General features: G+C 39.3%; 10 protein-coding genes and 1 pseudogene across 15 annotated transcripts; 8 read left to right on the top strand and 3 right to left on the bottom strand.

Moving 5' to 3' along the window:
- Positions 1-4,220: 4,220 nt before the first annotated feature.
- On the top strand, positions 4,221-4,309 carry BDCG_17156 (annotated as a pseudogene). Its single transcript has one exon. The product of its transcript is annotated as a tRNA-OTHER (tRNA).
- Positions 4,310-12,237: 7,928 nt separating this feature from the next.
- On the top strand, positions 12,238-12,757 carry BDCG_17155 (uncharacterized protein; the record flags this gene model as incomplete). Its single annotated transcript, XM_045426305.1, has 2 exons — positions 12,238-12,569; positions 12,721-12,757. Coding segments are annotated over 2 exons (368 nt in total), but the record flags the coding sequence as incomplete, so codon positions are not given.
- A 13,085-nt stretch (positions 12,758-25,842) lies between these two features.
- On the top strand, positions 25,843-26,186 carry BDCG_05632 (uncharacterized protein; the record flags this gene model as incomplete). Its single annotated transcript, XM_045421323.1, has 2 exons — positions 25,843-25,892; positions 25,973-26,186. 2 exons carry the CDS (start codon positions 25,843-25,845, stop codon positions 26,184-26,186), a joined length of 264 nt encoding a protein of 87 aa, XP_045277232.1.
- A 741-nt stretch (positions 26,187-26,927) lies between these two features.
- Positions 26,928-28,394, top strand: BDCG_05631 (uncharacterized protein; the record flags this gene model as incomplete). Its single annotated transcript, XM_045421322.1, has 4 exons — positions 26,928-27,068; positions 27,176-27,283; positions 27,354-27,751; positions 27,809-28,394. 4 exons carry the CDS (start codon positions 26,928-26,930, stop codon positions 28,392-28,394), a joined length of 1,233 nt encoding a protein of 410 aa, XP_045277231.1.
- A 2,640-nt stretch (positions 28,395-31,034) lies between these two features.
- On the bottom strand, positions 31,035-38,704 carry BDCG_05629. Of its 2 annotated transcripts, none has more exons than XM_045421320.1 (10): positions 38,614-38,704; positions 37,151-38,501; positions 36,780-36,806; positions 36,094-36,527; positions 35,627-35,906; positions 34,555-35,548; positions 34,312-34,478; positions 34,140-34,253; positions 33,890-34,076; positions 31,035-33,824 (listed from the first exon to the last, which is right to left on the bottom strand). In XM_045421320.1, exons 2-10 carry the CDS (start codon positions 37,418-37,420, stop codon positions 33,133-33,135), a joined length of 3,165 nt encoding a protein of 1,054 aa, XP_045281329.1. In that variant the 5' UTR covers positions 37,421-38,501; positions 38,614-38,704; the 3' UTR covers positions 31,035-33,132. The 2 variants fall into 2 exon arrangements, with proteins under 2 accessions (XP_045281329.1, XP_045281330.1); XM_045421321.1 differs by lacking the exon at positions 38,614-38,704 and having other exon boundaries at positions 31,162-33,824; positions 35,627-35,903; positions 37,151-37,552; positions 37,628-38,328.
- Positions 38,705-42,055: 3,351 nt separating this feature from the next.
- Positions 42,056-47,324, top strand: BDCG_05626. 2 transcript variants are annotated; one of them, XM_045421319.1, is made up of 3 exons: positions 42,085-43,195; positions 43,292-44,511; positions 44,607-47,324. In XM_045421319.1, the coding sequence occupies exons 2-3, from the start codon at positions 44,508-44,510 to the stop codon at positions 46,160-46,162; spliced, it is 1,560 nt and encodes a 519-aa protein (XP_045281328.1). In that variant the 5' UTR covers positions 42,085-43,195; positions 43,292-44,507; the 3' UTR covers positions 46,163-47,324. The 2 variants fall into 2 exon arrangements, with proteins under 2 accessions (XP_045281327.1, XP_045281328.1); XM_045421318.1 differs by having other exon boundaries at positions 42,056-44,511.
- Positions 47,325-47,604: 280 nt separating this feature from the next.
- On the top strand, positions 47,605-53,065 carry BDCG_05625 (DNA-directed RNA polymerase III subunit RPC2). The gene is made up of 6 exons (XM_045421317.1): positions 47,605-48,102; positions 48,218-48,546; positions 48,651-48,842; positions 48,932-49,155; positions 49,247-49,651; positions 49,737-53,065. The coding sequence occupies exons 2-6, from the start codon at positions 48,502-48,504 to the stop codon at positions 52,555-52,557; spliced, it is 3,687 nt and encodes a 1,228-aa protein (XP_045277230.1). The 5' UTR covers positions 47,605-48,102; positions 48,218-48,501; the 3' UTR covers positions 52,558-53,065.
- On the bottom strand, positions 50,947-55,675 carry BDCG_05624. 2 transcript variants are annotated; one of them, XM_045421315.1, is made up of 10 exons: positions 55,389-55,675; positions 55,078-55,181; positions 54,746-55,013; positions 54,654-54,684; positions 54,495-54,582; positions 54,407-54,444; positions 54,249-54,346; positions 53,818-54,167; positions 53,578-53,749; positions 50,947-53,495 (listed from the first exon to the last, which is right to left on the bottom strand). In XM_045421315.1, exons 1-10 carry the CDS (start codon positions 55,426-55,428, stop codon positions 53,179-53,181), a joined length of 1,506 nt encoding a protein of 501 aa, XP_045281326.1. In that variant the 5' UTR covers positions 55,429-55,675; the 3' UTR covers positions 50,947-53,178. The 2 variants fall into 2 exon arrangements, with proteins under 2 accessions (XP_045281326.1, XP_045281325.1); XM_045421316.1 differs by lacking the exon at positions 54,407-54,444 and having other exon boundaries at positions 53,126-53,495; positions 54,649-54,684; positions 55,389-55,473.
- Positions 55,676-56,301: 626 nt separating this feature from the next.
- Positions 56,302-57,542, top strand: BDCG_17154 (uncharacterized protein; the record flags this gene model as incomplete). The annotated part of the gene is made up of 3 exons (XM_045426304.1): positions 56,302-56,354; positions 56,987-57,025; positions 57,293-57,542. The coding sequence occupies 3 exons, from the start codon at positions 56,302-56,304 to the stop codon at positions 57,540-57,542; spliced, it is 342 nt and encodes a 113-aa protein (XP_045277229.1).
- A 2,062-nt stretch (positions 57,543-59,604) lies between these two features.
- On the top strand, positions 59,605-60,054 carry BDCG_05622 (uncharacterized protein; the record flags this gene model as incomplete). The annotated part of the gene is made up of 1 exon (XM_045421314.1): positions 59,605-60,054. The coding sequence occupies one exon, from the start codon at positions 59,605-59,607 to the stop codon at positions 60,052-60,054; it is 450 nt and encodes a 149-aa protein (XP_045277228.1).
- A 504-nt stretch (positions 60,055-60,558) lies between these two features.
- BDCG_05621 lies at positions 60,559-64,969 on the bottom strand. Of its 2 annotated transcripts, XM_045421312.1 has the most exons (7): positions 64,470-64,969; positions 63,736-64,356; positions 63,265-63,662; positions 62,892-63,167; positions 62,344-62,808; positions 62,146-62,255; positions 60,559-62,075 (listed from the first exon to the last, which is right to left on the bottom strand). In XM_045421312.1, the coding sequence occupies exons 2-7, from the start codon at positions 63,967-63,969 to the stop codon at positions 61,300-61,302; spliced, it is 2,259 nt and encodes a 752-aa protein (XP_045277227.1). In that variant the 5' UTR covers positions 63,970-64,356; positions 64,470-64,969; the 3' UTR covers positions 60,559-61,299. The 2 variants fall into 2 exon arrangements, with proteins under 2 accessions (XP_045277227.1, XP_045281324.1); XM_045421313.1 differs by having other exon boundaries at positions 60,924-62,075; positions 63,736-64,516.
- Positions 64,970-69,810: the final 4,841 nt, after the last annotated feature.

Genomic DNA, 69,810 nt, shown 5'->3' with positions numbered 1-69,810 from the left:
TTGATACTGAACTATTTGCAATAGTGAAAGCTTTCAAACTCATTGAAATAAAATCTTATAAAAGAGGAAATTGTTTGAAAGAGGCATGAATATTCTCTGATAGTCAAGCTGCTTTAAAAAGACTTAGAAATAGTCAGATTCATAATGATTAAATGAATCTTGAACTGATCTTAAACTCTGTTTTGAAAATTCAAAAGAGAAGAACATCAAAGCTGATAATTCATCTGCACTGAGTTCCTGCTCATATGAATATTCATGGCAATGAATTGGCTGATTTAGCTGTAAAAAAGAGTGCAGAATTAAGCAGATCTATTCAAAAATTATGTTCTGATCTTTTATAAAGAGAAAAATAAAAGAATCTTGTTTAGACAAGTGAAATGAAAGCTGACAGAAACAAAAGAAGAGTATACATTATTCAAGATTTGAAACAAAACCCAAGTGAAAATCTTGTTTAATTAAATGTAAAAAGAAAATATTCTCATCTATAATACAGCTGAAACTAGAACATGGCTATTTCAAATCTTATATACAAAGATTTGATGATAGATTTGACTCAATAGAATGCTCATTCTGCAATACAAATGAGAATTCTGAGCATATTGTAATGCACTGTGCATTATACAATAGTCTCAGAGTTAGATTGAAAGAGAAGTATGATTTAAATCAATTAAATATAAGATTCTTATTCTCAACTGAGACAGGAATTAAATACTTAATAGACTTTCTATCAGAAACTCAAGCAGCTACAAGAAAATGGCTAAATTCAGAATTGTCTGAATATGAAGAGGAGGAAATCAATCAGATATAGTCTGTTAAAACAGCTATACACTCTCTTTTAATAATTTGTTTTGTTATAGTCTCTCTTTACTTTATCTTTTTCTTTATCTTTTTCTTTCAATTTCTTTCTATCTATCTATTTAATGTGTCTATCTTTGAGACTGTGTTCTTTTTCTCTTTTCCTTTGTCATGATATTGTCAAATGGTTTCAAAGTATCAAAAGATGTTAAAACACTGCAATTTATAAACAGTTTTTGTATTCTGAGCTGGAATTTTCTGATTTTGCATATCTGAAATTGATGAATGTATAATAGTTAACTTTACAGACATAGAAAAAACCCTGAGAACTAAAAGTTCTCAGATAGATGTCATAGTCTCTGACTGTATACATCTATAATTGAAGAATAATAATAATAATAATAAAGAGATTCAAGCTTTTCTCTTCAGAGAGATAACTTCTCATGATCAACTTTTTCAACATTTAAAGAAGAAAATTGATTTTTAATCAGAGAGCATAGTCTGTACAGTTGAGAAGACATTTTCTTTGAAGAATTATTTTCATTTCAATCAAGAAATCTATTTCAATTCAGTTCATTTTCAGAGTTAATTAATGAAAATCAAGAAGAGACTCTTTCTCTGATTATATGATTTAAGCTCATCTTTATAACTCTCAGAGCATAGTTTATACAGGCCTTTTCAAATCTAATAGTAGAAGAAGAAATTGAAGCTTCAATTTTCATTGCTTTAATAGAAGATGATTTGAATACTCTCAGAATTCTTCTCAAGACTCTGTTTTACAGACTTTGAAAGAGTTCAGTGAAATTCTTTTAATTATTTCATCAAACTTGAACTTCATAATCAGCTACTGATGTAATACAGGCTATATATAACTGTTTCATAGTCTGAAAGAATAGACCTCTCTCTGTATTTAATAGTCTGATTATATTATTCAATAGTCTTTCTACCTTGACAGTTCTTTGTTAAATGTGATATTTAAAATTCAACTTGAAGTTTAATCATACTTCTAATCATTTGACATTTACACTGAGTTTAATCTCTCTATTTAAATGAGTTAGAGATAGTTCTTTCTCATTGAATCTAGAAAAGAAATGAATTAACTCAGTTTTATTCATATTAAATTGAATTTAATTGATATCTACTCTAACAAAGATTTTCTTTGCAGCTTCTTCAATCACTTTCAAATTTTCTTTAATAGTTTTTGAACTATAGACTAGATCAATATCATTCATATAACTCAGAAATCACACTATTCTCATATTTCTATTTTTGAATAGATATGCAGTGTATATTGTAAATAAAATGAGTGAGATTAAAGATTCTTACAGTACTTTTATTTTTATCTCAGTCTTATCTTGTTTTATTTTATTAAAGAAAAGTTATTTAATTCTTTTAGATATAAAACAGTTAACTCATTTTATTAGAGAAAGTGACAGTTTTAACATCTTCAAAGTCTGAATTAACTTTAACTTTGAAACATGATCAAATGCTTCTTTTATATTAATAAAAACTGCAGTTGAGACCAGATCTTCATGCTTTATTATTTGAATATTATAAATAACTGAGAGAACAGTGTTAATTGCAGAACACTGTTTTCTATCTCTCATTTATTCACTGAATAAAAGAGAATTACAGATAGAGCTTATAAAAGATAGTTAAGTAGCTATTATCTTTTCTAAAATCTTTTCTAGACAGTTCAATAGAGATATTACTCTATATAACTTAAAAATTAAAGTTTTTCTATTAGATTTTATAAGAATCACTTCAGTGACTTCTCTCTAGCATTCAGAATAATATTCATTTTTTAAGAGATTGAAAAAGAGCTTAAAATATTCATTCTTCAAGTAGAAGTATATATTTTGAATAATCAAGTGATTAATTGAATCAGGCTCTGCAGCAGTTTTAACTGAACTTGAGAAGATAGCTGACTCTAATTCATCTTAAGTAAGATCAGATCATTCTCAGTCATTTTCATTAATATAGTTATGAAGTGATATATTCTCTTTCTCTGAATCTGAATCTGATGAGTTTTGAAAGAGAGTTCTTATAAAAGCTTAACATTTTTTCTCAAAAGAGTTTGCTGTATATAATTCATTCTGAAACTCATATTCTAAGATTGAAAGTTTTGCTACATTTCTTGTTTTAGTATAGTTAAAAGCTTTAAAAACTTTCTTTTCTTATGCTTCTTTAAGAAATTTATTTCAGCAGTCTATTTTAGTTCTTTTAATATCTGAAAAATATTCATTTCTGACAGCTTTGAACTCTTTGTCAGAAATTATATCATTCTTTCAATCTCTTCTAACAGTAGTTAATTGTTTCCTTTTAGATATGATATTCTCATTTCATCAAGATTTTGAATACTCAGAAGACTTTCTCTTTGAAATATTATCTTTAATACTTGCTAGAATAATAGATGTAATGAGCTTCACTCTATTCTCAAGCATTTCATTTGAGATATCTTGATCAGGATTTCAATATAGCTCACTCTATCTTTCAGATTTTAACAGTTTTATACTTTCTTCAACTGTCTTTCAGTCAGCTTTTTCAAAGTTAAACTGATTAGAGAGAAGAGGATTTTCACTCATTTATTTCTCACTCAGTTTAATATTAAATTGAATAATCTCATGATCTGATTCTGATGTCTCATTTAAATCAATAAATCAGTTTACAAGTCTTTTTTTCATTAGATTTTATAACATAAAGATTAGATCTATAATAGATTTCTGTTTCATGTCTTTTCTAATGAATGTTTATTAATCAGACTTGTTAACTAAATCTATTAAATGCTCAAAGATTCATTCAATCAGATTATTCACTCTTACTACTCTTTTACATTCTGAATTTCATCAGAGATGATGTGTATTGAAATCTCCTGCAATTATGAAGTTTCTTGATAGAGTTCTGTTCAGAAATTCTCTATTAATTATTCAGATGTTATTATTTTTCTTCAATAACTTTTCATTATAGATATTTATGAGCTGTATAGTATCAAACTCATTCTCTTTATCTATAATATCACTCATCAGAATATCAGAGTCAGACATGATATCAAATCTTAGATTAAATTAATATCTTGATCTCTTTCTTTCATAGATCACTACTCTTGACTTTATCTCAGACTTTTGAGGTATAAAGCAGTAGTAGCTTGAATAAGAAATGACATATTTTTACTCAGCATCAAAATTCAGCTTCTGAAGTAGTATAAAATCAACTTTTTATTCACATACAATTTGAAGATAAGAATAAATACAATTTGAGTTTCTATTCACATTATTTTGAATAAATGTGATTTTTGAAGAGTTTTTAAACTTTTTTTATTGTTTTTGTTGTATATTCATATTAAAAGAGAGTAGAGTAGAATCTAATCACTATTATCAGATAGTAGATTATAACTATTCTGAAAAGTAGAAATCTCAACTGCTTGTGCCCCGGTGGCCGAATGGTTAATGCGGCCACCCGGTAGCGCCTTGGCGTGGGAAACCAAGGCGTGTGGGTTCGAAACCCGCAGGGGATACATTAAATCCGGAACTCAAGCACCTCAGGTTTCTAATAAATACAGAGGTGTACAAATCACTCCAATAAATCGCTCTATGTTCCTGGGCTGGGAAGTTATTATCGCATGTATCTAATTGTCACTTCTTTGTATTTCCTATGTTCTTGTTATCTTGGCGTGGTCTCAACACCTGTATTTCCTCCTGTATAACCAACACTTGGCCTGTATTTAACATCACGCAAGGACTCATCATAAGCTCCGCTTGCATATGAGTATAATGGAAGAATAATAATAATAATAATAATCAACTGCTTGTATTATACCTAGTTTATCATCAGAGTCATTTCTCAATTCTCTAATCTTAACAGAAGTTTGAGAATTCAAATTCTGTTTATATTTAGCTGGAGAATTGAAGTTTGAAGATTTAGATAGTTGAGAGTTTCTTCTTTTTAAGCTTACAGTTGTGAGTTTACTGGCTTGACTATTCTCTTCAGTTCTAGATTTGCTTTGAGCTTCATCTTTTCTTCAGTTCTTTTAAGTTCTTGAAGTAAATATACATTCTTTTGAGCTAGACGCATGTTTTTCTTTGCAATTAGAGCATTTAAGCAGAGTATGTTGACATATTTCACCTCTTTTTGAGCATGTTTCACATTTATGCTCACTAGTTTTGTGATCTCTGAAACACATCTATGTTTAGTTTCACTATATAACAGATACAAACATCTTTTAGATCATCAAATTCTGCAAGAAGTCAGAGTTTTAATAAGAGAATACACTGAAGATTATAATATCTTACAACTGAAGATTTTATCATTGCATAGTAGTATAGATCACTGTCTATCATGACTTTCATATTATACATGTTATCAATCACAGTAGATATAAGAATCATTTTCATTATCATCTTCTCTTTAAATTGTTGTTATCTGATCTCTTCAAGCTTCTATTTACAAATTTGAATAGAAGCTAATCTTTTCTCTGTTTCATCAGAGTATTCTCATAGTTATCTTCTGAATCTTTCTTCACTGTAATATGCTTTATGCGGACAGATGCTGATCTTTCTCTCAATTGTGAAGATATATAGATTGATTAGCAGTTGAAAGCAATGTGTTCTGATTAGTTACAGTTGATATACACTTCACATTGATGTTGATCAGTGACTTCTTCAGAAGTGATCTCAGAAACTTGAAAGTCTATTCAAGCAGTAAAAACTCTTACTTATGTGTAGATATTTATGTCTACTCAATTCATGACATCTGCATCATTGTTATTCTTCAGCACAGATATATAAGTGACTGAGTTATTTCTCAGCACAGATGTGTAAGTATAATGTCTTCTGTCACTGTTCTGTATACTCTTAAGCTTGATAAGACAGTTATTCAATGTCTGAAGCTATGTGCAGAAATCTTTATAAGTCTGATCTTCATCTATACTTACAAGAGCCTGTAAGAGTTCAAAGATCAATGTCTTCTTAAGCATGCTAATCTTCATTTAATTCTCTCAAGATTGATCATCTGCTTCTAGAATCTTGATGTTGAAGTCAGAGATAAATGTTGTAAGAGAAGTGTTTCTCTGTCAGATACTCTGTAATTAATCTAATACTTTCTATTACATGACAGTGTCTCAGAACAGAATATCAAGATATTTCATAATATTATCAGATATTTATAACACTGATTCACATGCTTTTATTCATGAATGAAACTTCTGTTTCACACAATTCTTCAATCATTCATTAATATATTAATCTTGATTGATTAATAAACTGATGAAATCTTCATCTACACTCAGTTTCATGAGCATTTTCATTCTTCATGATAAGTAGAGAGTGAGATCAGAAGTATTAAAATATACAGAAGTATCTAAGCATTCTTTCAGTACTTTTATATTTAATTCTGTAGATGTTGAAATTGTATGAGTTAATTATTGAATCTCTTTATATTGAAGTTGTTGAGTTGCATGCATATCAGCTATTTATTATTATTATAACTTTAACATTACTCAGAGTCACTGTGATATCACATCTATACTCATGTTCAAGAGTTTCATATTATTATTAGACATGATTATATTAATTGTTGAATATATGATATCTGTGAAATCTGAAGAAGTGTAATCATATTCTCATATATCTGAGTGTCAGAACTCTTGAGTCTTTTGCTAATATTCTCTTATAAAATCTTACTCTCTTTATAAGATCTTGTTATAAGATTAGAGTAACTGATAAGTAAGCTTCTATCTGAAAACTATCTGAGAACTCAGTGTCTGCTTAACTGTTTGACTATTTCTCTATTTCTTATATGTTGTTACATATTCAGATATCTCTCAATGAATAATCATTTCTAATGAGAAGATGATGCATGAATAATCATTTTCTAATAAGAAGATAATGAACATTTTTATAGTGTAAGAGGCCTATACTGAATAGATTGATATTATATTAATAAGTCTTATTTAACAAAGATAAAAATGTTAAAGAAGGAAAGAAAGAGAAAGTGCAAGAATCAGCAATTAAGATGAATATTTATACATGTATGTAATGATGTACGCGGTGAAGCTTCAGAGTGGAAGAATATACATGTGTTCATAGTGACTGAGAATCAGCGATCAGAAATGACTGAGAATCGGAGCATATATTACGCGCGTTTGTAGCGTGAAACAGAAGAATCTATGAAGTGTAATGAAATAGTCTATATAATTGATCGGGTGCAGCCCGCTATAAATACTATTATATACTTAACTTCTATATTTTATCTTTCTATCATGAATACTTCTAGTAGTTAATAGTATATATTATATTAAGCTGCAAATATCTGAATAATTATCTGTAAGCACTTATTCTTACACAGGCTTAAGAGACTGCTGTTAATTATATGAAGTGTTAATATATCTAGAATAATAGAGAGAGTTCAGACTTATTTATTATAGAATCTATGACTAGAGAAGAATCTAATTTCACTGTATATATTTATTTACAGTTTTACACAGTGTAAAGAGACAATCAGTAATAGAAAAGATATAATAAGAAAAGATTATAATATCTGAGTTCTCTGAGTGTAGTATTGAAGACAAACTGCTGTAGAAGTAGTAGAATACTGTAAAGAAATGAATTAATCAAGAGACTGATTTTATAAGCAGTGAACACAGGCTTTTGACACATTATTCATTCTTGAGAATCCATGAGAGATGATTAATCAGATGCATTATCTATTCAAGAATCTGTACAGAGTAGATTGTTAATCAGATGTATTATCTATTCAAGAATCTGTACAGAGTAGATGATATAATAGTGCAATGTCACAGAATTACACTTCACTTAATTCTACACTAATCAGTGAGCTGTATTCGCGCCAAGAACCTCAAAAAGGAAATTCTTCACTTTTAATAATCAGGGTTTTCATCATATATTTGCTTCGCTTCGCTCCGCAAATAACTCTCTTTTATTCAGTGAATAAATGAGAGGTAGAAAACAATGTTCTGCAATTGACACTGTTCTCTCAGTTGTTCATGATATTCAAATAGCAAAGCATGAAGGTCTGGTCTCAACTGCAATTTTTATTGATATAAAAGAAGCATTTGATTATGTTTCAAAGTCAAAGTTAATTCAGACTTTGAAAATATTAAAACTGTCACTTTCTCTAATAAAATGAGTTAACTGTTTTATATCTAAAAGAATCATACAACTTTTCTTTGATAGAATGAAATAAGATAAGGCTGAGATAAAACTAGAAGTACTGCAAGAAGCTTCAATCTCACTCATTTTATTTGCAATATACACTGTATATCTATTCAAAAATAAAAATATGAAAATAGTGTGATCTCTGAGTTATATAGATGATATTAATCTAGTCTACAGCTTAAAAACTATTAAAGAGAATTTGAAAGTGATTGAAAAAGCTGTAAAGAAAATCTTTGTCAGAGCAGATATCAATCAAATTTAATTTAATATAAATAAAACTGAGTTAATTCATTTCTTTTCTAGATTCAATGAGAAAAAACTATCTCTAACTCTTTTAAATAGAGAGATTAAACCCAGTTTAAATATCAAATGATTAGAAGTATGATTAAACTCTAAGTTGAATTTTAAATATCATATTCAACAAAGAACTGTCAAGGCAGAAAGACTATTAAATAACATTATCAGATTATTAAATACAGAGAGAGGTCTATTCTTCCAGGCTATGAGACAGTTATATATAACCTGTATTATCTCAGTAGCTGATTATAAAGATTAAGTTTAATGAAATAATCAAGAAAATTTCACTGAACTCTTTCAAAGTCTGTAAAACAGAGCTTTGAGAAGAATTCTGAAAGTATTTAAATCATCTTCTATTAAAGCAATGAAGATTGAAGCTTCAATTCTCTCTTCTGCTATTAGATTTGAAAAGATCTGTATGAACTATGCTCTGAGAGTTATAAAGATAAGCTTAAATTATATAATCAGAGAAAGAGTCTCTTCTTCATTTCTATTAATTAACTCTGGAAATAAACTGAATTGAAATAGATTTCTTGATTGAAATAAAAATAATTCTTCAAAGAAAATGTCTTCTCAACTATACAGACTATGCTCACTGATTAAAAATCAATTTTCTTCTTTAAATATTGAAAAAGTTGATCATGAGAAGTTATCTTTCTGAAGAGAAAAGCTTGAATCTCTTATAGACTTACAAATAAGTGAACTATTTAAAGAGAAAGAATATGAACAGTTATTATTATTTTTATTATTCTTCAATTATAGATGTATGCAGTCAGAGACTATGATATCTACCTGAGAACTTTTAGTTCTCAGAGTTTTTCCTATATCTGTAAAGTTAACTATTATACATTCATTAATTTCATATATGCAAAATCAGAAAATTCCATCTCAGAATATAAAAACTGTTTACAAATTGCAGTATTTTAACATCTTCTGATACTTTGAAATCATTTGACAATATCATGACAAAGAAAAAGAGAACACAGTCTTAAAGATAGACACATTAAATAGATAGATAGAAAGAAATTGAAAGAAAAAGATAAAGTAAAGAGAGACTGTAACAAAATAAATTATTAAAAGATAGTATATAGCTGTTTTAACAGACTATATCTGATTGATTTCCTTCTCTTCATATTCAGATATTTCTGAATTTAGTCATTTTCTTATAGCTGCTTGAGTTTCTGATAGAAAGTCTATTAAGTATTTAACTCCTGTCTCAGTTGAGAATAAGAATCTCATATTTAATTAATTTAGATCATACTTCTCTTTCAATCTGACTCTGAGACTATTGTATAATGCACAGTGCATTATAATATACTTAGAATTCTCATTTACATTGCAGAATGAGCCTTCTATTGAGTCAAATCTATCATCAAATCTTTGTATATAAGATTTAAAATAGTCATATTCTAGTTTCAGCTGTATTATAGATGAGAATATTTTCTTTTTATATTTAATTAAACAAGATTTTCACTTAGGTTTTATTGTAAATCTTGAATAATGTATACTCTTCTTTTGTTTCTGTCAGCTTTCATTTTACTTATCTAAACAAGATTCTTTTATTTTTCTCTTTATAAAAGATCAGAATATAATTTTTTGAATAGATCTGCTTAATTCTGCACTCTTTTTTACAGCTGAATCAGTCAATTCATTGCCATGAATATTCATATAAGCAGAAACTCAGTGTAGATAAATTATCAGTTTTGATATTCTTCTCTTTTATATTTTCAAAACAGAGTTTAAGATCAGTTCAAGATTCATTTAATTATTATAAATCTGACTATTTCTAAGTCTTTTTAAAGCAGCTTGACTATCAGAGAATATTCATATCTCTTTTAAACTATTTTCTCTTTTATGATATTTTATTTCAATGAGTTTGAAAGCTTTTACTATTACAAATAGTTCAGCATCAAAGACTTCAGATTCACAGCCTAAATTTCAGAAATCTGAGATAAAATTGATATTATCTTCAGTATAAGCAATGTCTGTGTCTAATCTATTCAAATTCTCATTTTTTGAGTTATCTGAATAAATCAGAATACAGTCTTTTATATTAATTGTAGAAATTCTCTTTAAATGCTGTTCATATTCTTTCTCTTTAGATAGTTCACTTATTTATAAGTCTATAAGAGATTCAAGCTTTTCTCTTCAGAGAGATAACTTCTCATGATCAACTTTTTCAATATTTAAAGAAGAAAATTGATTTTTAATCAGAGAGTATAGTCTGTACAGTTGAGAAGACATTTTCTTTAAAGAATTATTTTCATTTCAATCAAGAAATCTATTTCAATTCAGTTCATTTTCAGAGTTAATTGATGAAAATGAAGAAGAGACTCTTTCTCTGATTATATAATTTAAGCTTATCTTTATAACTCTCAGAGTATAGTTTATACAGGCCTTTTCAAATCTACTAGTAGAAGAAGAAATTAAAGCTTCAATTTTCATTACTTTAATAGAAGATGATTTAAATACTCTCAGAATTCTTCTCAAGACTCTGTTTTACAGACTTTGAAAGAGTTCAGTGAAATTCTCTTAACTATTTTATCAAACTTGAACTTCATAATCAGCTACTGATGTAATACAGATCATATATAACTGTCTTATCATCTGAAAGAATAGATCTCTTTTTATATTTAATAGTCTGATTATATTATTCAATAGTCTTTCTACCTTGACAGTTCTTTGTTAAATGTGATATTTAAAATTTAACTTGGAGTTTAATTATACTTCTAATTATTTGATATTTACACTGAGTTTAATCTCTCTATTTAAAAGAGTTAGAGATAGTTCTTTCTCATTGAATCTAGAAAAGAAATGAATTAAGTTAGTTTTATTCATATTAAATTAAATTTAATTGATATCTGCTCTGATAAAGATTTTCTTTATAGCTTTTTCAATCACTTTCAAATTCTCTTTAATAGTTTTTGAGCTGTAGATTAGATCAATATCATTTATATAACTTAGAGATTGCACTATTCTCATATTTCTATTTTTGAATAGATATGCAGTGTATATTGCAAATAAAATGAGTGAGATTAAAAATTCTTATGATATTTCTATTTTTATCTCAGTCTTGTCTTATTTCATTTCATTAAAGAAAAGTTGTATAATTCTTTTAAATATAAAACAGTTAACTCATTTTATTAGAGAAAGTGACAGTTTTAACATCTTTAAAGTCTGAATTAACTTTGACTTTGAAATATAATCAAATTCTTCTTTTATATCAATAAAAACTGTGATTCAAAGGTTGCTTAAGCCAGCGTACGATTACAGGCATACGCCGGCTTCTTATATATTGTAATATCATACGCTAAATTAATTAGTGACCGCTATGGCTCTCTTTACATTTGTACGCTAGTAGTTTGAAAGCGGCTGCATTATTATCCGACAGTCATACATTCTTCTAAATCACATTCTCTCTTACCAGATTCAGTCACACTCATGTGATCATGTTGTACACTCTAGCTTTATGCAGATTAGCTTATCACTAGCATTTCATGATTATGTGATCTATTTCTGATTCAGCTAGCATTATGTGTACACTCTCACAAAGAAACTTTCACTATATTACATCACTTATTCACTAATTTTTCTTATTCTTCAATCATCATCTCTATCATTGTTATTATTGAACATCATCATTTTATTCAAGATTTCTATCTCTTCTTCTGTTCAACTCTTTTCATCTGTTCATCTATCACATTGTATGCATTTCTGATGATGGCTTCTCATTCTCATAACAAGTGTTCTTGTAGTGCTCATATCAGGCAGTTTATTAGCAGTAAGTGTAATATGTTATGAAACATGGCCAGGACTTGTTTATCTTCTAACAATCATCAGAACATACTATTATGAATGACACATCTTCTTCATCTTCTTATATGTCTCTGACTCTCTTTTCTTTAGCAGCATCTGATCATGTTTTTCTGATTGTATTATATGATTGCAGATGCTGATTTTTTGATTCACATAGAATCTTCATATGTTAACAGATTTATGTCTGCTAATGATCATGATTTCAATATTAAATCATTAATTGAGAACTTGAAGAATGTGATAATAAAGAAATTGTCTGTGCTATGTGTGACTGAGTCTTCTGTGTCTCTTCTCACTCTCTCTGTTTCTTTCTCTGCTGCTCTCTCTCAATCTTCTACACCTGTCTCTGTGTCTAGTTCTTCTGCTTCTGCTATCTCTGTTCCCGCGACTCTCACTTCTGTCACTTCTGATTTTATCATCTCTGCTTTCATTATCAGCTCTCCTCATTTCAAGAAGATATTACATAGACTTAATAAATTATATCTCTCAGTGTGTATACTCCCGCTCTTCTTACTGACTCTCAGAATAATTTATTATATGAAGACTGTGTACAACATAATTATCTGAAGCTCAGTTACAGACACTGATTATTACATTCATTTTAAATATTCATAATAAGACAATTGTTCATTCATATCAGAGAATCACTCTTCTTCTCAATAGTATTAAGATTGTAAGTCTTTTTCTTTTTCATCTTTTCTTTCTAACACTGATTTTTCTGTTCTTAGAAGAAATCATTATGAGTTTTACTATGCATGAAGTCATGATGTTCACAGACATCAAGAAGCTTTTCATAATTATAAAGTTTAATATTGCAGAGATATTCACTCTGATGAATTTCTTCAGAATGATAGATCTGTATCAGCCTATTCTCTAGCATCTGTCATTTGACTTTATGATGTAGATGAAAGATATCCATGTTTTCAGAAACAGAAACACAGATGTCATACTCTTTTATATCTATGAGTGTGAGACTTATACACCTTGTCTGAAATGTTATCATGAGAATGAGCTGTTCACACACTGTGTTCTGCTTTCTGCATTCTCTCATGTCTCTCTCTCTCTTTCTGAGAAGTCTTGTGCATGTTGTAATTGCATGTACAACTCTAAGACTAGCAGATGTTTGTTCAGTAACTGTTCTCATCTCTGATTTTGTAATTTTTGTATACTAACAATGATTCTTAGTTGCTTCAGTGTCAGAGATTATTCTGATTAAAAATGATAATGCTGCTGAGACTACTCTCTTCTACTCTTAAGCTTTTCTTATCACTTTCTCTTCCTTCTCTGCAGGGAAGGTTGTGTGCACACTGAGTTGTAAGCATTCAGCTCTGAGTAACTCTCACTATCATTTGTCTGATTCTGCACCTTCTTCTTTCATTTCTTCTACCTCTGTTCTCTCTGCTCTGACTTCTGATTCTGCAGATTCTGCACTCTTCTTCAATTTTTCTATATATATGTGTATGCATTTCTATATTGATATTTCAGTCAATCTTGTGATAAATGACATTAATGTTGTACACAGAGCAGTAGAGAAATCAGAGACATATGCAGCATTGTTGTAAGAGCAGCTTACAGCTCTTGAATCTCTTACAGATCTTGAGTTTTGAGATTTCCTTTATTTTTGATGTTTTTCAGATGATATGATGTTGAAAATAGATTAAACATGTAGTGTATGAAAATGAATGAGATATGTATGATAATATTTATCTTTTACAGCTGACTCTTACAGTTGATGATCAATTCATTATTTCTTTTCTTACACTTTTTCTTTATCTGCTAGTCACTACTCTTACATAATCTCTATATAATACAGTATTCAGTGACTAGGTTCAGCAGCTTTCATCTTTTGTGATTCTATCTTATGCATTATACTGTCTCTCTTCACCTGCTTAGATCACTACAGTGAACAGCTCATTAAAACTAATCTCATTCAATCTCTGAGTATTCTCAGGAATTGAGATGACTTGATCTCATGTATTCATGAATATTTCAGATAGTTTATTCTTTATGATCTCTGTGATTGAACTGATGTAAATAGTTGAATTTAACTCTGAATTTCTTTTTCTTCTGTAATCTGACTTATGTATAAGTCTGCTACTTTGAGACTGCTCTTTACTGTATTATACTCACTGTCTGTGATATGTTATTGTATAACTGGCTACAGTCTCATCACTTATTAAAGTGTGATATTTATCTGATTTCTTCATTTCTTTTCATTCTTTTCTTATAATTATGAAAAGATTGAAATAAGTGAGATTATCTGATTTATAAGTGTCTATGATTTCTCTTATCTTATAAGACTTTTCAATTATAAGTCTCTTCTTTTTCAATACTGATAATAGTACTGTGAATAATTATAATTCACTCAGGTCTTATATCTTTGCTTTCACAAGTTGTGAATCATTTATTAAGTTATATAAGATCTGTCTCTCTGGTTCTTTCAATGCATACATTCTCAGAGAATGTGATTTAAGTATTTTATATAGCTCAAACCACCTAGATTAGAACTTCTCAGAACTCTCATTGTGTATAAGAACTTACATTTTCATCTTGAGACTTGATTTCTTAACTAGTGAGTCTTGTATTCTTTTTGATTGAATTGCTCAGTTTAGAAGTAACTCATTAGCTTTTGCATGTGTGTGACTGATCTCTTTCAATCTTGATTCTGTGTCCGCGACTGCTGTGTCTGCAACTGCTACTTCTGTGTCTGTAACTGCTGTTTCTGCTGTGTCTGTGACTGTTGTGTCTGTGACTGTTGCATCTGTGACTGTTGCGTCCGTGACTGTTGTGTCTGCAACTGCTGTTTTCTCTCTCACCTTTTCTGAAGCATTCTCTGAGATGCGCGGATGCAATTCATACAACAGGTAGAATGGTGAACACTTGAAGACTGTATGCTGTTGAATCTGTGTGATCAGTAGCATCTGCCTGAGATATTCATTTCATAGTCTTGTAGGCTTGCTCACTAGATATTTCATCAGCATGTTGTCTAAGATTTCATTCAAGTGTTTCATCTTCCTGTTTATCTGTGAATGATATAATATTGTTCTATAATGTCTTATCTGTAACTGACTCATGAAATATCTTATCACTTCTTCTATGAGATTCACATTATTATCAGTTAGAATCTCACACAGCATTTCATAGTTGACATAGATCTTATTATATAGAAACTTCATCATCATCTTCTCTATTATCTCTGAAACTGCTTTTATAACTGATCAGTCAGTAGTGTAATCAATAGCAGTGATTATTCATCAATTTTCATTTAATATTCACAGTAATATGTCTATGAGATTCATCTCTTATCATTTAAACAGTTGTATTGTACACTTTATCTGATATTGCACTTTCTTACATTCTAATCCTTTCTTAGATTCTTTTGTAACCTGACAATTCAGACACTTGTGAGTATACATCTGAATATTCTCAGTCATGCTTGATCAGTATGCTCTTGTTTCAAGTATGCTCATGAGTTCAGAGCTTTCTAAGTGACTGAATTTCTTATGCATGTGAGTTATCAAGTTATGTCTAAATAAAGATTCTAGATAGAGAGCTTCTGCATATTCTAGATTGTGATAAAGCACAATGTTGTTTTCATTTCTCAATTTTCTTAGCTTGAAGTTTCAAAGTATCTCTTCTACTACTCTCATAAGATACTTATCATCTGACATCTTGTCATTCTTCAAGTGAGAGATTATAGTGTTCACTCATTCTGATTCCTTGCATCTTCTCAGCATGTTTAATATGAATGTCTCTTGTGTCTGATTCACAGAACTCTCACTTATGAAATCAGATCTGTGACTGATTGTATCAGATATCACTGTATTCAATTTCGTTCAGTATTTGATATGAAGATCATACACTTAGAACTCTGAGATTCAATATACTAAGTGTTTGAAAGGTTTTATCATTAATTATAGATAGATAAGACTTTTATAATCTGTAATCACTGTTATTATATACTCATTGTTAATATATCTATCTCACAATGTCAGCATGTGCTTGATTGCTAGTAATTTCTTTTCATATACTGAGTAATTGAGCTCAGCATCTGATCATTTTCTATCATTGTATATCATCAGATGCAGCTTGCTGTTCTTACTTATCTGTAAAAGAGTGTCTCTGATAGCTCATTCGGATGCATCTGTCTCAATATAGAAAGATTTATCACAATCTGATTGAATAAGCACTGAGAATGTTATTATACATTCTCTCAGTGTGAGAAAAGCCTCTTCACATGCAGCATTTCAGATAATTGAACAAAACTTCTTTTTTCACAGATTTATATCTATTTCTCTTAAGAGATCTGAGAGTGATGTAGATATTTATGTGAAATCCTTGATAAATCTGCAGTAGTATGAGATCAACTTAAGAAACTATTATACATAATATATATTTCTCAGCTGCAGTTAATTTACTATAATATTCAATTTCTCTGAGATGAGATGTATACAGTCATCACTCATTATATATTCTATGAACTTCAACTCTTTCATTTTAAACACATATTTGATTGATTTAGTGTAGAGCTTATACTCTGTCAGAGTTATAAGCACTTTATCAAGATGCTTTAGATATTCATTATATAAGTTTGAAAAGACTAGAATGTTATTGAGATATATAAGATATAAGATTTTATTCTGTTTATGAATTATTGTATTCATTATTATTTAAAAGATAGTAGATGCATTTGTCAGACTGAATAATATTATCAGAAATTTGAACTTTTCTCATTATATATTAAATACAGTTCACAGAACTGATAGTTCATCTATATAAATCTGTCAGTATTCTGAAAGAAGATTAATCTTTGATAGATATTAAGTGTTTTCAACTGTATTCAACTGTTGTTAAATTCATGACAGTGAATATTCATTCTTGATTATAAGCTTATTGAGTGCTGAGTAATTAATACACATTTATCACTCTTCATCTGTCTTTTTCATAAATAGAACTGAAAAGTCTCATGTACTTAATAAGAGTTATATAAGATTATATTCTAGAAGATCTGTGATCTGATACTTCTGTTCTTTGAGATGTGTTTGTAATAGAAGATATATATTCTGATTGACTGATTTTACATTCTCTGTGTCAATCTCATGTATGAATTCTCATTTCAGCAGCAATTCTGATGAAAGATCTGTTCAGAAGATCTTCTTATACTTCTTCAGAAGCTTCTTCATACACTTATTCTTCTGTATATCTTTTATCTTAGTTTTCTTCACTTTCAGGTTCTGTATGACATACAGAATGCTTTCAGATGAGGTCTTATAAATCATTCTCTTTACTTATTAATATGTAAGCAGATTTAATTCTTCTATATCAGAGATGTGAAATGTTCTTCTCATATCAGTTGATAGAATCATATGAACTGTTTTCTTTCTATCAGTCAACTGTATATGATATATACATCATTGAATCTGTGAATTAAATCTTTGAAACTAATTAAGTCTGAGAATAAGATTGTATTTCACATTCTGCAGCTCTCACACTTAAATATAGCAAGATCATTCTTCAAAGTGCAAGAGAACTCTTACTCTTGCAGATGATATCAAATATCAGTTATCAGATAATCTTATATATTGAGAATTCTTCACTCAGTGAATCTCTTTCAATCTTCAGATTATATAATTATTAATATATTATATAGAAGCTTCTGTGTCTGCTAATACTTTTACAGTTATCTCTTAATTCTTACTCAAGTACTCTCTATACATTAACATTTCAGATCTTAAGATATTGAGATGAGCATTCACTTCATTTCTGACTGCTTCTCAGTCAGAAGTCTGCTTCTTTCTTATATTCACAGAATTCAGAGAGTCATCTAACACAGACATCTCTTTCACTTTGAAGACTTTTTATAGAATATCAGTGAGTATCTTCAAGCTCACTGATTCTGCTAGTTTTTTAACTCTCTTACTTCTCTTAACTGTGTATACTGAGTGTAATCTTTTATATCATGATTTTGATATCTGCAGTTGAAGCAAGCTTGATGCTTATAATATCAAGATTTTCACTCAGAGAATCTCTTTTTCAGAAGATTCAGTGCTTTAGTAATGACATTCAGATCTAGATTTATCATATTCAGATATATGACTTATATTATAGAAGTCTGATTATCTGTTCTCTGCTGAGACATACTTGATTACAGTATTTTCTATCACAATTGACTCACTTGTTTCTGTATGATAAGAATATTATATACTTTCTTCACTATACCTGACTGTGAGATTAAGCATTTTCATTTCACTCTTAACTCAGATGTAAGATCATGAATGAAGATCTGTAAATAGAAAGATGTTAAAAGCTCTTTATTCAATATGAGATAGTATAAACTGAAGTGTGTGAAGTACAATGTAAGATTACTTACTTATCTACACTTAGTGAAGTATTTATAATACTTGTCTTATATATTCACTTTCTCAAAGTTGTACAAGATTCATTTGAAAAACTCATTTTATATTTATAAGAATGAATATTACTTCAGATCTGTGAGATTCATCTTTTTATCAGTTATTTATAATAACTTCATTTTTTTATATAAAAATATAGCAGATCTTAAGACTTGTTAAAATTCTGTTAACTATCTGTCTGTGAGTTTATATTCAATTCAATAATATAATTGTATCTGACTTAGCTAGCTAATTACAGCATTATTTTTTCAGTTACTATTAAAGCTTAATGACTTCAGCAGATCTCTCAGCTTGATATATTTTATACTCAGATTCTTATTCTACACAGCAGTCTTTGATAATGTGTATACTTCTGAAGAGATTGTGAATAATCATGATAAAATCTTCAGATTCAGTGTAGTTATCTATCTGTGTAAATATTTAATCTTCTGCTGCAGATTTAAGATCTGATTTTCTCTATTCTTATTAATAATGATAATTGTATTGATAAAGCTCTTCATAGTGAATGCTTGATCTGCAGTGAATGTCAATTGTTGTTTGACTTCTGTCTCAGCCTGTCACTGTATACACAAGGTCTCAATCTCATTTAGAATTCTCATACATGTATAGAGCTTCAATTTCAGTTCAGTGATTTCAGCTGCTTTTCTTACTACTTTGAGTAAACTCTCTGAGAGGTTCTGCATATCTTTCAGTTCAGGTAGCAGAGAAGAGTGTTGTTTATATTAACTAGAAGAGATATTCATTTCAGTGATTTCTCATTAATTGTATAATGTCTATTATTATATCACTGTATCATTATATCACTATATCACTGTATTATTATATCGCTATATCATTCTATCACTATGTCATTATATGATTTCTGTTATCATTGTACAACTTCAGTGATGATCACTTCTTTCTTTTTATTCTTCTTTTAAGTAGAAAGCGGACTTCTTTGAATCTGGTTCACTGCTTTCATTTCCTTTCTCACATCTCATCTGTTTGCATATGTGGCATTCAACTGAGCATGAAGTTTTTTCTCAATAAGTAAAGCAGTATCAATCAGATGCTCTTCTGCTCACTGCTTTTTATACACTATCTTTTGAGACATTCTAGAACCACACTGACATGATAACTATGAATCACTTTGTAGATGAAATTATCATGTTCTGAAGAAGTCTGCACTTCTCACCAGTTTTTAAACATGCTATCAGATGTGATTCAAAGATTGCTTAAGTCAGTGTATAATTACAGGTGTACGCTGGCTTCTTATATATTATAATATCATATGCTAAATTAATTAGTGGCTGCTATGACCCTCTTTACATTCGTACGCTAGTAGTTCGGAAGCGGCCGCGTTATTATCTGACAGTCGTACATTCTTCCGAACTACAAAACTTCAGTTGAGATCAGATCTTCATACTTTACTATTTGAATATTATGAATAACTGAGAGAACAGTGTTAATTACAGAACACTGTTTTCTATCTCTTATTTATTCACTAAATAAAAGAGAATTACTGATAGAGTTTATAAAAGATAGTTAAGTAGCTATTATCTTTTCTAAAACCTTTTCTAGACAGTTCAATAGAGATATTACTCTATATAACTTAAGAATTGAAGTTTTTCTATTAGATTTTATAAGAATCACTTCAGTGGCTTCTCTTCAGTATTCAGAATAATATTCATTTTTCAAGAAATTGAAAAAGAGCTTAAAATATTCATTCTTTAAGTAGAAGTATGTATTTTGAATAATTAAGTGATTAATTGAATCAGGCTCTGCAGCAGTTTTAACAGAACTTGAGAAGATAACTAACTCTAATTCATCTTAAGTAAGATCAGATCATTCTCAGTTATTTTCATTAATATAGTTGAGAAGTGATATATTCTCTTTCTCTGAATCTGAATCTGATAAGTTTTGAAAGAGAGTTCTTATAAAAGCTTGATATTTTTTCTTAAAAGAGTTTGCTGTATATGATTCATTCTGAAATTCATATTCTAAGATTAAAAGTTTTGCTACACTTCTTGTTTTAGTATAGTTAAAAGCTTTAAAAACTTTCTTTTCTTATACTTCTTCAAGAAACTTATTTCAGCAGTCTGTTTTAGCTCTTTTAATATCTGAAAAATATTCATTTCTGACAGCTTTGAACTCTTTATCAGAAATTATATTATTCTTTCAATCTCTTCTAGCAGTAGTCAATTGTTTTCTTTTAGATGTGATATTCTCATTTCATCAAGATTTTGAATACTCAGAAGACTTTCTCTTTGAAATATTATCTTTAATACTTGCTAGAATAATAGATGTAATAAGCTTCACTCTATTCTTAAGTATTTCATTTGAGATATCTTGATCAGAATTTCAATATAGCTCACTCTATCTTTCAGATTTTAACAGTTTTATACTTTCTTCAACTGTCTTTCAGTCAGCTTTTTCAAAGTTAAACTGATTAGAGAGAAGAGAGTTTTCACTTATTTATTTCTCACTCAGTTCAATATCAAATTGAATAATCTTATAATCAGATTCTGATGTCTCATTTGAATTAATAAATCAGTTTACAAGTCTTTTTTTCATTAGATTTTATGACATGAAGATTAGATCTATAATAGATTTCTATTTCATATCTTTTCTAAAGAATGTTTGTTAATCAGACTTGTTAACTAAATCTATTAAATACTCAAAGATTCATTTAATCAGATTATCAACTCTTACTGCTCTTTTATATTCTGAATTTCATCAGAGATGATGTGCATTGAAATCTTCTATAATTATAGAGTTTCTTGATAAATTTATGTTCAGAAATCCTCTATTAATTATTCAGATGTTATTATTTATCTTCAATGACTTTTTATTATAGATATTTATGAGCTGTATAGTATCAAACTTATTCTCTTTATCTATAATATCACTCATCAGAATATCAGAGTCAGACATAATATTAAATCTTAGATTAAATTAATATCTTAATCTCTTTCTTTCATAGATCACTACTCTTGACTTTATCTCAGACTTTTGAGGTATAAAGCAGTAGTAGCATGAATGAGAAATAACATATTTTTACTCAGTATCAAAATTCAGCTTCTGAAGCAGTATAAAATCAACTTTTTATTCAAATACAATTTGAAGATAAGAATAAATGCAGTTTGAGTTTCTATTCACATTATTTTGAATAAATGTGATTTTTAAAGAGTTTTTAAACTTTTTTTGTTATTTTTATTGTATATTCATATTAAAAGAGAGTAGAGTAGAATCTAATCACTATTATCAGATAGTAGATTATAACTATTCTGAAAAGTAGAAATCTCAACTGCTTATATTATATCTAGTTTATTATCAGAGTTATTTCTCAATTCTCTAATCTTAACAGAAGTTTAAGAATTCAAATTCTGTTTACATTTAGCTGAAGAATTAAAGTTTGAAGATTTAGATAGTTAAGAGTTTCTTCTGTTTAAGCTTGTAGTTGTGACTACAGGCGCTAGTCATCTGCAGAATGCATCTTAAGCTAATTATATTTAACTCTCTATAATTAACTGACTACTGTGTCTGTTCTCTCAGATCAGTCACTAATTTTCAGAGATGTTAGTTAGTGACTGTCACTGCTCACTTAATAATGTACATATCAAGCTTTCAATTGCTGATCTCAGTCTCATTAGATGCTTATAGTCTTATTAATCAGTTATTATAACCTTATTCTGTGTTAGAAACTAATTATAGACTTAATAACTACAGTTCTCTCTATCAGTATTAGAGCTTAATAGTGAGCTTATAGACTCTAGTTTATCAGAGTACTCTGTCTAGAGTCTAGATATATATCTAGATCTACTAGTTAAATAATTTTTAAAATTATTCTCTATATTTGAGAAAGAGTTAGACTCTGATGATGACTCTAGTTAGAGACTTGTTTAAGTAGTATATAATTACTACATTAGACTTAGCTCTATATTATTAGAATCTTGACAGATATACAGTAGAATAGTAAGATATTAACATCTTATATCAGCTCTGATAAGTGTTCATAGAATCTCACTTAACTAGTAACTTAACTTACAGTAGAGAGTTCTACTCTGTATTAAGTCTTACTAATTAGACTCAGTCTCTATTATATAAGAGCTTTTATAAGTAAGAAGTAACAGATATCAGCAGTGAGATTTGAACTCACACACTTTTAATATATGTGATCTTGATTACCAGTCTTATTAACTGAGTCACGCTGGCGTCACGTGTCATCTTAATCTATTTATTTAGTGTAACTCGCGTAGTTAGATTACAACACAACAGAATAATATTATTTTTTAAGAGATTACAAAGCTCTCTATAAAATGAAAAGCTGTAAAATAACATATAATTGATATCTTCATACATCATTATAAGCATGTCTAGATAATTTATTATATAATTGAACTTATAATTAATCTAAGATCTGAAGAGATGTCTGACTTAATAAAAGAATACATATTTTTAAGATGAAGAAATAAGAAAATATTAGAGTAGTAAATACAAGATCACAGATTACTATTAATACTAATAATAAATTAAAAGACAGCTTCTAAGATATTTGAGCTGAATAAAATCATTATAGAGAAACAGTCTGATAAGTTTAATAATAAATATAAAGATCTGATTAAAGATATCAGTGAGATATCAGATAATATAAGAGACTTAAGTAACTGAAATAATAATAACTCTGTAAGTGAGAAGACTTATATAAGACTAGAAATTACAAGACTTCAGTATGAAGTTAAGTAAATGAAGATAGATAGAGATGAAAATAAAGAGCTTAGTACAGATTTAATAAACTATTTTTAATAGAAGAGTAAAATATCTGTATTAATAAAGATTCTTAATAAATTCAGAGATTAAATAAGATTTATAAAGAAGTTTATTATACTTACTGACTCTGTAAATTATTTTATATAAAAAGAAGAGATTCTACTCATAGTAAGATAATCTAAAATAAATGATATTTTTAATAATAAGCAGATTAATTCTGATAAGAATATCAGTATAAATATGTAATATTTTTAATTAAAATGAAATATCTGATTATATAACTATATATAGTCTATGATCACTCTGCAGATTAAATCTCACTTTATTATACTTAAGAAGTTTTAACTATCTACTTATTCTCTATAATCTATTATAGAGAATAATTTCACTGAGAGATCTGCTATTTATAAAACTTATCTATTTCAAGAATTAATTAAGATAATATTAAAATCAAAGAATTCTGATTACACATTTATTAAATATTTAATTATAATCAGAACTGATTATATCTGATTGAGATATAATATCAAAGATTTCATGTTTTTTAATAGACTTCTTACAGAGATTAGTAAAGATTGATTATCTTTTATAAAGCATTAAATGAATGTAATAGAGAAGAATAAGAATACTAGAATACTTAAAGATAATTTTATAAAATTATGTTAAAATATTCTTCTATAATTATCAGCTACTGATGAATCTCTCATCTTCAATGAAAAGATCTCTGCAAATAACACTTAAGATAAGAATAAGAAAGACAAGAATAAAGATAATAATAAGAATAAGAACACTGAATTCAAATCTGAATATAAAAATAATAATATAAGAATATACTATCATTATTAAAAAGTTAGTCATATTCAGACTGACTGTTAAAAGAAATATTCTAAAAAACATTCTTTAAACTCTAATATAAATAGAAATAAGAATAAAGATAAGAATGCAGAGAATACAGATACTGCTTCTATTTATAATATTATAAAGTAAGTATTTTATATTAAGAAAAAGATCTATGTAAGTGATTAGATAGAAAAAGATATCTGAATTCTAGACTCTGAATTAAGCACTTATATCACATCTCACAGAGATCTTATTATGATAAAATCTCAGAAGATAAAAGTAATATTAAAAATAACAGATAAAACAGTGATCTCTGCTACAGCTATAGAAGATATGAAGATTTCAGCAGAAGAAATGAATATACTGTTAAATAATATCTGCTATATTCTGAAGTTAGAAGTGAATTTTATAAGTATGAATAAGCTTGTATATCAGAGTTATATCTATAAGCAGTTGATATATAAGAATAATTATACTATATTAATTATATCTCTCAACTGTATATTCTTATTTATAGCAAGATTAAATAAGAATGATATCTATAAGATGAAAAAATTAGTTATATACAGAGACTTGATCTGAACTTATAATAATGCAATAATATTAAAAGCTAGAATATCTAAATCTTATAGATATTATAAAAATGATAGCAGACTTATATCTAGAGATAAGAATTATTAATTAATAAGCTTTATTATTCTGCAAAGTCTGTGTTCAGATAAAAATAATATATTCAATCTTCATATCTATAACATGAGCTGTTAAGCTGATAATGAGATTCTTCATTAATCTGATAGAGAGTGAAAAAACACTTTTCAATCAGAATAACACTCTCACTAAAGAGAGTGTAAGTTATTAATTAAGTATAACAGATAATACAATCTATTATATAACACTGAGTTAATAAATAATGAAAAAGCAAAAATATACTCACATCTATAAGTTAATAATAAGAGAGTAATTAATCTAGTAAAGAAAGAATTCTTAATATAAAGATTATATTATATTGAGATTAGATATTATATTCTCTGTAATTTGATTAAAAAAGAAGAAATTATGATGAAATATATTGATTCTACAGTGAATATAACTGACAGTCTTATCAAGTCACTGATAAAGTCTGTATTTGAAGATTTTATTAAGAGAGTTAGCATTCAGAAAATTGAGAAGAAGAAATAATTGAATAATAATAATGATACAGTGAATCAATGAATTTTGCATGTATTTCTTGATTTTTACAGTTATTACTGTATGAATGCCTTTTCTAATGAGAAAATCAGGGTCCAATTCATGTAATTTAATTATTATTGCATTTACTACACCTACCCTAGTCACGTGCCACCCCAACCTATTCATTTAGTGTAACTCGCGTAGTTAGATTACAACACAACAGAACAACGTTATCCTCCAAGACATGTTTCTCAAGCTGAATAAGCGAGCGTAAGCAAGTCCACTCGAGACCGGCTTGATGTCATCGTTGAATTTTAAATATCTTGGTTGCCGACGCGCTCTGGAACCGACTCGGAAATCGTTGTCCACTTGGGCAATGCTCTCCCAGCTCTCTACGGAGTAGTTAGTCCGTAGTTACTGTGCACAGCATTTTCCATCAAGCGAAACTTTCCAGCCCAAGGAAGTCGTCCGGTCAGGAATGTGGCGCTGCGTTGGACCGGTGTCAAAGCGTTCAATTATTCAACCTGAGGGGGAGATGTCACTAAGTATGTGAAACTAGTTGAACCTTGTGAGAATCTGGCAGACTCAAAATGAGTGCGACTACGTTGAACGCACCGTTGAAGGGAAAACGGATTCGAACGTAGGTCTCCCGTGTGCCCGCACTCCTCAAAGCCAGAGGAAACTTTCCGGCCTCCTCTCCGTCTTGCTATTTTATTTTAGGAATGGTGGTTTCTCTCAAGAGACAAGTGCCTTCAGGCATGAACCTTCGCTCGCTGACAGACTGGACGCCAAGCAGGGCCTTCCACCATGTAGAGAACCGAGGGATCTCGCCCTTACAGCCAGCCGGAGTCTCGGTGCGAAGCGGGAATCAAATCCGTATCTTCATATCTTCACCATATTCGCCGGTCAAACCCCAAGGCCGAAGCTTGCTTGAACTAGGCTTCCTGTGACTTCCTTCGCTCACCAACTACTGTTGGAATTACGACCAGCGAATAAGAAGATGCTATGGAGGACGGATCATCTCGATTGACCAATCTGGCTGGTTACCTCTTTCTTCAAGATCTCAACGGCAGAAATAAAGTTATTGCCGTGGGTCTTCTTCAATCAACTTGCTGACCCAGCAAACTCGAGGTTCAGACACAGCTCACCCTATCGGGATCTGGGGCACTCCTAGTTCTTACAGGCTTCATCCCAAGCGGTGCTCATGGGCTGATCGCCGGCAAACGATCCCCAGGATGGGCTAGTTGTGGAGTACCAAGCTCTGCCAAAACGACCAGCAGCTTGTAGCATTCTTCATTCTCACCGCTCGTATTTGGCTGCTCGATAGCTGTACCGCAGCATGATTTGGACAGCCAGGAAAAAATACACCTTAAAATATCCTTTTTTAAGTGCTGGCTTCGGCTCTCTGAATAAAGTTCCTTCTAGCCTACACTAGGACTGTTCTCCGCTGACAGGTTTCGAGGAGGACCGGGGTGATTTCAGGGGTGCCTAGCGGAGGTGTCCCCCCGCAAAATTCCACGAGGCGGGTAAGGATGGCCTAAGCGCGAGTCACAACCTAGGGAACATTTCTCCAACCCTGGAAGAGTATTTCTCTCACTCTCTCTCTCTTTTTTTTTTTACCGCGATCGATGCGACAGCGGCAGCAGCGACAGCCTTGACTCTGTCAAAGCAGAACATGGAGGAAAAGAGCTGCAGCATTTTCACTGTCGCGATCTCTTTTCTCGTCGTGTCATGGGTAACTGTTGCATTGCGCTGCTATGTGCGCCTGAATCTGACCCGATGGGGCATGGATGACATCCTCGTGGTCGTGGTTGTGGTATGTCTGACCATGCCTATAGCTACCCATGTACATGTACATGTACAGTAAGTACCCTGTCCTGCTCTCGTGCGTGGCTAATTATCTCTTTTCTATTTCTTTCACAGTTCATGTTCAGTGGTCTCGCGGGTTGCCTCATGCAATCTGCGTCCCTAGGCCTTGGGAAACATTCTAAAGATATAAAATCAATCGATGCAAGGGCCGATGCATTCAAGGTTAGATACAAAAATCTCGAATTGTATGAAGTTCCACATCGCATCGCATCGTTTTTAACATCCAGCACAGTTTTTCTTTACCGCCGATATGTTATATATCTTATCGTCGATGATAGTCAAGGTTTCCTTCTGTTTATCCCTCTTACGAATCATCATCGTTGGACGAGCTTACATCTTTACGATATACACAGTTGGCGTGATTACCTTCATTTTCACGACTTTCTACTTCTTTTTCGCCCTTTTCTCTTGCTCGCCAGTGGAGTATACCTGGGAACAGATACGGAATCCGGACCTGGCCGGGACATGTCGGCAATATTTCAAGGTTGTGGCTGGGAGCTATGCCCATAGCTCAATCATTTGTGCGGGCGACTTGACACTCGCAACAGTCCCTGCCTTGATGATAAGGAAATTGCAACTAAACCGCCGTACTAAGTTATCCGCTTGCGTTCTCCTTGGGTTTGGATCAGTGTGAGGTTTCCACATGCAAATCAATCAATACCTTCTCTCTAACTTCTTCCCCATCAGAGCAAGCATCGCAACGATAGCCCGGCTCACATATGTCCACCACGGATATAACCAGGTTGATTTCCTCTACGTGAACACCGAGATAATGATATGGTCCATGGTCGAGATCGGAGTCAGCATCATCGCCATATCCGCCGTGACGCTGAAGCCGCTGCTGATGAAATACAAAATGTTCTTCAGCTCCCCTCAGGGCAGCAACCACAACCACAACTACAACAACAACGCGGCGCATGAGCGCGGCCGCATCTACGGCGGCCGCGACAGTGATTTCACATACACCATTGGCTCAGGGCCGCCGCGGCGGAATCGGGCCTCGACGCACGGTATCATTAGCGCCTCGCGGTTGAGGCCTGATCAGGCGGTTGCCAGGGGCCAGTCATCATCCGAGGAGAATATATGGGTGCCGAAGGGGGATGGGCATACGATGCCGAGCAGAGATGGGCCGGAGGATGATTTGGAACTCATTCCTAGGGGCGGGCAGATACATAAGATACATAAAGTTGTTGAGTTTTCGACGTCGAGGGGTACGACTGAGGAATCAAGTCAACACATTTCTGAGCATAATAGGTATACGGAGCAGGTGTAATGAGGGATCCTACAGCGCCAAGTCGCATGAAATATTTAGTACGCACGGCCTTCCTATATAGGCATAGATGCCACGATTCGGCGCTGCTGTGGCATAGGCCTTGTAAATATTGTATTCATCTAATTGAAAACCTCTTGTATGCCGGGTAATGGATATAATAATAATCCGTCACTGTAATAAGCAGCTGCAGCTGCCACTGCCACTGCTGCCGCCACTGCCGCTGCCGCCGCTTGTACAGTTATTTTGAACTCCAATAATAATAATAAAAAGTGAGGTCTTTGATATCAGCCGCCTGTTCCATACACCCATTTTGATTTCAATCTTGAGAATATAAGAGCTTGTTGACAATAATGATGATGGTATGGTATGGCAATTATCAGGGGGGATAGATAACATGGATAGAGAAAGGCCTATGCATAGGTGGAGTTGATGATCAATCTGCCTTACAACAATATGAGATATGAGGCTAACTTGATGATGAAGCACTAATTATTATAACTAACTGAATAAGGAAGGCTGTACAGCACTAATTACATGTGCATACTATGTATGAATTTGTGCAGAAACATTGCATGTATGGATTCATCTGTGTGATAGTGACATTAATTAAAAACATCACTGAACACTAATTTATGTGACGTTAAACCATATAAGGAAGGCCATTACTGCGAAAGGTGCTTGCAGGATCCCTCTATTAAATATATTATATATGTATATACTGTCTAGTTTTCATAAGCATTTAAACGTGTTGAATGTTCGATTGATTAACATCTATTTATTATCTATTTTTATTTTTTATTTTGGTTTTGGTTTTACCTAGTTATCTACAATTCCAAGATGATTGCCAACAGGACCAAATGGAACAAATTTCTATTTCTTTTTTTTTCCTCTTCTTTTTTTAATTAATTATTATTATTATTATTATTATTATTATTATTATTATTTTCCAAATAATTCATTTAATAATCGTTCTACCACCTTCTATTAGCTTTGTATCAACTCAGTCATGCACGTAAAGAACCGACGAAACGTACCGTGTAAACCATGCATGTGCCATCTGATAGGTCACAGTAGACATTGTTGTATACATCATGATACTACAATACAAAAAAGAAAAGGAGGACGATGCTTAGTTCAACTTCATTTCATTTACACACCAGAAAAAAAAGAAAAAAAGGTCATGGGACGGGACGTACAAGTGCCATCTGCCAACAGTCAAGACTCTCTTGGCACATATAGTCTGCCAGACAGCGGAATTCCAGAGAGCACGGGAGCCAGAATGGTTCTTTTCTTGCGTGTATGATGGTGGTCTTGGGAACAACGAGGAGAAGGGCTGCCAGGACTGCGATGGCAGGCTTCATGGTGGATGGTGTATCCTATTTTTCTGGATCTTTGTTGTGTGTATATATATATATATATATATTGTACAGTAACTACATTGTATTGTATAAAACTGACTGTATATATAAAAAAAGTGTACTCAAATTAAGACCACTCGCGCTCACTCACCCCCCTCCTCTCAATATATACCCCACCGGGGGGGGGGACCCTCCTTTCATCGTCATCGCCATCGCCGTCCTCTATTCCCGGGGGTATTTTTTGAAATTGGAAAAGAAGCTCAGAGGCCTCGGCAATATCCCCCTGGATCGCATCGCCAAGTATTTCCCGTTTATAAACTCCCCGCCGCCCATTCGTTACCGAAGCGCGGGTGACGGTGGTACCCACCCGGCTACCCTACCTGTGGGGGGAGGACCGGGGCGGTAGCTACCCTATGAGCTACCCGGGATGGATCCATGGCAGCCCACGGCCAGATCCCCGGGTAACCAGGGTGAGTCATACCTACCTAGCTCTGAGGCAGGTTCTGTCATCTCTAATCTGTTGACTGTGATTCGTGCGGAATCGTGCATGCGACGGAGTTTTAGCGGCAGCTTAGGGTATTGCAAGGAAATTCACGCGATATGATTGGGCGGCTAACTATGGCACTAACGCGGGGCTGCAACAGCGGGTATCGCGCCAAGGGTCAGGCACGAATTTTCTAAACCTTCATTGTTTTTCCTTACGAGTGATTTTTTATGATGATGATTATCATGCCATTCCAGCAGACATGTAGCAGTTTGAAAATCCTGTTATATTACTACCTTTACACACCAAATATCAGTGAAAAATGGATCTTAATGAGTCTCAAATTGATCACTTCTGCAGCAGCAAGCCTTATTAACTGCTGTCTCTGACATAGATACTGTCATATTGCCTCTCAAGTTACATTATCACAGTTGCTCACCATGATTGGTGATTTTTGATGATATTTGTAGGTCTCTGGATGCTGTACAGCCACACTGGAATGTGTCAGCAGATATCATGACAAATTTAACTTGAATAGGTTTAAATCTACCATTTTTTCAACTAAATACAATACACTGTTGAACTCCATATTTATTAATAAATATGAATCTGACTGCCAGCTTGGCATGCTTGGAGAGTTGTACGGAGTTATACGCAGAATCTACCGAACAGAAGGCCTTATCCGGCCAGGTTAGCGCGTATAACCCCGGCCAGAGCCGTCCAGGGCCGTACAAGCTGGCACTATACGGACTTATACGGCCCTGGACGGGGTCACCGAACAGGCCCTTAGTTCGTTCTGCGTCTTTTATTTCAGCAAACAGACTGAGCACGACGGGGTATAAGAACGGTGCAATGATGAACGTGAAGGTTTTACGCTTCTCTAAATTGTCCACAAGAGAAGAAAATAAAAAAATAAACAAAAAGATTGAATTTGAATTTGAATTTGTTTATGGGTACATCTAGTCTAGATGGAGCTATGAGGACAATGATACGATGATGATCAGATGATAAATAAAGTTGGGGAATAAAAAAAAAGAGACAAACAAAAAGAACAAATGAAAGAAAAAATGATAATGACGGGCAAACAGGGAAGCATTGATTGGATAGAAAATGGAACATTATGAAGCACATGACGAATAACTAGCGCTAGCATAGGCTTACTAAGGTCGGAACGTGAATGGAAACATGGAAGGAAAAGCGATGGGATGTAAGGGAAGAAGAAACAAGATAGGGGAAAAGTTCATGGTACATACATTTCAGGGGACGGAATTGAAAACGTTGACGCGCACTGCCTTTCATTAGGTTTGGCGTTTCGAATTGGCAGTGGCCGTTTGGCTATTCATCGTCGACAGGGGGTTCAGAAAAAAAAATGAAAAAATGAAAATGAAAATAATAAATCAGAGCTAGTGAGAACAAATACATGAACTGAAGTGGGTTTGCGGGAACATACTTGGAGAGGAATCAATACAAACAACGGCTCTTTCGTTGAAGAAAGATGGGAAAGTGCATTAGGTCTGTCTTTGGGGAGGATGGGCGCGAGCTACGCCAAAGGACAGAGGCGGTCTGCAACTCTTGTCTCGATTGGTATCGATCCAAGATGTAGCCGTGAACAAAAGACAGGTAAAAAAACAAGCTGACATGGTAAACTGACGAGAAATTGAGCCTGGATTTGAGAAGGGGAAGAAAGGAAGGGAAAAAAAAGGGGGGGGGGAAATGGAAAGAAAGAAAGAAAGAAAGAAAAAAGAGCTTGACAACGTCGACCATCTGTGAATTTCGAATCACCTCTTTCCCAATCCAATCATATCGTCCAAGGAGTATATATCATGACGATTGACGAACTGGGTTGATCAGTGCATCATAGCCGCAAGAGCGCGCCGCAGCGCAAATACAAATCGGCCCGCGGGAAAAAACAGGCAATAAATGTGATACTAGTCAAAAATATATTGGACGAAAATAGATGTGAGGCGGCTGCCAACCGTGGGACAGAACCCAGTATCATAACCCACCGCCTATCCAAACCACAAACCACAACGTATGCTTGAATGCAAAGAAGACAGCAAGAATGTCAAGCAACGTAAATGTAGAAAAATGGGTTTGATTGAAGAAAGACAGATCACGTGTGCAAAAGTGCATAGAACACATCGGCTTGCGAGATCTTGAGCCGTCCTATCGCGTAGGGATGCTTGTCTCACGATGGAAATAATGAACTTAGGAAATACAATACATTCCCTTTTTTTCGTTTTTGCTGGATGGACGGTATGGAGGGGGGCCGGCAAAAACAATTGCTAAAAGTTTCAATGGACGACGTCTGGTGGGAATTCAGGAAAGAAAATGACACCAAGGATGCCAAAATATGTCCCGTCTGGATGCGATTGGCGCGTATGAGATAAGAAAAAATACAAAATTCTTTGGCGAGGGACGTGGAGGGATGCGTCGTAATGTTTATTGCCAAGACACCTAAATCGTTAAAATGTATCGTTCGGTATATGGTCTGCGTTCTTTGCTTCGTGCCTTTGGGTGTATCTGCATTTTGTGCCTTGCGTAACGTTTATCTGTGCCCGGTAATAAACAAGAAAAAGGAAGAAAAAAGAGAAGATGCCAAAATAAAAGGGAAATCGTTTACAGATCTGATGTAGAGAGGTCTGAAAAAAATGGCGTCAGTCGTGGGAGACAAGACAATATCATCAAGACATGGTATTTTCTTTCCCTCCCATCCCCGAAGATGCTTATTGGGCCGTTAAACAAAATAATTTCTCATGACTCGTGTCGTCGTGAATCTGGTGTACATTTGCGAACGAACAAAACAAAAACAGGGTAAAAAAGAAGACAAAAATTGAAGAAGACTAAGTAACAGGCCTGCAGGGGCAACGTAGACCCGGGGATGCATGGTAAATGTTCAAGAGAAAAATGGGTATCCCTGTACTGGAAAAGCATTGATTCCGTTCGTAGCTTGTTGAGGAATCGGGCTGTAGATGGTGGGTGAGTTGCCTTCATTGCCGTTAACGTTACCGGTGGCGGGCGGGGTATTGGCAGAACTGTTACTGCCATTCGCTGCAGATGAGGCGGAAGATGAGCTACTGTTGGTTGCCGTCGCTTTGTTAATCATATTATCGCCGACGTTGTTAAACTGCTGTTGTGGATATTGGGTAATGATGGAGTTTGGAAAGGGGTGAATCTGGTGGTACACGTTCGTCATATCGTTAGGTGTAATTTGGCCGCTGGAACCCCCGCTCACGCGACCTTGGTTCTCGACACTCAGGATCTTTCCGGCAATGCGGCGACCGTGAGGAGTCTGGCGAATTGCTGGGAGGATCGGACGGATAGCTTCGATCAGTTTGGTGCGATATTCAGGGTCAGCAAAATCCATGGCTGTTTGAACGACATAGTTCGCAAAGGAGTCACGGAGCATTTTTTCGAGTTCACTGGGGACCAGCATCTCCTCCACCAAAGCGGAACGAGACTGAGGATCGGCTGTCCGGATACATTTCTCAATCACGTTCGAGCTGAATTTCTGCTTGGATAAGGCAGGGATGTTCCCACGGAAGCTGCGACAAATAGGCTCGATAAAGTGAGGCTCGTTGAGATCCACTGTGGGTTAAGTTTGTCAGAAAATCGATCCCCTGAGTATCAGGGAGGTAGTGGAAATTCCTTACAGATATACTGAACCACGTAATTCCCAAACGGATCCTGAACTAACGTGAATGCGTTATTAGTGATCTGTTCGATCAGTCGAGCACGCTGTTCGCCAGAAGCGTGGTCAATGCAACGTTGCAGCACGCAACAGCCGTGTCGATGCGTTCCAACTGCCACGCAGCTTGTCCCAACGGCATCATAAATGAACTAAAGAAAATCGAATGTTAGTAGCCTAAAAGAAACATCTGAACCTGAAGAGATATGGAGTACCTGAGCATCTGGTGCAGAGAGGCGATTCAAGCACTTCTGGATAACATGGTTTCCATTCAAATCTTGCACGAGTTCAACCACTCGATCACGTAACGCGTTGATCACGGTTTGAGTCTATAGCGTTGTCAGTAAACCGATAATACCGGCTTCATTTCAACGGCCACAATGGTACCTGTTCCGGTGTGGAGATGAATTCGATCATCTTCTGTAAAGCCCGAGTCCCATGCTGGTTCAGTGCGATCTTGACAAGTTGAGGAGCAGCATTGTTGATGAGGGCGGTACGCTGTTCATCGTTGGAGTATTCGAGAAGCTTCTGGCAGAGGTAGTTCCCGAACGGATCTAAAAGAACGAAAAGCAAAACCAGATACGTCAGAAAGGAGATCGCTGTGTTTATGTTGTAAGGCCAAGGACTAACCGGTCATTAGTTCCACAACATGAATATGGGTCTCCAAGAATATCATCTGCACATGTGCTGGGTTCTGCTCCTCCAGCTTCTTCTGCAGATAGCGACACCCATACTGGTCCTTACACATGCCATATAACTCGCCTTGATAGGTTTCCAATGGAGCGTTTCCAAACCGCGAAAATTGGACAGATTCACCATCTCCGCTACGGCGACCCTGGCCCGGGTTTCTTGCAGGGCTTTCTGGGAACCGAGCGTAGGGCGAATAAGGAGCAGTATTGATATAGGAACCATATGGTGGGTTTGGCTGGAATGCTTGGGTTTGGCCATTGGCTTGGAGGGGGCTGGTAATGAATGGCTGTATGGCGTATCCATAAACGGGATTTGGGAAAGAGGCCATAGCTGAAGTACCATTTGGCATCCCATTTATTCCATTTATCCCATTTATCCCATTGGTTGGGGATGTCAATTGTGGTCCAAAAGGGGTGGCACTTGCCTGCAAAACTGACTGCAGTGGTTGGAGATTAAAGGCCTGATCCTCTCGCTCAGGGGACATTGGGGATGCTGGGGTGGTGTCGTTTGCATGGGAGTGAGGAGTAGCCGGAACCCGACCAACACTAGAAATATGCGAATGGAAATGCTCTGAGTGGGACTTTGGCGGAGTTACTGCAGTATAGCCATTATTCTTAGTGGGGATATCATTAGTGGAATATGACATCTGGAGAGAAGCAGGCCTAGACTGGGATCCATTGGCGGTACAGTAGAGGCTCTGGGTGTTGTGATACGTTGAAAACCCGGGCTCAAGTGAATGTCTGTGAGATTGGCGGGTGTCACTTGTAGGTGAAAATGGGGCTGAAATTTGCTCGCCTTGTGAACGGTTGTTCCCAACGTGCTGAGACATGTTCAATGAATTGTGAGGCAGTGAAGCGTGATGACGATGACCATAACTCTCTGGGCCTGGGGTACGTGAGTTGGCTAAATCCAAGGCAGCAGAATTGGCTGATAGCTAGATTAAGGAAACAACGTTAGTTTGATGTCTGATATCAGTTTAGAGTTAGAATAATGGTTTAAACACTTCGCTTACCAAACCAGAATTATCGTCACGACGGATCAGGGTAGGGAATTTGTCGTCAGGATCGGTTAACTTGAGATAGCTCTTTACGTCAGGGGTTGGAATACGATCGTCGTCCTTCAAGCCCCTCCTATCTTCGTCGTCGTCATCCCCAAACGCAAACTTGGCTGGATGGAATGGATTCAGACCAATGGACCTGCTAAAGCCGTTGACTGTGGCTGTGGCTGTAGTTGTGGTGGAATTGGACTGCGAACCAAAACTGGACGTGGGTAGGGAGTATCTGTTGATACTACTAAAAATAAAGATAGTCAGCATCAAGTGAATAATGGTCAACGCTTTGTAGGGATGAATGTGAGAATGAAGTGGTAACGGGTCCAGAGGCCAAGCAAAGAACTGGAATACTGCTGGCTCGAGTCTTTGGAAGCCCCAGGGCTGCAGGAAACTAATTGATATACAAGCAAAAATGTAGAAATACATACGAGGCACCCTGACGAAAAGAGGGGAAAGGCTCCGGAGGATATTCCTCCTCAGAGTTCCGGCGAGAACCCAGCAGAGACTGAGGTGCAGATGCTTGGCTTGGAGCAGTAGATATTACTGATTTGGCCTGGCCAGTTGGAGATACAACCTGTGAAGGGCCAAAGAGGTTAAACACTCCAGGTGCCGTTGCACTGGAAGTTGAAAAACGAGTTGGACGAGAGAAGGCAGTCGGGAAACCGTTGTCTCTATATTCCGGCGGGGTTGTGGGTTCACTGACGGCACCAGCCAGGCTTGAGTTAGCATTAGCAAGGTCTCTAGCCATCTGGTCTAATTCCTGGCGCTCTTTCTCCTGTTGGAGATCCAAGAGCTTCATATCAGCCTCGAAGCGTTTTCTTTGCTCTCTCATGTATTCGATATGGGCTTTCTTCTTCTCGAACTGTAAAAGGTCGTCAGAAAACGAGTGCTATACGCAAAAGAATCGAAAGGCTGATGGAGGGAATTGACAAGCCAAAACAATGAACGAGATCGGCGAAATGGTTAAGCAATCAAAGTGAGGGAGATGGGGGAGGGAGAAGTTGAAGTTGAAGTGTTATGGTATGAGAAGAGCTGCATGAAGTGTGAAAGTTGAAGAGTTGTAAAACGTAGAGAAAGAGAAAATAAAAAGCAGGAGGGAAAGGGGGGCCCTCACCAACTGCGACTTGTGAATCTGCGTGGCCTGTGACGAAGCGAAAATCCAGATATAAGTCAGCCGGTCATCGCTCATACCATGCTCCAAAAAGGAATTTAGAAACTGAGCAAAGAAACCATCCAATCTCGCTGTAACATCTAGCATCGCTGCTATACAAAGCTCCATTCACTTTTTATAGCCTCCCCTCTGCCCCAACGTCCTGTGCCACGCTCAACCCCCAACGCCCAACCCCCCCAAAACTACCAGCCGTTCCTCATTCCCTCCAATCCCACCACACCACTCCCCCACCAGTTCCCCCCCAACCAAACAACAGATGTGAAATATAACAACGACAACAATGACACAACAACACAAGCAGCAGCTCAACTCACCGAGGAGAGGAAGTCCAAAGACTCCGGGAAAGGCAGGGGCTGGGTATTGTTAAAGGCGGGCCATGAGGAAAGCTTGCTGGCGTCGGTGGTGAAGCGACGTTGGAGGTTTGCGCGCACATCTGAGGGCGGGTGGAAGGCGGAGATGTAGCTGGCAGGCTGACCCCTGGTGGGCGAGGGGTAGCTGGAGAAAGGCGAGTCGGAGGGCGGAGAGCGAGGGGAGGAAAACCGGAGCTCTTCAAGACGCTCGCTCAGACCGTTCTTGAAAGCCATTGTATAATATGGGGCGAGTCTATGTGCGTTTGTCTATATCTCTCACTCACTCTTTTTCTCTCTCTCGCGCTATGTGTAAGTGTGCGTGTGCGTGTATGTGTGTGTGCGTGTGTGTATGGAGGGTGGCACAGACTACACGGACGCAGGAAGAATGAACATGTCAGAGAACGAAGGCGGGGGTGAGTGGGGAAAGCAGAGAGAACAAACGAGAGCAACCCAAAGCGAAAGAGCGCAGAAAACCCCGGCAGCGGGGGAGGGGAGATTTGGAGAGGGGAACGCGAGCTGTCTGCAGGAGGGCAGGAGGGTAGGGAGAACAGCAATTGGCAAAGAAAAAGCGAGCGCAGAGGGCGGGAAAAGAGAGGAGGGGAGGGAGAATGAAGCGACAGAGAGGGGAGGGGGGAGTTGATGAGATGAGGTTGGAGGTTGAGAGAGGAGAGGAGGGAGAGGAGGGAGAGAGGATGCGGATAGGAGGAGGGAGGAAGGCAGAGGCAGAAAGTGGCAGATGAGAGGAGAGCAGAGGCCGAGGTGGAAGTATGACTAAACAACCAACAACGCCCCCCAGTCCCAGTCCCAGTCCCAGTCCCCAAGTCCAAGTCCAGTCGGCGCAGTTGGCGGTGTGTCTTTTTTTCTTTTTTCTGTTCTTTCTGTTCTTTCTTTTCTTTCTTGGGCCTAACCCCTCGAACGCGGGACTATTGCTAACTAGCCACCGCTACAACTAAGCCAGCCAGCCCACAGTCAAATCACCGAGACCAGAACCAAGGGGGTTGTTCCTTAATCATAATTCCCCCGCCCCAGTCACATCCACACATGTCATCCCCATCTCCCGGGCTAACTGGCTGCTTGCTTGCGTGCTTGCTTGCTATCCGCGGAAAGAGGGCGGGAGGAAGGAAATGGAGGACAAGGGAGAGAGAAAAACACCGGATATGTTATTATTATTGAATAATGAAAGAATGTTACTCACGCAGGATTGCCAAGTACCTTATCTCTCTCTCTCTCTCTCTCTCTCTCTCTCTCTCTCTATCTCTATCTCGGTCAAGGAAATCGAGTTCGAGTTCGAGTCAGATTTCTCCGGAACTAGGGTCTGGTCAGGCAAAATTCAGCAGAGTTAACTATGGCCCACAGTGCTAGATAGATGCACGGCTGCTGCTGCTGCATTTGCATGTCTTCAGGTCAACCTTCAACAATATACATACATGAACAACATATACACACTTTGTTTTTTGTGGTCTCGTGGGAATATATCAAATATATTCGTACCCACGTCGTTGCATTCCCTTTTGCGTTTTTTTTTTTTTTTTTTTTTTTTATTCTTTCTTTCTTTCTTTCTTTAATTCCTATTTCCTATTTCCTTTCCCTTTCCTTCTTGTTCTATTCTCTTTTTCCTTTCGCCGTTCTATGTCCTATAGTAGGGGAATTATTATAGTTTGCTTTGTTGGTACGGTACAGCGAGATCGATATAGAGTGAGATCGGTTCAAGATCGATCGACGACTGCAATCGAGGTGTCACAAGTGGGTGGGGGGCTCGTTTCTGTTTCTCCTCCCCTTCTGCTTTTTCCTGAAAGACCGTCCGTTCACAGAGCTTTTGGGAAGAAGAATGGCAGGGCAAAAAAAGAAAAATTAAAGAGGTTTGTTTAGTTTTTCTCGAATTTTTCAGCAGCCTCCCGACCAGATAATCCCAAACCGAAGGGGAATAAAGGTAGGTAGATGTTTTTGTAACTAGTTGAACAGGATGAAGAAGAAAGTGGATAGGAAGAAACAAGGTCACAGGAAATGAGAGAATTTTTTGTTGTACAGAGAGAACGAAAGGAGGGAGAGGAGACAGTGGAGATGGGAGAAACGATGTATTTGATATTTGATATTCGATCCCAATTCGCCGCGTTCTTTCACCACAAGACCATCAGAACATCATCCGGGGGAAGTCAATCAGCGACTTACCGAGAGGGAGAGAGAGGTAAGAAACTGAAGAAAGAAGAGGGAATGATCGGGATAAAATGAGAAAGGGTAAAAAAGAAAAGAAAAAGACAAAAGAAGAAAAGAAGAAGAAACGAAGCTACCAGCTACAGTACAATAGCCCCAAATGGTTGGAGAACATGAGAATGCGCCTATGACATACCAACGAAACGCGAACAAAATATGGCCCGCCCTACTACAACCCTCCGGGGTAAGAGAAGACGTGGACGGGATTGGCCGGGCGGGTTGAAACCGCAATTCCAAAATACATACGGAGTATACAGCACCGTGATACATACAAAAAATATTAAGCCGCGAATTTGTCAAATATCCATGTTCAACTGAGACGACTTGACAAGGAGGAGCGAGCGCACAGATGGCGTGCCTGGTGGGAATAAGACGAAGGCGGCGGCGGCGGCGGCGGCGACTGGGGTGCGGATGTAGCTACCCAGTAGTTGTAGTTAAATATGTATGGATATATGTATGGATGTATGCAGGATGAAGTGTACGGGAGTTGTATGTATGTACGTGTACCTCGCATGTACTCTACTCTCTAACAGATGAACAACGGGGAGCAAGCCCGTAGCCAGCGCGTAACTAATGGGATTGTCAGCTTGGAAAAGGGCCGTGAGCAGTGGAGGTACGGTACAATGTCAATTCTCGAAATCCTTGTGGTTCCGCTGCAGGGAAATACCCGTCGAGAGATGGAGCTAGCCCCAGCTGCTATGAATCGATGGTATGTACATACATGTACTGTACATACGGAGTACAGAATGTGCTGGATGTTGGTTCTGCGTTTGGGCCTGGGCTAGGGATAGCTGCTACTGCCTGGATGAGGGTTTTGGGTTTTGGGCTTTTGGTAACTATTGGGCGTTGATGGTTTCCAAAGTGACCAAAGTGATGTTCTTGTTGGCGTCTTTGTTGGGCAGCAAAAACACATGTGTGTACTCCGTATGGTATGGGATGTAGTTATGGGATGCACCTATTACCTACTGGCGCTAAGGGGTCACCGCTTGTTTCCCCCTCCTTTGAACCTCTACTACGTATTGAAGCTCTTTTGATGCTACTTGTCGAGGTGCCAGCTCCCCGGTGAGGCGTACCAGGCTGGTGTTTTCTGTTTAAGATCATTCTCGGAATTCTTGTTCTATTCCCTGGACAAAGCGAAGTCTTTGGCTGCCCTTGCTAATTCATTCAATTATTTTCTTTTATCCACCTTATATTTACCATATATATCCTTGTTATATGCATCTATGGGACAGGTCAGTTCGTGCAGCACTGGATCGAACCGACCCCACATCCAACATCCATCCACCCATACAGATATGATACGATACAGCCCTGCCCGACGTGGAAGCTGCTGAGTAGTTCCATTTCTTCTCCATTCTTATTCCCCATCTCTCATCCGCCCAAAAATACCCCATGCTCATTTCTCATTTCTCCTTTCTCATTGCCCATTGCCCATTGCTCATTGCTCATTGCTCAATGGCACAGTACAGTGGTGGCACAGTGGCACAGATCCCAGCGCATCTGGCATATGCCAATCAGCTCATGCTACCCCGGGCAAGAGTTTTGGTGACCATGATTGGTTGGTTGGTTGGTTGGTTTGGTTGTCTTTTCCTTTTTCCGATGATTTATTTATATTTTTGAACACTTGAACGGCAGTAGAGTAGTGCGGGGGTAGAGGCAGAGCCCCATCTCATAGCGGTCCTCCATCTTCGGGTTTTGTCCTTGTTTCAATTCATTCAACATTTTTTTTTCCTTCCTAGCTTTTGACACTTTTGCATGATTCTATCAAAAGTGCATGGCCACCCTTTCTATTGTTTGAATTCTGACTGGTGCCGTTGTTGTTGCTCCTAGTGGAACTGAATTGGAATTGGAATTGGGATTGGGATTTGAGCCTGACGGACGGACCTGCAGTCAGTCAGGCCAGTAGTATATTATCGCCTTGGGGTCGCCCTGGTTCGGGGTATTATAGCCTAAAAGAAAACAAACCGTCATTTGACATTAGGCCAGGCTAGACTTCGGCTTCATGGCCCTCAGTGAGACCTTTGCTGTGATGTGATGCCTGCGAGGCTGCAAGGGCAAAGTCCCGCAAATTCAGATCAGTGAGGGTAACTACAGGGGGGAGGAGTATCAATTGATTGGGCTTCCGATCAGGGAGGCAAGGAAGGGAGCTGTTTGAAAATGAAGATAGATGGTTATTGTGGTTTTTATATAATTATTTTCACTTTTATTTTTTGAGGAATTTGCATATATTGTGATTATTATTTCAATCTGGGAGGGACTGATGATGGATTTGCTGACTGTGACAATCGATTCACCCCTCATCCCTAGTTAACTAGGTAAGTTACTAGTCAGCGAGTTGAACTGGTTGTTTCGGCCTTCCGCCGCCAACTCAACCTCCAGCTAGCATAGTTAACAAGGTTCCATTCCCCATATTTATCTAACTCCCCAGGTAACTAATATGATCATTATTATGTAGCTTATTCTCAATCAATGTTTGCCAACTGACCTTCCAAAATGCCAGGACACCACCTATTTTCCAGCAACTACACTGAGCACATACATTACACTCCAGTTACCTTAAAGCACGCCGTGACTCCAAAAGGAACAGGAATGACATCTACATGTACATGTACATTACATAGTACGGAGTATAGTACAGTACATTTCCCTCGGCTTGATTGGCTCTCGCCCCGTGATGTCCCAACAGATGGATCTCCAATGGCATTGTACGCCTATCCGCCGCACCAATCGCCACGACCTTCTGCGATGTGTAACGCCTGCAGCTGCATATTATTCCATGGGGCAGAGTCCGTCCAGAGACACACAATAACTGCGACCACGAGAAGAGATGTTAACAGGTTCCTAGGCCAGTCGAGATTGACTGGTCTTGTTACTGCTTTTTTTCTTTTCTTTTCTTTTCTTGTCTTTCCTCCCGCGCTTACGGAGGACAGAGCCATCACTTAACTCTTAGTTATTTGGGTTAAATCTATCCCCCACACGAACCAGCCTCTCCCAATTATTTCCCCGCAGATACTGAAAATCTCAGGAAGATTTTAGGACTTGGCGTTTACCATGATAGTCACATTACGATTGAATGACCTAGCAAACTAAACTAGCGAAAGGGAGCAGTTTTCATCGAATTCGCTGCTTCCAACTGATTTTAAATCGGCTGGTAGCAAATTAAAATAAAGATAGGCACAGGAACTTGCCAACAAACTCAAAACCCATGGACCCAGCTTTTTTTCACAAGAACACGTCCTCAAACATGAGCTTGCCACGAAAGCTATGGTTCCAGGTTATTCATTTTGTGCGGTCGTAACTTCCGAACCTTGCAGGCCGCCCGGAAAGCGGGCGCTCTCATCGCTTGGCCTCTGGGGCTCTTCGGGGAAAAGGGCCTCTGCGTCGTGCAGCCAGCCTGCGGGCTTGGATTCACAGTCTGCAGCGGGCGGAACGGAGGAGGGAAGTTTCACCCAAGTTGCATCACCTGGCTAGCTTGAAGGAGTTAGTCGGGATCTTCTGACGTTTGAGTGGTATGCTTTCGTCGAGGCTGCTGCTAGAAGGTGATGATGTTTTCTCATTTTTGCTCAATTGATAGCGGCTTTGAGATGGTGTTGAATGTTAATTTTAAAATGGCACTGGGATGGTTTCCCGAATGCTCTTGAACTTCCTTCGCATGTTCAATCTAATCGAGGGAAAAATCTAACCTGCAAGTAAAAAGTCGAATCGATCGAGCAAACCCACCAGCACAACCCGCGGTGTAACGCGAAACACGGGCCTAGCTCGATCTACTCAGTCTGATATGCAGTTATCACAGTTCTTGTGAGTGGAAAAAGAAGCCGCGAAATAATCTTTTGAAGTGCGATGATTGGCTCGGAAGCTGAGACGGGTATCCCTGCGACGGGTTTTCTGCGACAGGTTCAAGTTGAAAGGCACTGCAGGACTCAACTTCACGTTTATTTCCTACTGAGTTGCTGAGTTGCTAAGGGCAACGTCCAAAGCAGCCTTGGGACAAACCGACTGAGTCTCCCCCACGAATAGAAAGCTTTTTTTTTTAAGGTACCGCAGACCGGCGCCTGCTTCTGCGCTGTTTCTCTGCGTGTCTAGCACGTTTCAACTGTTCAGTTGAGGGTTGGTTTTATCTGCCGCCAATCGCCTATGCAGGGCGTTCAAACCAGCGGTGTAAGCCGCAGTAGCTTGCATTTATCCACGTATGGTGTGGGGAGAAAGCGGGGAGGTTTTATAAGAGCTACGGCCTACAGAGTACGCTGTAGTTACGCAGCGCACACACACACACACACAAAAGGTTAGTTACAGACGATTTGATTGAATATCAAGGGATGTTGACAGATACTTTTTAATGGCTCATCATGTTCCTTTTTCTTCCTCGCAATCAGAAACATGGTTAAAGAGGGGAGTTTTAAGCGCGAATTGAATCTGAAAAATTCTGTTTCATTATTCCTATTCTGAAGACACAACTATCTTTCGCTGCACATATGGACTGTATTGCCCAGTCTGCTTGTGTCTTAACCTCTAGTTATATACTATTGAGAGCTGTCTTGGTGGATGGTCAGACATCACATGAATGACGCTGAGGTTCCTCTTCGACCCATTCGATCATCCGCAAACACATCTTTCATCATCATTTCATTTCTCATCGTAGGAGCCAGTCTATTCAATAGCAGGGCATTGCGCCCAATCTTCCTATTAATATCAGTTGTTGCTGCTCCTATGGTCATCCCTACCCACAAAATCTAGTGCCATGTGTTGGTCAAGGTCAACTACCTACAGTTCGCCCGGGCATTTCATACATAGCCAACGGAGCTAAAAACCCCCTATAGATGCACAGAGAACAACACACAGAAATGTGACGACATACCAGATGGATGCACCATACCATCTATCTACAAGAGGATTCTCCGATATAGGTGTGCTGGTGGCTATATTCAAATAAAGCTGGGTGATATGAACTCATACGTAGCGGGGAGTCTACCATTTCTGGCTTTTCTGTTATATAAAATAAATCATCTTGAACTTTTCTTTCTTTGGGGAACTGATTATTTTTTTATTTTAAAAAAAACGTACGGTACAGTCCTTTTTGGTGCTAAGAACCTGAAAATCCTCCGCAAAATATATGGGTTGGTTACATGTTTTTGTTATCGCCCCATGCTATTTATTAAATCCAAGCCATGTAACTAACTGCTTGTACGCTAACATCCCATCCATGATACAGATCAAATACTAGGCTCCCCGGGGGAAGAAGACACCATAGAGCTGACGGGCAACCACAATGGCGATGATACTCTTCAACATCACTACAATAATAAATACCATGTACATAGGAAAGGCAGCCCAATTGAGCATTGGGTAGACACCTCATCCTGGCCTTTCACTCCTTCTCTCGACACCGGCATCCTAATCCCACCCTTCCCCAACGAGTCCGCCAGTATCGTCCCCCACTGCTTTTCATCCATCCAGAGCCTTTCTGGCATCTCAGTTGCGTCATCGGAGAGCCTGTGCTACCAGACTCCCTTGGACTATCGCGGAATTTGCATATACCGCAATGAACCGTCGGAACCCCTGATGCAGAAGGCTAGGCATATTATTACAGAGGAAAACGATCCCTCCGCTGCTTATGCCCAGCTGCATGATGAGGCCGCTCTGCAGGAACTTACCAAACTCCCCCGCTACCTCTGGAATGCTACAGAAGAGGACGTGTTCGAAGAGCTAGGAAATCGTCTTACCCCCGGCCGCGAACATGATCACCACCATGGGCATTATCATGATGATGACAGCAATGATGACATTCTCCACTCCACATTAGCCTGCTCAATCAAACAGCCATGGACCGAGTCCGTACCCGTTCCCCTTCTTCCTGATTTCCTCACGGCACCTTTCCTCCCGGACCCAGCGCCAGATAAAGCCTATGGTTTCTCGCATAATGCATTCACGCAAGCCCAACATACTATAATCCCAACACTTACCGAATCTGAAGCTGCAGCTGCAGCTCCAGCTACATATGCATCCGCATCTGGCAGCGACACCGAAACGGCCGTCCCACCCAGCCTCGATCCCGGTCCCAATCCCAGTCTCAGTCCTAATTCCGCCAGGAGTCACGCGAGTCCCGATGGCAACCTCTTCTTCCCCTTCTTCGCTGTCAAAGTTACTTCCATGGCCACTGGCGGTACCCACCACGCAGCTACAGACGAAGCCAGCAGCACCGCGGCCGTATCCCTCAACAGCCTCCTTGAGCTGCATCGCCGTACCGTCGGTACCCACCAGTTCGACCACACGCAGCCCTGGTTCTTCTCACTGACTATGGACCAGCAGATTGCGCGGCTGAATGTGCATTGGATGAGTATCAGTAGTAGCAGGTCCAGGTCGCGGGCGATGAAGACACAGCAGCCCCAATCCCAATCCCAATCGCAACCACAACAGAGCCAGCAGCGCGGGTCAGCTGCATCAACAAGCCCCACGCGCCTATTCAACACAGAGTTGCTATCTGTCTACATCCTCAGCGACACGAATGCCCTACGCGACCTCCAGAGGGCGATGTGCAATATCCTGCGCTATGGCAGGGAGATCCTTCTTCCCAAGGTGCGTCTGCTACTTGATCTGTGTCAGCACCTGCCATGCGAGAGACGCAGTGTGGCATCGTCGAATCAGACAGAGACGGGCATGAGTACAGGGCGTGGACTAGGCGGAGATGGCCAGGTTGGTTCTCGTCATCCTAGCGTTATTGACAGGAATGCTAGTGAAGGGGACGACCAACAGCGGTTGCAAGAGTAGGAGCCGGAGCCTGACCAAGGCCAGAACCAGCAAGAGGCATGCGAAGGGGGGGTACCAGATGTCTTTCCGTGACGATGATGGTGAGTGATAATGATGTGGATGCTAACGGCGATGGTCCGGGGAAGGGAGTGAGTGAATCTGTCCAAGGTTTGGGCGACAATATCGACATCAACGCCGCCGCATTCATTTTGTTTTTATTTTGTATTTACCTACTTGGGGCGCAGATATTCGAGGAAGTTAGGTCTATACGCGTTAGTTTGAATGTGTTTTGGGTGGGCGGTTGATATCACGATATGACCATGAGTGGGACGGATTAGATGTGCCATGGGTGTGTTATTGGAGAGAGAATGACGGGTTGGTTCGTTTCAGCAGCCTGGTTGCGGGTATTCCCGCCACGCCAATGAAGGTGACAAGGATAGACAAATTGAATGGATGGAGAGATGAACACATGGGTGGTTGGTTCCCTTTTGAAAATTGTGACGGTCATGATGTTTTTTGCCTTTTATGATTTATGTTTCAATTGGGCCTGGTTTTGTAGTTTTATATGTGACTCTGCTGCGTTGGCTCGAGCGCTGGATTTGCTTGGAATCCTTTTTTACTTTTTCTTTCCCTTGATTTCTTTTCGCCTCCTTTTTCTTTTTTCCCCTCTTTGCGTTGACCTTTCATTGTAATCAAAGTATCAGCTCCTGTCATCAAGAGTACATGCTAGGTGGATACCCTTAGTTTGACCCGTTCCACAAAATTGTACGATCATAGCAAAAGAAGTGTGACTTAAGCGTCTTCTCAATGGAACCTACATGCACTAGACGAACAGATACGTCCTTCATGTATCTAGTGTACAGTTCATGTACAATGTACATGTTCATTCATCTACATTACATCTATGCGTGTTGGGAGGAGGAAGTCTGGCCGGGTCTTTTCATGACATCATCCATCCATCACGTCGGGTCCCTGCAGCTGTAGGTCTTTTGGCAATGTGGAAAAAAAAGATAATGAAGAATAAGAAGAGATAAAATATCTCGAACACTATGCAATGCGCCGATTGTAGGGAGAAGGAAAGGAATCCTTAACGGACGGAATTCAATTTACTCTCTCCCTGTACGCCGCCCGCCCAGAAGAGGGCTGCCAATACGTAAACCATCAGTCCAGAATATCCCACCCCTAGGCATTGCATTGAATGGAAAAAACGATCTTAAACGTGTATAGTCTGCATGTATGATGTGTCCGTACCTGTAGCTAGAAAATGAGATGAGATATCCACACTAGTATTGGAGCGATGATGCATCGGGATATAAGTGGGGCATGCGCATAGATATGATGTATATATATTTTTTTGCTGGTTTAGAGGGCGGGGTGTGTGAAGGGAAACATCATGATGTAAGAGGGGTCAGTTAGTGGTGGGGTGTTGTTTTCTTCTCTTCGTCTTCTTGTCTTCTTCTCTTCTTGCTTGTTCAGAATCCACTTTACCCCTCCATTCCTCCCACCTTCCCTCCCCTAGCTAGCTCGGACAAATGACGTGTAACTTAAGTAGGAGAGATTAAAAAAAAAAAAAAAAAAAAAAAAAAGAGCGTTTTCGGCTTCTTCGCGGGGCTGGGTTTAGGAGTACTATCATTAAAGTTCGAGGATGTTAGGCATGACTGGATGCATGCAGAATGCTCCACCAGAGCAGACCGAATCTTAACAATATCTATCCATCCTCGTAAAGGAAAACGGCACCCAATACTGTTATAAGCCAATTGATATGTGAAACTCATAGATCGTGAGAGGAAGGGCTTGTCGGGCATCAAAATTGCTCGTTTCTTTGAGAGGGGCAGGGTATAGCTAATGGAAGCGGGGAAGGGCAGTGAGATGTGGGGGGAGGGTTATTATTTTCGGGTGTAAGCAGAAGAGCACGGAGGGGCAAAAGAGGGGTCATGAGTTGGCAGTTTTGGAATGGCAAAGTATGTTTCCCTTTCCATGTCTTTGTTTTCTGTGCACTTCGTGGAGGTTGAACCGACCGACTGAGATCTTGATGTGAAAACGTTGAATCGGCTGCTTAGTAATCAAGAAATATAGTACACGTGACCACTTTCTGTAAACGGATTAGCCTCAAAAGCTTGGACCACTGCTTAATTTGTTATATAATCAGCCGCAATCTCGGTGCCAAGTTATTCCGGGAGAGTGTCATCGGGGGAAAAAATAACTTTTGAGATATTGAGACCGACGGAACGACATATTGCTCTGCCAAACATGAGCGCTCACGATTTATGATCTAATTTCCTTGTCTAAGTTCTTCTAGGAACATATCTCACTTCCTTTCTGAGCTTGCCTAATTCCCAAAGGCTGCTTGAAAGAGGGTAATGCCTCCCCGAAGAAAGGCAGCTCCGCCAGACGACCCCTCCAAGGTACGTGAAAAGGCATATTTATTGGTTTTCAGTCCACACGCAGCTCTGTTATAACTCATCTTCAACCCTACAGCCATATAAGCCTGACAAATTCATGTATATAGGAAGTGGACTCTCTACCCCTCCCAGTTATGCCCGGAAGTCCTATGAAACGGAAGCGTGCGGCGCAAACAGCTCCGGCCATGAAGACCCCTTCCGCCCTTGGTCCCGCTCCCGCGACCACCGCCGCCCATGCCCAAGCGGAATTGCATACGCATGGGCATTCACATCATAAAAAGGGGAAGAGAGGAGGTGACGTATGTTATCTTATTTTCATGTTCTTTTTGTTTTCCTGGTGGGTGGAAGCTAGTATATTGCATGTAGATTGGCTAACGCTGAAATGTAGGATTTCGACGCGCTCCTCAAACCATTTTACTACAGCAAATCCCTCACAGACCCAATTAACACTGCCGAAGATAAATGGAATTTACTGCCCGCTTTCCTCAAAGTGAAGGGCTTAGTCAAACAGCATATCGATTCCTATAATTACTTCGTCGAGGTTCAATTGAAGAAGATCGTGCAGGCAAGCGCGGAGATTCGTAGCGATGTTGACCCGAATTTTTATATCAGGTACTTATTCTTTCTTATTTATTCTCAATTTTCCTGCGATGTATTACGTTTTGAGAAACGCCTCCTAAACAATTTGGCCTGCTTGATTTAGGTTCCACGATATCTACCTGGGCAATCCCCGGCGGGCAGATGAAGAACAAGACTCCAAATTCGATGTAGCATCTACTATCACACCAAACGAATGCCGGCTGCGTGATATGACCTATGCGGCCCCGATCCTGGTCGATTTTGAATATGTCCGTGGTAGACAACGAGTCAAGCGGAACGGGACCGCGATTGGTCGCATGCCTGTTATGCTGCGGAGCTCCAAGTGTGTGTTGTCGAATAAATCAGAGGCGGAGATGCAGCTGTTGCATGAGTGCCCGCTTGATCCTGGTGGGTATTTCATCGTTAATGGGACGGAGAAGGTTATTTTGGTACAAGAGCAGTTGAGTAAGAATCGGGTTATTGTGGAGACGGATTTGAAAAAGGAGATTGTTCAGGCTTCGGTTACTAGGTGTGTACTATTCTTTGGATATATTAATCATTTTATAATATCCTAATTGTATACGGGACTTATTTCGCTAACGGTCGTGTGACAGTTCCTCGAACGAACGAAAGTCGAAGAGTTATATCATCATGAAAAAGGACCGGATATACATGAGACATAACGTTCTTAATGAAGATGTTCCAATCGTCATCCTTCTCAAGGCCATGGGAATCCAGTCCGACAAGGAAATGTTGCTTCTTGTTGCCGGCATAGATAGCACCTACCAAGAAGACTTTTCCATTAACTTCGAGGAGGCCGTGAAACTCGGGATATACACTCAACATCAGGCGCTGGAATATATCGGTAGCAGAATCAAAATCAACCGGAAACCGAACAGCTTTGGCATTACCCGACGAAACCATGTGCAGGAAGCCATCGAAGCAATTTCCTCTGTTATCATCTCTCATGTCGTCGTGGAAAACTTGAACTTCCGGCCCAAGGCGCTGTACGTTGCACATATGGCTCGGCGTGTTTTGATGGCGAAGCATGACCCCAGTCTAGTAGATGATCGGGATTATGTGGGGAACAAGCGACTGGAACTGGCTGGCCAGCTCCTGGCATTGCTATTTGAGGATCTGTTTAAGAAGTTTCAATTTGACATTAAAATGAATATTGATAAGGTGCTGAAGAAGCCTGTACGGACGGAACAATTCGATGCATATGGGGTCGTCGCCATTCATGGAAATCACATCACCCAGGGTATGAACCGGGCCATCTCAACCGGTAATTGGAGCCTGAAGCGTTTCCGCATGGAGCGGGCGGGTGTTACTCATGTATTGAGCCGATTGAGCTACATCGCCGCTCTGGGCATGATGACCCGTATTTCAAGTCAGTTTGAGAAGACCCGCAAAGTCTCGGGACCTCGAGCCCTGCAACCATCCCAGTTTGGCATGCTTTGTCCGTCCGATACTCCGGAAGGTGAGGCTTGTGGTCTTGTAAAGAACCTGGCGCTCATGACGCATATCACTACCAACGACGAGGAGGAGCCTGTGAGAAAACTCATATTCGCCCTTGGCGCGGAAGACGTGCAGACTGTCGGCGGCCGCGAGTTGCATGGCCAGGGTGCTTACATTATCTTCTTAAACGGATCTCCTATCGCCCTAACGCGGCGGCCGAAGTTTTTCTTAAATTCCTTCCGTCGGCTGCGGCGGACGGGGAGGGTTTCAGAATTCATCAGTGTCTTCATCAATCATCATCAGAACGCCGTGCACATTGCTACGGACGATGGGCGTATATGTCGCCCACTGATCGTTGTTGAAGACGGGAAATCCAAAGTAACCAAGAGCCATCTCTGGGCGCTCAGGAGCGGGTCAATGGAATTTGACGACTTCTTGGCTCATGGCCTAGTAGAGTATCTGGATTGCAATGAGGAAAACGACTCTTATATCGCCGTATATGAGGAGGACATTACTGATAGCACGACGCATTTGGAAATCGAACCGTTTACCATTCTCGGCGCTGTGGCCGGCCTCATCCCTTATCCACATCATAACCAATCTCCCCGAAACACATACCAATGCGCTATGGGTAAACAAGCCATAGGCGCTATTGCCAATAACCAATTCCTTCGCATCGACTCCCTCCTCTACACCATGGTCTACCCGCAAAAGCCCATGGTGAAAACCCGAACGATCGAGCTGATCAAATACGACAAGCTCCCCGCCGGCCAAAGCGCAACCGTTGCTGTCATGAGTTATTCCGGCTACGATATTGAGGACGCTCTCGTCCTAAATAAGAGCTCCGTAGACCGCGGCTTCGGCCGCTGTCAGGTCTTCCGCAAATACTCCACAAACCTCAAAAGCTACTCCAACGGCACAAAGGATAAACTTAAAGGCCCTGACCGCGAAAACGGCCTGCCAATCCGCAAGCACGCCCTCCTCGACAGCGACGGCCTTGCCGCCGTCGGCGAAAAGGTAAACCAGGGTGAAGTGTATATCAACAAAGTCACACCGGAAAACGCGCTATCGTCTGGCATCACAGGTTCAGACGCCGGCAGGCCCATCGCCTACATCCCTTCCCCACAAACGTACAAACTCCCCGACCCCAGCTATATCGACAAGGTCATGATCTCCGCCACCGAGGCCGAAAATCAGCTCATCAAAGTCCAGACGCGCCAAACCCGTGTGCCGGAAGTCGGTGACAAATTCTCCTCCCGCCACGGCCAAAAGGGCGTCGTCGGCATCATCGCCGAATACGCAGATATGCCCTTCAGCGACCTCGGAATCGTCCCGGACATTATCATGAACCCGCACGGTTTTCCGTCACGTATGACAGTGGGCAAAATGCTCGAGCTCATCGCGGGCAAAGCGGGCATTCTCTCCGGCCAGTTCGGCTATGGGACTGCCTTCGGCGGCAGTCCCGTGGAGGAAATGTCCGCTATCCTTGTCGACCATGGCTTCTCGTATGGTGGCAAGGATTACCTCACCTCCGGCATCACGGGCGAACCGCTCCCGGCGTATGTCTTCATGGGACCCATCTACTACCAGAAGCTGAAGCATATGGTACAAGATAAGATGCATTCGCGGGCGCGTGGGCCGCGGGCAATCTTAACGCGACAGCCGACGGAGGGAAGGTCGCGGGATGGTGGCCTGCGGCTGGGCGAGATGGAGCGTGATTGTCTGATTGCATATGGAACTAGCCAGTTACTGTTGGAGCGGTTGATGATTTCGTCTGATCGGCATGAGGTAGATGTCTGTGAGAGTTGTGGGTTTATGGGGTATTTGGGGTGGTGTCAGCGGTGTAAGACGTCGCGCGGGGTTGTGAAGATGGTTATCCCATACGCGGCGAAGTTGTTGGTGCAAGAGCTTTTTAGCATGAATGTCGTTGCGCGGTTGAAGCTTGCGGACGAGTTTCCGGAGGAGAGGGGAATGTAGGTGTAGAATAATTGTATGTGCATGGGTTTTATGTTTTATGGTTAGATTAAGATGTAACACGATATGTATATAATCCAAGGCGTAGTCTGGCGGCTTAGATTTTGCGTTCCCTCCTCCTAGGAGGCAGTAGGAAATTTCCATCTTGTTCCCAGATCTGACTTCTTCATGTGCGTTGGAGTCCTCTGTATTCCTCCAGGGTCAGCAGAAACACAACCAGTGCAATGATTTTTCACAGCATATTTACAAAAAACTAACACGCCCGGCCCACACTCTCCCCTCCAAACCAACCCATTGCAAACTTGGTTTTGTATGCATGCTGATGAAGATGACCATAATGACCACCCAAAGACACAGAATAAGAATATTTCAAAGAATCCTGGACTCGTAAACCCCAATATCCCCGTTTTTATTAGTTCCATCCCTAATCCCTTTGAATTCGCCACAAAACACCTTCCAAATATAAAATTGCAAAAAGTCAAAATCGTACATATATCGAATGCTTTCCCCAGTTGACCTCCACTAAAACGATTGAGAAAAGAACGAGGAAAATAAATTCCATCATCTCGCTAGGCGTATTCATGCCTTTTTTTTTGTCAAGCCAAGTTCGTATCAAAATCGTTTTCACATCCGCCACTCCTCAACTATAGGTCCTGCGCTAACTAGCAAACTCGGCTTCCCCGTATTTCCTGCGCCATTTGCCGTTGGCACCTCCGTTAGATTCTCGAAACGTAGACAGGTAATCTTGTCCGGATATAGATAGTGGGTAATAGGTACGTCTCTACGATTGGGATTGGAAACTTCGGCAGCCCTGCGCTGGCGTGCTTGTGGTTGGATGTGGGCGGATGGGAAGGAAGAGGGAAGAGAGGGGATGAGGGGTGGAGGCATGATAAGTTTACCAGTGTTGAGGGAGAAGAGCTGGATCTTGTTGGAAGGGGAGCCTGGGATGGAGTTAGTTTGAGGGTGGGTTTATTTTATTTTTTCTCAGAGGTAGGGTGGAAAGAGGGAGGTGTAGCAACTCACTACAGGCGAGAAGACCAGTTTCGGGACTGATGTCTAGCTCATCGTGCGATAAATGGTCGTTTTCATAGCCGTGGAACGTGAGGTAGGGTTCTGTCGAGATGTGACTGGGTTTGTTGGGTTGGGGACGTGTTGTAATGCCGCTGGGGCCATAGCGGAGATCGTACATATGTAGCTATCAAGGTGAATTTTAGCGATGACGATTAGGGACAATAGAGGGAAATCCCGATAATTGTAGCATACATTCTTCTTCGCCCCTGCCACCACAATCCGCCATTCATCTACCTTCCGAATTTTATATACACCGTGTGGATGTTGGAGTCTCGTCGCGGTATCCTGGCTACGTAAATCATAGAATTGCACCAGGGAGTTGGTCATCCCGGCCATTACCACTCGAGGGGTCAGCCACTCAACAGCCATGATATCAGCAGTATTCGGCATCCTGACGGTTTGCGTGTTCCAGTGTGAATCAATCCCGGTGATAAATAACAGATTACTTGATTTTCCAACTACAAATATGCTCTCTGTTGCACTTGGGCACGGGGCGGAACACCATACCATAGTACCGGGGTAGCAAAACGTGGTTGTGGTATCTTAGATGGACATATTGTTAGTGTAACTCAAGGAACGAAGCAGCAATTCAATTTCCAAAGAACGAGTGAGAGAATTCTTACCAACGACGTATTGAGTCGCGGACCGGCCATCCAACTGGTTTGTGAGTCTAGAAGTTGAAATATGAACGCTTTCACCGCTTGGATTGCTTGACGAAACACTGTATATATCGTCTTAGCATCTCGTCCACTTGAAAATATACCGATAGATAGACACTCACAGAAGCCAGCCGGTTGGACCAATTGAGAGCGAAGTGACCTGCCGAACTCCTTAGAAAAGGTTGAAGCTCCTTTTGCGGTCACACTTACCCAGTCATATCCCACCATTGCACAGTTACACTGCCTCTGATGCAATCTGTACTGCCAGGGCCGACTTTGTTTCTTAGGAAGATAAGACCTAATAACATCTTCGTCAGCAGGGCCCGATACTCACATAAAAAGTCGATGGATTGGATTGGCAGACTATACAGAAGGTTGTAATTCGATGCCGTATTGATCGCTAGATTAAAAACACATCAATATCAGTAAGAATAGCGACCGTTGAAAACTCGGATACACACCAACTAAGAGGTTTCCACTCCAAGGGTCCCTGGCGAACCTCGACACGGGAAATCTAGCATCATAGCTAGTTACATCGACCAATCGATTCCTAGAAAGCAGCCTTGCACATGCGACGGCTCGGTGTTCGGAAACAAAGCTCCTCGAGGAGGGTAGCGTGCCATACTCCCGCTGCAGCAATTTGCCACCGAGAGGACACTGTAACAGGTTTGACCTCTTGATAGTCTCCGTCGATATGCGCTGAGAGTGCTCTTCTATCCTCTTTCGCTTCTGCAGTTTACTATTAGCATGGTGGGGTGTATTAACCACACATGAAGTGCTACAGGACACTAACCAAAGATGTCTCCTTTCTTTTTTTAATGTCATCCCTTGTGTACTTCGATCCGGATGGTGCAGCGTGATTTGCCTGGACTTTGAAATACTTCTTCTTCTCAGCGTCTGGGGCATAGGTCGTGGTTAGTTCAGAACACAAAATTGAAATATCCTTTAGTGATACGGAAATATAGAAAGATAAGTGTATTGAATATTCCCATGACAATCATGTCATCTGTTCCCATCAATGAGACCTCGACAATGGAGAATATAGGCCCCGAAAACGGGCACAAACCCGAGACAGTATACAATGTAGGATGCACTCATACGTACCATAGTAGTACCCTGGAATCTCCCGCGGGGCCGAATCCATGCTAGATACGCTTTATATTCACCCGCTGGTACAATATAGAATTATGAACGGGAGGCAAACGAACGGGCCGCACACGACCCCCCTGAATGGCGGGACCGCCAGCCCTTTGCTGGGGGAATATTAGGGCTTTACGATTGGTAGGGGAAGTCCCGTAAATGGCGAAAAGAACGGCAGCGCGTCCCTCGATAGTGAATGAGAGAGTCCTGCTCAAATATTTGTAATTAAACCTAGCATTATCTTTATGACCTGATGTGCAAAAACTATTGTGAGATATATCGAGCAAGAAGTATATGTTGGGGGTCCCGCGGTTGGTCGGCCCTTCTACCAGCAGGCGCTGGTGGTGATTGAGCTCTTTTGCCCCAGTAGCCTACAGGTTATGAGACCGTTGAGCGTGAGCCCCGCTGTGGTCAACATGCATGGGTTCGATCCCAGAATGGACTTAAAAATTCCTAACAAATACCCTTGAACATTTTAACAGTGCCAAGAGACATCCCAGGAGTGTGCCCTAGAAGTCCCGTGAGCCCTAGGACTGACTGAGTCCATTATTAAAAAGGAGCCATTGTGGGGAGGCCACTGAAGGGAGCCACTGAGGGGAAGTATTGTACTCTGTGGTAGCTGGTCCGAGGGGGGGTGTTGGGGGTCCCGCGGTTGGTCGGCCCTTCTACCAGCAGGCGCTGGTGGTGATTGAGCTCTTTTGCCCCAGTAGCCTACAACAGTATAACCTGTCAGCATGTTCACGTGACTTGTAACTATGTAGTGACGTCATTTTTCGAACATAAATTCATTCGCGAAGTCGCGTTTTCGATGAAACCAATTCTAATCATGTTAATGAAGACGTATAACACACAAATCTAGCCTCAGGTGTCAATGGCCATGGCTACTACAGATAGAACTACGCCAGAAGTTTCACAAATGACGCGCCGGCGGTAAGTTCCAATCAGCAGCATGAAAAATAACTAGAGCTAACAAGGGTGTTCAAGCCGCCAAAACCTGAAAAATGGTTAATTCTGTTGTCAAAGGTTCCTTATTTGTAGTGGTCCTAGGATGGGGATCCTATATTAGCATGACAAGGGGGTAGGTAGTTGACAACTGGGAATTTTAAACTATGAGCGGGCTCGGAAAGGCTTTCAGATCAGCAGCTCATATCAGTCCGATCAATTTTGACCTCCAAGATTTCCCCCATTTTTGGAGTATGTGCTATGGATCAACCGGTGCATCACTCTCTTCTGATGAAATGTGACAGCCAGGAAGTAATGCGCAAAAGGAATTCGCAAACCTATCCAAGAGGCGTAAAAGTTGCTGCCCTCTTGGTTGCGGGATCGGTTTGCCCAGCCGATTCGACGGCAATGCAAGCTAATCTGGTCGGCATAGCTGGATATAGCATTAGGGGGTACCCATATGCAAAGCAGATGTGATCAACCAGGTGCCAGAGGATCGCATCGATGATAGAATAACGTTTTCCGTCGGTCGCTGTGAAGAATGCACCGGGTATATTTCACAGGGCGCTGCTCATTGAGTACTGAACAATGTGCGAAAACGAGCTGACGAAACTAGCTAGGGGAAACGTGGTATACATGCCATGTATGGCTCTGTTCATGTATGCCAGTTAAGAGGCTCTATTTATCCTGGTTACTGTTGTTAGAGGGTTCCTGGCTACCCGAAGGAAATCGGAGATTAAGTGCCTTAGAACAACAAGAGAGAAAGCCTTTCGAAAATTCTGACTTTCGATCAATGGTAAATGAATCAATGCACCAACGGCGGTTGAGACACCCGGACCAAAATCCAACGGAAACAGTAAGGGAAACAATTCCAAAAACAGCCCATTCCATTTGACCAGCTAGGCTGATATATTTTACGTTTTCAGGGGTGGAATCATATTTCGCCGCACTATGACATCTGGCACCAATCAACAGCGCTCTTATCTGGCCCCATCTACTGGAATCAGGCGTTTCACCAGCAACGACCGATGCTTCAGCGCCATGGCGCCTTGTTGGGATATTCTTCCAGCCGGGATCAATCACTATCACCACCGCGACTTTTCCGTTGGGCAGGGTAGTTCACAAAATCTGCGGCATGCTTTGATGTTAGGGGCCAGCGCAAAGTCAAATCAATAAAAATCGACTTTGGAAGACTGTCGACGTTGCGGCACCCAGCCAAACCCTCTAATCACGGCGGATGGCGTTGAGGCTGTCTGACGTGGTTCGAATTGGGCGGTTCCGTTTGGCTTGCTCTGGGAAAGTTTGATATCGTCGAGGTTGAGAGACTTTTGACCACGCCCGCAGAAGTGCTTCTGAAGATAAGCAGCCCATTTTCCACATGGCTTAATATCCAGCCTCCAGGCAAAGCATGGCTTGGTATCACTTCAATGGACTTTCGCTGCTCTCCGGTGGCAGGTTGGTGGCGAAATTGTGCCGTTCGCAAGGCACCACAAATGCGTTGGTTGAAAAGCTGGCTTTTCCAGGGCTGCATAGCAACGCCCATTTATGTTCACATGCTAGACCAAGGCATCTCGTCGGAGTGATTGTGATGGCCATTTGGGCCGTTTGGCTGTCTGCAGGTTTAAGATGCGGCTCTGCACTATATTTGGGTCCCAAACCCTTGGAAGCCCACGCTTGCTGTGTTTCGGCCTAAGCACTGTACAACCACACAACATGCATCAGCATGGCATCTGCAGGGTGTCCACGGTACCACACTTTTCTGGTAAATGGGAAATTTTCCCTTCCAGGAAATAATGAAATCATGAAGTTTCTAGCGCGAAACTCATTAGTTCAAACTTCAGGCCCCAATGTTCAGCCTGTCAAGGATCTTCACAAGTTACCCACCAGCGATCAGCAAGTGGAAGAAAAATGCTTGACTTCTGGCTAAAAGCCAGCAGTTTCGATGCGACTGTACCCACGAATTCTCTATCAAGGTGGTGTGTGAAGGATGAGGGTATTCCAGACAGAGAAAATCTTCAGTCTGCTAGCTCGTTTTTTTGTAGTGATCTTTTTTTTCTGCACCTGAAACCAAATTCTGGAGCATGGGAATGATCTGATACGATGAATTTACTCTTCATGCTTTTCTTGAAGCCGATCACACTTCAGCATCTCCATTCTGACTGACCAGCGATTGGAAAACTTTGACTTTCACGCAACTGCGCTCTGGGCAGCTAGTGGTTAGTTCCATCCCCATGCGATTTACGCCTCTGGCTTTAACTTCTCGTATTTTCATCACGGCGCCGGCCAGGATTCCCGCTATTCATCCATGCTTGCTCGAACACCCTAATATTCGAGGGCTAAAACTATTTTATGGTGAGGAGAACAGGTGAGGAGAACCGCAAAGCGAAAATCACGCTTTCACGATCAACTTTGGCACTGCTTCCCGCCCCTTTAGTGTTTGGTTTCAGCTGAAAGTCGACGCAATTTAACCCTCGTATTCGATAGTCAACAATTTGTTGGGCGGGTTGTTTTTGTTGCCCACGAAGCCCTGGAACTGCATAGTTCTGCGTCACTCTTCATCAAGAATCTTCAAGGATGTTTCATGCCTCGCTGAAAGCCAAAACCCCAACAGAGCCTCAGTCGGGAACACCGCCAATTGGAAAACGCATTCGGCTGAACCGTTGACTGCGTGCGGGGATGTCGGCTTTAGCTCGAAAAGGAGCAAGCGAGGCTCCAATCACTAGCAGCATTCCCGCACCCTAGAGCCAAACAGGAGGAAACTGCTGCTTGAGCAAGGCCCTGAGAGTTTGAGTGGCTTCCAGCGACTTGGCGGCGAGGCGCTGTTCCACCCCGATATGAATTGCTTGTTCTCCAGGACCCCGTTATGATGGCTGAGGAAGAGCGTGGATTTGCACCTAAATTAAGAACAATCACTACGCGGATCCCCTGCCACTGCTGCCAGGCTGATTTAGTTTCCCAAACACGGATTGAAAATATTTTTCACTCTCTGACACAGATATCGATTCTTTTTCAGAAGCCAGTAGCCAGCGGTGTGGCCGTGTTTAGTCAATTCAGCCACCACTCACTGACAGCCTGGAGCGATAAAATATATATATTAGCTTCTTCCCAGTTCACGTTTCCCATTCCCCATCCCCATCACACTTCTTTCCTTTTCCAATTGTATCAACCAGCAATAATAAATCCTCTCCACACTCCCACCTTCGATCACCAAAACAATACCAAAAACAATACCATCAAAATGTCTTCCTTCACCATGAAGCGCTGGCCTCTGGTCACGACCCTCCTCATCCTTCTCTTCGGCCTCGTCGCCTCCGCAACCCCAAACAACCCTAGTGACCTGATCGCGATCACTTCCGTTGAGCGTCGCGCTCAGGGCCTTGAAGCCCGCGCCCCCAAGAGAGGCGGTGGAGGTGGCAGCAGCGGCGGCGGTGATGATGACGACGACGACGATGATGATGATGATGCGCCTAGCAACCAGGACTTCCAGACCTGCCCTAACGGCGGCACAACCTGCAGCGAATGCTTCGGCCCCGGCTACGTCTCCTGCATCACCCCTTCGAACGTCTGCTACAACCCATCGACCCAAACGCGCAGCAAGGTCTGCGCCGCACAAGACATCTCCGGCGCGACTCAGCTCGCTGGCTCCCTCGGCCTCGGCGCGCTGGGATTAGCGGTTGCTTTCCTGTAAGCTGGGTGTGGCTGGGGCTATCCTGCGAAGTCGTGATACCGTGCAGGGTTTCGGAAGGGATGAAATTTCTCCGTTCGTCGGTTTTCCTCTCTCCACATTGTGAAAACCCTTCAGACCTGTCCATCCCCGTTGCCTTGATTCATTTCAGCCTTAATATCCATTTTTCCAATTTTTATTTTCTATTTTAGCTCGATTCCCCCCCCCTGCGTTTTTGTGCACGTTAGTGATTTGTTCCCGAGCTATCTATCATGCCGTCATACATGCGAAGCATCTTTTCGGGGTGTTACATATGTCTTCACACATTAATGTATCTTTTGTCCTTGTTCGACATCCCATCCCCTATTTTTATTTTCACTCTGAAGATTGTTTTTTTTTTTCAGTTTGCTAGAGAGAATAAACGAAGGTGTAATTTCGACATACGAATGTGAACGGTAGACGGTTTCAATGAGATATGAGAGACAACGTCAACTTTTTTCATAACTCCATATTTATGACCTTTTGTTTCGGAAATCCCGGCACCTACGTTTCTTTTCATATTCATATGAAATGATAAAGTAAATAAAAAATCGCCTCTTCGGTATGTTGACAAGGACAAGGAGGAAATGAGAAAAATCATGATGAAATATCTGCTTTCTCATCGGATTATGATTTTTTTTTTAACACGAGTGTCTTTGCTCTTCTACTAACCCCCTCCCCTCCCCCATCCATCCCATGAGAACCGCATAACATGAAGCCGAAAAGAAAACGTCAATGTGTCCCCAGTTTTTATTGACTCCTTGAATTTCTTCCTTTTTTCCCCGGACTCGATTTCTTCCCTTCGATGTACCCTGTGTGAACAGGAATGTGAAATGGCAATTATAAAACTATAAGCCATATAAATAAACCATGTTGTAGCTAAACTATAACTTATATCTACTCCGTGCAGGTATTTGTAATAACAAAAAATGTAGAAACCAAAATCTGCAGACAACTTGGAATGATCAACTTGGAATGATCGATAGAGGCAAGAAAGACAAGCTTCTTTTCCCTCCTCTCTTTTCTTTTTTTCCCTCTTTTTTCTTTTGAAGGCAACATATTCAAAAAAAAATTTAACAAGCCGTGCACTTTATGAAGGAATTTAAAATATCAAGAAAATGAAAGAAAATACCAACTCTCGCGACGAACCGCACGTAACAAAAATAGGGAAAGCAAAAGCATAAAAAAACACACTACCAGACTCGATTTACTCTCCTACCTACATACCCCTTACTTTCCCAAATCTCTCGACCGCCCCCTATGCAGCGAAAACCCCCCAACCCCAACCCCAATCCCCTCATTATCCCCCAACGTCCTCTTCAACCGATTCTCGTGCCGGCCATACGGCTCCTTCGCCTCCTCGCGCGCCATATCATTAATCCACTTCCCGTTCGGCGCCACGGTCTTGCCCTTCGACACCTCGCTGGCCAGATACAGCCACGACAGCGCGTTGCCGACCGTGCTCACCTCGTCGCTGACGCTGTCCGCGGCCCAGCTGCTGAGGCGGTAGTAGAGCTCGTCGTCCGTCCAGAGGTTGTAGAGGTGGTGCGCGACGGCGTCGGAGTCGCCGACTTCGACGAGGAAGCCGTTTTTGCCGTCCTGCACTTGCAGCGGGATGCCGCCGGCGAGCGTGGCGATGACGGGCTTGCCCTTGTGCAGGGCCTCGGAGACTTTTACCTCGAAGCCCTCGCGGGTGGAGAGTTGGAGGGCCACGCGCGCTTTGGAGAGGAGGGCGTTGAGGATCTGATCCGAGGGCGGGATGTGCATGACGCAGATGGAGGACTTGAGGTGGGCGAGGTTGTTGTCGATGTGCTCGATGACGGCGTCGTAGATTACCACGCCGTCCGGGTCGTCGACAGAGCCGTGTCCGCAGATCAGGAGCTTGGGAGGCTTCTCTTCTTTGGGCCGGTTTTCGCCGAAGAGGATGCGGAATTTTTCGTATGCATCGAGGAGGTCGAAGATACCCTTTGATGGGTCGAAGCGGGCGATTTGGACAATGTACTCGTCTTGAATATTTTGTCAGCCATGTGTGTGTTCATAAATGCATCGAAAAGACAATGGCGGGGAAAGACATACCATCTGGATAATCAATGGTGGTCATGCCGATTTCGCGACATTTCGCGTTGAAGATACGACCGTAATAACCAATGTCAAAATCGTCCATGGTCTTATTCAATCCATCGAGCCTGCGACATCCATGAAAAGGAGCGTAAGCAAGCTGAACCATTCCAGGCACTGCAAAAAGAGTGGAGGGGAAAATAGAAAAATACCCACCAATCTGTCGACGCCGGCAAGTACCCCACCGTCTCTCGCGGCACCATATGCGGCACAAAGCTCGAGACGGGATGGCTAATAAACAAATCCGCGCACTTGATGCTATCCCAGAAATAATTCCACGCCTCTGCCTGCGGCGTCGTTGGATCCGCAATCAGGTCGCTGCGGACCTGGATGTGGCTGCGGTAGATGACAGGCCGCATCGGCGTCACCTCTTTAATCAGGGGGATTAGACCAGGCATCTGTGGATCGTCGATGACGATGACATCCGCGCCGCCCTCGCATGGGGCGGAGAGAGGCCCGCCCTTGCCGAACCAGTATCGTTTGGCATTGCCGACGATCCAGTCTGTGAGGGCGGCTTTATTTTCCTCTGTAAGACGTTCATCGGGCTTGGAGACGCCTTGGAAGATGTTGTGATTTGTCTTTGTGATGCGGAAGACGGCCGGGCGCGGGCGGGGGACGTACCTAGAAAGAAGAAGAAAAAAAGACATTAGGGGATCCGCCACGAGATAGGCATTAACTAAAATAATAAGATTGTCTAAGCTCACCACTTGAAATCCACGCCCAACGTTTCCGCAAATCTGACCAGCGCATGCCGCATCAGCGCAACACCACCGCCCTGCGGCGTGGCGCTGAAAAACGCAACTTTGACTTTGCGCTTCTTCAAATCATCCGCATATTTCAACACAGAATTCCACGTGCGAGAGCCAACCGTCAGCTCATAATCCGACAAATTAGCCAGGACAGCATGGAAGCCGCAGTCAACCTCCACACCTCCGCGATACCCCACCTGCAGCAGAGGCGCCTTGCTAGGCCCGAAGAAGCTGTAATATTGGTTAGCTTTTATTTTATTTTATTTTTCACGCATGTATGAAGCGAAATCGAAAAACCGAAATGATAAAAAAGAAGGGGAAAACATACGTGATGCACTTCCTCGCCACCGACTCAGCCTGCTCATCCAACGTCTTCGTATTCCAATACTCCCGATTAATCCAGCCGACGCTATGCACGCCCTTGCCGTGCAGGACCAGCGGCACGATATCCAGCTCCCCCCATAGGCGGGGACACAGATGCGGGCAGCGCTCCGCCAGCTCGTGCGGCAGAGCAATGCCGATGAACTTCTCGAGGTGCTCGCGCTCGTACTTGCGCAGCTCATGGATGACGAAGTCGGTGATGATGTCTGCGGTGGGGTGGAAGCTCTCGTCGACGGGGAAGTGGTGCTCGGAGAAGTCGAGGAAGTAGGTTGTGTCACGGATGGCGAGGGCGATGATAATGTCATTATTTTCGCTAGAGCGGACGGAGATGCCGCCGTAGATTGTCTGAAATTGTTTTTTTTTTACGAAATTAGTCACTGGGAAATGAATGGGGTATGTGTGTGTAGCATGTATATACCTCCGACGGCGGCCCCGTCCACTTCTTCTTCGCAACCCGATCCTGCAGATCCCGCTTCTGATAAACGGAGGTCCGCCGCTGGAAACGCCGGTCCTGGAACGCGGAGATGACCATGTCGACGTATGGCCTCAGATGCGGCGTGTGACGCCCCTCGCCATGCTTGTGGTTGCGGTGAGAGTTGGAATGGTGCTCTGGCAACGAGCCCTCTTCCGTAAGGTTCTTCTTCAGGAACATGGTTGCGATGGGAAGCGGGTGGTTCCGGAATAGCTGCGATGGGGCGATGGGGGTGATTTCTGGTTAGATTTAGACAGAATGGGGAGAGAGAAAGAGTGGTGATCTTCGTGCAACCGGTCTATATATCAAGAACGGCTGGTTTCGGGATGGATGGACTGATGGACTGATGGACTGATGGATGTGTATATATAGAGATACGACAACAACTGTTCTCCTCGCAAATCCACCCGGGTTGAGTGATGACAAGCCGTCTGAACAAGAGCAGTCTGGGAACTGATAGGATAGAATATGCCAGGCTAGAGCACTCCAGCTGTGAAGAAAGATGCGGCGGCAGAGACGGCGGTATTTGAGACAATGGGTGAAGTTGCAGCTGAGCATTTCCTAACCCTAGAATTCGAAAGTTAGTTTTCTCCTCTCCTTCTCCTCTTCCCTCTCTCTTGCGACTGTACTGTACTGTACACAACAATACATAAAGGGGCGCGGGGGATGAGGGAGCAGACCTTACTACTTGTACATACAATCAACAAGCTACAAACACAATGAACCCAACCCACCCACTCGCAATATAATATCACCAATTGACAGACACCCCTTCCCATCCCCACGCAGGCAAAACTTTTCGCCTCCCGGGCCCCCTTAAACAAACGCTCTTCCCCCCTCCGCCCCCCTGGCTGCCCCGCCGCGAATCAGATCCATGACGTCGATACTTCTGACGCAGATGGGCCCCGGAGATCCCGCGGTTCAATCTTTCAGCCGTTTGTCTCATTGTAATGTACTGTACCTAGACAATAGGTTCGACTGGTTGGGTGGTGATTGGTTGTATAGTTACGGAGTAGAGTTTACCTTCGTCATTGTTTTCCTTCGTAACTTTGCATGTTAGTTGAAGCTGGAGAGAACTGGTGTATACAGAAAACTTGACCTCGCTAAGTGCGCCACTTGACCTCATTACATAATCATGACCCCGACCTCGCACAATACAGTAATAATCAGTTGGTAATTGACTTTCAATCTTTCAATTCACTTAACCTTTCAAATTTCAATTCACTCATTCTCATTCACTCAGTTCATCAATCAATCAAAGCATTAGCTGATTCATAATCAATTAAATGAACAGACAAATTCATATAGAATATAAAGAGATATTTTACAGAATTTTAAAATATATTAAGATAAAAATATTTAACAATTAATTTTAAATTGATTTTAAATTGATTTTAAATTGATTGTTAATTAATTATAATAATAAAAATAAATTCAATCTATATATTTAAGTAATTAACAATTGATTGAAAATCAATTGATAATCAATTCAGTGTAAATTATATAAATACTTACTTTATTATTAAATTCAAGAATAATTTCAGTATTAAATTGATTTTAAATTGATTTTAAATTGATTCTGAATTAATTATTAATTAATTATAGTAATAAAAATAAATTCAATCTATATATTTAAGTAATTAATAATTGATTGAAAATCAATTGATAATCAATTCAGTGTAAATTATATAAATACTTACTTTATTATTAAATTCAAGAATAATTTCAGTATTAAATTGATTTTAAATTGATTTTAAATTAATTTTGAATTGATTGTAGAATTGATGATAAATAATTAAGTGATTTCAAATTACAAGAAAAGATGTATTGAGCAAGGTCAGATAGTGATACAGATGAGATCAGCTTATATAACAAGATTAAGTAATGCACTTAGTAAGATTAAGTGTCTTGAAAAATAATGTTGTTGTATTATATTGTAATTTAACTACGCGAGTTACACTAAATGAATAGATTGAGGTGGCACGTGACTAGAATAAATGTAGTAATTAGACTGATTATGTGACCGTGTCTGAGATCAGAATCAGAATTTTTAATAGTTTCATTATCAATTTGACAGATCTTATTACACAGTTCTAACATTAGATAGTAGTTTCATACTGTCTCAGTAAGACTTACTGTCTACTCTTATCACATTTTTCAAATAAGATTATGATTTCCACTTCTCAATTTTGTGATTCAAAGGTTGCTTAAGCCAGTGTACGATTACAGGCGTACGCCGGCTTCTTATATATTGAATCTCGTATGTTAAATTAATTAGTGATCACTAGAGCTCTCTTTACATTCATACACTAGTAGTTTGAAAGTGACTGTGTTATTATCTGATGATTGTATATTCTTCTGAATCACATTCTTCTTCATCAGATTCAGTTACACTTATGTGATTATGTTATACACTCTAGCTTTATACAGATTAGCTCATTACTAGTGTTTTATAATTGTATAATCTATTTCTGATTTGACTAGTATTCTGTGTACACTCTTACAAAGAAACTTTCACTATATTATATCACTCATTTACTAACTTTTCTCATTCTTTAACTATCTTCTTCATTTCATTATCATTGAATACTACTACTATTCAAGATTTCTATCTCTTCTTCTGTTTAACTCTTTTCATCTGTTTATCTATCACATTGTATGTGTTTCTGACAATGACTCTCTGTTCTTATAATAAGTGTTATTGTAGTACTCATACTGAGCAGTTTATTAGTAGTAAGTGTAATATATTATGAAATGTGATCAGAACTTGTTTATCTTCTAACAATTGTCAGAATATACTATTATAAATAGCACATCTTCTTCACCTTCTTATACACTTTTAATCATTTCCTTCTCAGCGGGTTTCTGATCATGTTTTCTGACACAATTTTGCATAAATGCAGATACTGATATGTTTGTTTTTATTCATGTAGAATCTTCATATGTTGACAGATCTGCATTCACTGATGATAGTGAACTCAGTGTTGAATCATTAATTAAGAACTTAAAGAATGTGATAATGAAGAAATTATCTGTGTTATATATGACTGAGTCTCTCACATCTTTCTCTGCTCTCTCTATTTCTTTCTCTATTACTTCTCTCTCAATCTTCTATATCTGTCTCTGTGTCTGATTTCTCTCTCACTATCTCTGTTCTCACAACTCTCACTTCTGCTACTTCTGATTTTACTGTCTCTGCTTTCATTATTAACTCTCTCTGTTTTAAGAAGATGTTGTGTAGACTTAATAAATCATCTCTCTCAGTGTGTATACTCTCACTCTTCTTACTAACTCTCAGAATAATTTATTGTATAAAGACTGTATACAATATAACTATCTGAAGCTCAGTTATAAATGCTGATTATTATGTTTATTTTAAATATTTATAATAAGATAATTATTTATTCATATCAGAGAATCATCTCTCTCTTTAACAGTGTTGAGATTGTAAGTCTTTTTCTTTTTCATCTTTTTCTTCTGATGCTGATTTTTCTGTTCTTAAGAAAAATTATTATGAGTTTTACTGTGTACAAAGTCATGATATTCACAGACATTAAGAAACTTTTCATGACTGTTAAATTCAATATTACAGGTATATCTGCTCTGATTAATATCTTCAGAATAATCAATCTGTATCAGTCTATTCTCTGATGATTATTATCTGACTTTGTGATGCAGGTGAAGAATATCTGTGTTTTCAGAAACAGAAACATGAATATTATACTCTTTTACACCTACAGATGTGAGACTTATACACCTTGTCTGAGATATTATTATGAGAATAAGCTGTTCACACACTGTGTTCTGCTTTCTGTATTTCTCTATGTCTCTCTCTCTCTTTCTGAGAAGTCTTGTATGTGTTGTAATTATGTGTACAATTCTAAGACTAGTGAGTGTTTATTTAATAATTGTTATTCCTACTTTTATAATTTTTATATGCTAACAATGATTCTTAGTTGCTCTGATGTCAGAGATCATTCTGATTAAAGATGATAATACTGCTGAAACTACTCTCTCTCACTCTCAAGCTTCTTTTATTGCTTTCTCTCTCTTCTTCTCTTCTGCAGAGAAGGTTGTGTGCACACTGAGTTATAAGTATTCAGTCTCAGATGACTTCTGCTGTCATTCATCTAATTCTGTGTCTTCTCTTTCTTCTATTTCTTCTGTCTTCATCTTCTCTACTCTGACTTCTGATTCTGCAGGTCTCACACTCTTCTTCAATTTCTCTACATGTACATGTGTGCATTTCTATATTGACATTTCAGTCAATCTTGTAATAAATGACATTAATGTTATATACAGAGTGATAGAGAAATCAGAGATATATACAGTGTTATTATAAGAGTAACTTATAGCTCTTGAATTTCTTACAGATCTTAAGTTTTGAGATTTTCTTTATTTTTGATATTTTTCAGATGATGTGATGTTGAAAATAGATTAATATATAGTATATGAAAATGAATAAGATATATATAATAATATTTATCTTTTGCAGTTAATTCTTACAGTTGATGACTAATTCATCATCTCTTTTCTTACACTTTTTCTTTATCTGCTAGTCACTACTCTTATACAATCTCTATATAATACAGTGTTCAGTGACTAGGTTCAGCAGCTTCTATCTTTTGTAATTCTGTCTTATACATTATACTGTCTCTCTTCACCTGCTCAGATCACTACAGTGAATGACTCATTGAAACTAATCTCACTCAATCTCTGAGTGTTCTCAGAGATTAAGATGACTTAGTCTCACATATCTACAGATGTTTCAGATGGTTCATTCTCTGTAGTCTCTGCAATTGAACTGATGTAAACAGTTAAATTCAACTCTGAATTTCTTTTTCTTCTATAATCTGACTCATATGTAAGTCTGCTGTTTTAAGACTGCTCTTTGCTGTGTTGCACTCACTGTCTGCAGTGTGTTATCATACAATCAGCTACAGTCTCATCACTTATTAAAGTGTGATATTTGCCTGATTTCTTCATTTCTTCTCATTCTTTTCTTATAATTATGAAAAGATCAGAATAAGTGAGATTATCTGATTCATAAGTGTCTATGATTTCTCTTACTTCATAAGACTTTTCAATTATAAGTCTCTTCTTTTTCAACACTGATGATAGTGCTGTGAATAATTATAATCTGCTTGAGTCTTACATCTTTACTTTTATAAGTTGTGAATCATTGATTAAGTTGTGTAAGACCTGTCTCTCTAATTCTTTCAATGTGTACATTCTCAGAGAATGTGATTTGAGTATTTTATATGACTCAAGCCACCTAGGTTAGAACTTCTCAGAACTCTCATTATATATAAGAACTTACATTTTCATCTTGAGACTTGATTTCTTAATAAGTGAGTCTTATATTCTTTTCAATTGAATTGCTCAGTTCAGAAGTAACTTATTAGCTTTTGCATGTGTGTGGCTGATCTCTTTCAATCTTGATTCTGTATTCACAACTATTGCATCTGTGACTACTGTGTTCATAACTGCTGTTTCCTCTTTCACCTTTTTCAAAGCATTCTTCAGGATGCGCGGATGCAATTCATATAACAGGTAGAATGATGAATACTTAGTAACTGCATGCTGCCGGATTTGTGTGGCTAATAGCACCTGTCTGAGATATTCATCTTATAATCTTGTAGACTTGCTCACTAGATATTTCATCAGCATGTTACTTAAGATTTCATTCAAGTGTTTCATCTTCCTGTTCATCTGTGGGTGATATAGCATTGTTCTATGATGTCTTATCTGTAACTGACTCATGAAATGTCTCACTGCTTCTTCTATGAGATTCACACTATTATCAGTTAGAATCTCACACAGCATTTCATAGTTAACATAAATCTTATTATATAGAAACTTTATCATCATCTTCTCTGTCATCTCTGAAACTGCTTTCATGACTGATCAGCTAGTAGTATAATTAATAGCAGTAATTATTCATCAATTTTCATTTGATGTTTGCAGTAATATATCTATGAGATTCATCTCTCATTATTTAAACAGTTGTATTATACACTT

Source organism: Blastomyces dermatitidis (assembly GCF_000003525.1).
Source record: "Blastomyces dermatitidis ER-3 genomic scaffold supercont1.5, whole genome shotgun sequence".
Lineage (NCBI taxonomy): Eukaryota > Fungi > Ascomycota > Eurotiomycetes > Onygenales > Ajellomycetaceae > Blastomyces > Blastomyces dermatitidis.
Note: the sequence above shows the minus strand (reverse complement) of the source record. Positions and strands in the feature narration are given on the sequence as shown.

Excerpts from the sequence above, each read along its gene's own strand:
- BDCG_05629 (XM_045421320.1), bottom strand. The coding sequence starts at position 37,420 with ATGGCTTTCAAGAACGGTCTGAGCGAGCGTCTTGAAGAGCTCCGGTTT. Across the intron at positions 36,528-36,779 it reads AGATTCACAAGTCGCAGTTG|TTCGAGAAGAAGAAAGCCCA; the intron begins GTGAGGGCCCCC and ends GACCTTTTACAG. Across the intron at positions 33,825-33,889 it reads TTACGTGGTTCAGTATATCT|TGGATCTCAACGAGCCTCAC; the intron begins GTAAGGAATTTC and ends CTTAACCCACAG.
- BDCG_05625 (XM_045421317.1), top strand. The coding sequence starts at position 48,502 with ATGCCTCCCCGAAGAAAGGCAGCTCCGCCAGACGACCCCTCCAAG. Across the intron at positions 48,843-48,931 it reads AGGGGAAGAGAGGAGGTGAC|GATTTCGACGCGCTCCTCAA; the intron begins GTATGTTATCTT and ends GCTGAAATGTAG. Across the intron at positions 49,652-49,736 it reads GTTCAGGCTTCGGTTACTAG|TTCCTCGAACGAACGAAAGT; the intron begins GTGTGTACTATT and ends GTCGTGTGACAG.
- BDCG_05624 (XM_045421315.1), bottom strand. The coding sequence starts at position 55,428 with ATGGATTCGGCCCCGCGGGAGATTCCAGGGTACTACTATG. Across the intron at positions 54,583-54,653 it reads GCATCGAATTACAACCTTCT|GTCTTATCTTCCTAAGAAAC; the intron begins GTATAGTCTGCC and ends AGATGTTATTAG. Across the intron at positions 54,445-54,494 it reads CAATGGTGGGATATGACTGG|GTCACTTCGCTCTCAATTGG; the intron begins GTAAGTGTGACC and ends GGAGTTCGGCAG.
- BDCG_05621 (XM_045421312.1), bottom strand. The coding sequence starts at position 63,969 with ATGTTCCTGAAGAAGAACCTTACGGAAGAGGGCTCGTTGCCAGAGCAC. Across the intron at positions 62,809-62,891 it reads TTGGGCGTGGATTTCAAGTG|GTACGTCCCCCGCCCGCGCC; the intron begins GTGAGCTTAGAC and ends TCTTCTTTCTAG. Across the intron at positions 62,076-62,145 it reads CACCATTGATTATCCAGATG|ACGAGTACATTGTCCAAATC; the intron begins GTATGTCTTTCC and ends AAAATATTCAAG.